The following is a 72,089-nucleotide window of genomic DNA, read 5'->3' as shown; positions in this document are numbered from 1 at the left end:
TAACAAGACCTAATCCAGACTTTTCTTGTATAGAGTCTCACCATCAAGCACATAATCTTATGCCATTTTTCTAATGGTTCTTTTATCATTCTCAGTGGCCTGTTATGGATAACTATGATATCTTATATATTGCAATATATCATAATACCAAGGGTTTCCATCTTCTTCCTCTTCAATATTAAAACAATGGGCTGGATACTCATAAGCCTTCATTTCAATGGGCATCATATTTGAATGCTCGTTCATCTTAAATGTTGCTGCCAGTGTGGCCAAGGTATCTTCCATTTGATTCTCTTCTCTGGGGAGGTAATTGAAAGTTACTTCTTCAAATTCTTCAACAAGTTCCATAACCAACTTACGGTATTCTACAAGCTTAGGATCTTTTGTCTCCCATTCTCCCCTAAGTTGGCAAATTACCAAAACTGAATCCCCATACACTTTGAGCATTTTTACTTTGCGTTCAACGGCAGCTCTAAGACCCAGAACACAAGCTTCATACTCGACCATATTGTTTGTACAATCAAAATTAAGCCGACTGGTGAAAGAATAATGTTCTCCCTCTGGTGAGACCAAAATTGCCCTGATTCCATATCCCATGGCATTTGAAGCACCATCGAAGTTCAACTTCCAATATTTACTAGTGGATGCCACTGTTTCTTCTACCAAAATAGACATTAAATCCCCATCTGGGAAATCAAAGCTCAACGGCTCATATTCTTCCGAAGCCCTACTTGCAATGAATTTCGCTATAGCACTTCCTTTAATTGCCGTATAGTTTACATACTGGATGTCAAATTCAGACAATAGGATCTGCCAACGAGCTAATCTTCCAGATAATGCAGGCACACCCATTAGATATTTCAAGGGATCAAGCTTGGATATAAGCCAAGTAGTATGATACAACATATATTGCCTAAGCCTTCGGGTAGCCCATACTAAAGCGCAACACAACTTTTCAATGGGTGAGTATCTAGTCTCACATTCAGTGAACTTCTTGCTGAGATAATAGATAGCTCTTTCTTTCTTCTCAGTTTGGTCACGTTTCCCCATCACACACCCCATTGAATTTTCATAAACCGATAAATACAAAATAAATGGTTTGCCTGAGATGGGTGGTGCCAAGATTGGAGTACTCGACAAATATCTTTTTACTGCTTCAAAAGCTCTTTGACAATCCTCACTCCATTCCCCTAAGTTATTCTTGCGAAGAAGGCGGAATATGGGATCACACTTTTCCGTCAGCTGTGAAATAAACTGAGCTATATAATTCAATCTCCCCAAAAATCCTCTGACTTCTTTCTGTGTTCGTGGGGTTGGCAAGTATTGAATAGCTTTTACTTTATCTGGGTCTATTTCAATTCCTTTTTGGCTTACTATGAATCCCAATAGCTTCCCAAATGTCACCCCAAAAGTACATTTATTTGGGTTGAGTTTTAGCTGGCATCTTCTTAGTCTTTTAAAGAGTTTTCTCAAATTACCAATATGTTCTTCCTCTGTCTTAGCTTTGACAATCATATCATCGACATGAACTTCTATTTCTTTATGCATCATGTCGTGAAATAACGTCACCATGGCCCTTTGATATGTTGCCCATGCGTTCTTCAATCCAAACGGCATTACTTTATAACAAAACGTTCCCCACATGGTAATGAACGTCGTTCTTTCCATATCTTCAGGGTTCATCTTAATTTGATTGTAGCCAGAGAAACCATCCATAAAAGAGAACAAAGAATTTCCAGCAGTATTATCCACTAAAGTGTCTATATGTGGCAAAGGAAAATTATCCTTTGGACTAGCTCGGTTGAGATCTCTATAGTCGATACACATTCGAACTTTCCCATCATTCTTCGGTAGTGGGATGATATTCACCACCCACTCAGGATATTTAGCCACTTTAAGAAACCCAGCATCAAATTGTTTCTTCACTTCATCTTTAATCTTGAGCAACATCTCAGGTCTCATTCTTCTCAGTTTTTGTTGTACCGATTTATATTCAGGCTTTATTGGTAGTTTATGGACAACCAACTATGTATATAAACCTGGCATATCTTCGTATGACCAAGCAAACACATCCTTGTATTCTCGAAGCAATTCTATCAAATCATGTCATCATCCAACTGACAGAGTGGTACCAATCTTTATTTCTCTCTTATTCTCATCTGTCCCCAAATTCAAAATCTCAGTAGACTCTTTATGAGGGAGAATCTGCTTATCTTCATTCTCCATCATTTTCAGTAATTCAGAAGGTAGTTCATATCCCTCATCATCATCACAATCCTCGATTTCCCCTTGACATATAGACTTCTCGAAATCAATATCCGGGTCAGAGTCATTAACATTCATATTATTGATATCTGAGTTCCTGAAAGAAAAACGAAAGAGAATATATATATACATATATACATATGGGAGGATCTTTTCCCATATAAATAAATAGAAATGAATAAATACATACATATATACAACAAAGAATGAATGAAAAAAATACATTGGGAGAATGTTTGCCATTTGGAACTAACAGAATGCATCTTTTATTGAAAGCGAGCAAAAACAAATAGCTTAACCCTTTACATAAAATCACCTATTTCCCCAGGGTATGAACAACAGGGAGAAAGTTCTAGTGCATTACTCTGTAACAGATTTGTAAACTACATGCAGTTCTTCCGCGGTCCAATTGTTCAACATGAAGTCAGGCAGTGCAGGATAATGCCCGTAGCTCTCATTTCCTCAAACTCATCATCAGTTATAACATTAATGCCTAAATCTCCTAAGGCATTCTCAACCATCACTTCATTACTCCTTGAATTCCCTTGAAACATATGCCCCCCAGATATGAAAATGTTACTCAACGGCGGGAAGGTCATGGGTTCCCAGCTAAGGTCTTCACCAGCCAATCTGGCCTTTCTTATTTCCTGACCCTTCTTAATTCCCCTTAGCTTATCCCTTGAAGTTGGCTGATACCCCGAACCAAATCGATCTCTTTTAGTAATAAGGCATATTGGATTCACCGGTCCTTGCAACTGTCGACCTAACCCATTTCTAACTTTCGCTCCTCTTTCAAGAGTCAATTTAAGCCCCATCTTGGTATAGTTTGACAATCGAGGCTTTGGTATCTTCCTACCTTCGGCCACAAACGTGGCATTGACAAACTCCAACGATCTGAAAGAACACTCGACTGCTTGCTCATAAACTTCAATATATAGAGCAGTAGTAGAAACATAAACAATAATGTCCTATTCAGCGTGAATACATACCAACCTTCCATCAATCACAAATTTTAGTCTCTGGTGCAATGTGGACGGAACTGCACCAGCCTGATGAATCCAAGGCCTTCCCAACAAACAATTATACGTAGGCATAATGTCCATTACGAGAAATTTCACTTCATAAGTTGTTGGACCAATAGTCAGAGGAACATCAATCTTTCCCAACACTTCTCTTTTAGTCCCATCGAAATCTCGAACCACACTTTGGCATGTTTTCATAGGTGTACTATCTAATGGAAGCTTCTTCAGAGTCACTAAGGGCATCACATTCAAAGCTGAGCCATTATCAACCAAAACCCGGGACAACACATGCTCTTTACACTTAACTGTGATATGTAAAGCCTTCTGACTACCAATCATCCCAGAAGGGATCTCATCCTCAGAAAAAGATAAAAAATTATCAGCTTGTATATTGGAAACTAACCGGTCCAACTTTTCAATAGGCAACTCTTTCGGAACAAAAGTCTGGTTCAAAACCTTTAACAGAGCATTTCTATGGGCCTCTGAACTCAAAAGTATTGATAAAACAAAAATACGAGCAGACAACTTATGTAACTGTTCCACAACACTGTACTCACTGTGCTTCAAAAACTTCAAAAATTTCATTGCTTCACTCTCAGTGACATTTTCGTTGATAACATGCTTATCTTCTTGTATCTGCACATCAACATTTTTCCCTTTATCAACCACAACCTTCTTCTCAGACTCTTTAGGTGGATTAAGAGAATAACACCTACCACTTCTGGTAAAGTATCCTACCTCATCTACTTCCTCATTCTCTTTTGTTACATTTCCCATATGGCAATCATATTTCCAAGGCACATGTTTATTATCCCGTTATGGGAATGGAGATGGTGGTGTAATAACCACTTTCGGAGCTATCTTTTTAGGTAATCGATTATTGGGAGTAATGATTAGGGGACAACTCGCATTGTATACCCCTTTAGACGATCCTTCTGAAGCACAAACTTTCGCTTCCTCTTATTCAGTAATCTCTTTAAAGAACTCAATTTCTTTATTATCCATCATGTCTTGTACCAAATATAGGAAGTCAGGACATTGCTGAATACTGTGTCATTCACTGTTATGATACTGGCATACCTCTCCACTGTTAAAAAGTTCACCCATCAAACTGGGCTTCAACAATCCTACCTTAACCATCTGACACCACACCCAACTCATGGGTGATACCACCTCACTGACCTTCCTTATAATTCTCTTTCTTTTTTCTTCAGTAATTGCGTTAACTCCTGCCCCTGCATGGCTTGGCAATGGATTCTAAGTTATATTCGGCTATTCACTATCTCCAAAGTTGATGACATTCCTCGTTCTCAAAGCTTGGATAACCTTCTTAAATGCAATACAATTCTCAATGGAATACCTGGGATTCTCCGTATGGTACTCACACTAAGCACTAGTATCATACCATTTGGGAAAAAGAGGTTGCATTGGTGTCACGTGATACGGTGAAACCACATGCTGATCATACAAAATCTGAAATAATTCCTTATAAGTCATCGGGATAGGGTCAAATTGAGGCCTCTCTCTTCTCTGGTCCCTTGCCACTTGTCTATTGTCATTTTGTGTTGATGACCCTACTCATTGAGGACGGGAAATAATAATGTTATTAGAATTGTAATACCTCACATTACTGACTTCGTTTTCCTTTTTTCTCGTTGGTAGCCTCTTACTAGACTCTCCTCCTTCGAGCTTTCTACTCTTAACCGCCATTTCAATCATTTCTCCCGCCGTAACTACATCAGTAAAACTTCGATAAGGATTACCGATAAGATGCGAGAAAAAAGGAGCCCTTAAGGTATTGACAAAAAGCATATTTGTTTCCTCCTCTTCCAATGGTGGATGGACTTGCACCGCTATATCTTTCCATCTTTGAGCATATTGTCTAAAACTCTCATTAGACTTCTTTTCCATTCCTTACAACATCATCCTATTGGGCCTAGCATCTTTTACATGTTTTTATTGCTCAAGAAATAACTTAGCCAAGTCTTTCCACGATTTAATATTAGCTATACTCAACTGGTTATACCACCGGATTGACGAACCAGTTAAGCTTTCCTGAAAGCAGTGTATCAACAATTGATCGTCCCCTATGTATCCGGTCATCTTCCTACAAAACATCGTGATATGCGCAGAGGGACACCTGATACCATCAAATTTCTCAAAGTCAGGAACCTTGAACTTTGGAGGCAAAACCAAATTAGGAACTAGACTTAATTCATTTTCGTCGAATCCATAGACACTGGTATCTTCCTTCATGGCTCTGACTTCTCTTTCTAGTTGTTTCCATTTCTCTTCCAGCAGATTGTTTTGGTCTTTCTTGGCTTCTTCATCAAGGTCCGAAACTTGATGATATTGATGTTCTTCCTGATACGAACTAGATCTAGGCTATACGTTAACAGAAGCACCGAATGGATTAATGTGTACTTTCCCAACATGAACAGGAGTCACTTGAACATTCTGAGATTGTTCTGGGGTGAACCCTGGAGGATAAAGTGGGTCCTCAGTTACAGCTCCTAGCACAGGGCTTTTCCCATGTTCTAGATTTCTTCCTTCCAACAGACTCGCAAACTTGGCAAACATCTCCTTCTGGGCATTCAACATATCTTCTTGCATTTTCTTCATATTCTCTTGTAACTCCAGTTGAGTTTTCTCAAGTTGAGCAATTTTATCATCCATGACCTTCTTCTGGGTATTATAGGGATGCTTGGAAGTTCCCAGTATTACTCTGTCACACAGTCATTTTATTAATGTTGATGTTTATTAATGAATTTGTAATATGTGATTATGAATGAATAAAATGCGATGCAAAAATTTAAATGCATTAAAAATGCATATGAAAAATGCAGGGTGTTGATCCTGGAATGACTCCTTAGAACAACTCTTTATATTAGAACGACGTTCAATTACAAAGTTGAAACATATCACAAATAAATCTGCACCATCTCTCCTATTTGTTATACATGTGCTAGCAGCTCCACAATCTTCTGGTTTTCTTCAGCCTCGGGATCCAGTTCTTCAGTCACATCAGCAGCTTCCTTAGATAGAATGACCAAATATTGAGCTATTCTCTGCGTGTGTCCTAGGTAACAAGCAATAAGGTCCTCTTTTTGCTTAACTCTCGCCTGAGCTCGCTCCCATCGAAAACGCCACTGTATATCCCCCTCATAAGGAACTATCGATAGCTCACATGCTTGCCTCCAAAAATCTTGAACTATGGCTTCAAGCTCACTCACTTATTTTTTCAAACTCTCAACTTCCCCATGGCTTGAACTATCTTCCCTGATTCGGTATTGTCGTAATGCAATCTCTAAACTTGAAATCTTCTCATTCAACTTCTCATTCTAGGCTTGACTCTCTTGTAATCGCTACTCTAAAGAATCATTTTCCTTCGATAAAATCTTAACTTGGTGTCTGCTTTGCTTGAGCTCTTCTTGACTCTCTCTGGCTACTCTTTTGAGGTTCGCCACTTCTTACCTCCATTCGACAGATGACTTACTCGAGCTAGAACCTGTCTGAGCTTTTACCATTCACTGATAAATTGACCGAAGATCGTCAAAGTCTAGCTGAAGTTGCTTCTCCTTTTTTTCAATTCGATCTGCTATACTCTTCTGAATGTCAATCTCCAATCCCTTTTGATACACTTCATCTTCTAGCTTCTGCAAAGTCATTCTCTATTGTCTCCATTCTGCTTCAAAATCTCGCTTAGCTAACTCTAATGGAGATAGCACCATTCTCAACTGTTCTTCCACAGGCTGAATGTCACCATCGGGATGTTATCATTTACTCGGCCGCTTCTCCACTGCTCATACTCTTGAGATAACTCGAGATCATAGGTGAACAGATTTACACGACGAGTTTGCTTCCAGGCCTCAGTAACCCCTTTAACTTTACCCTTATACTGATCTCCTTTGAATGCAAAATCTGACCCTACCAAGTCCCATGTGGCTGGAATGAAATGCCTTGACCCATACTGTCTGGAAACTAGTAGCGATGCATACCCAACAAAACCCCATATACCTGGCAAAAAAACCCAATCTCGCTCTCCACATCGGTAAAGTATATCCGAAGAGACATTCCACGAAGCTCACCACAAAATATCACCGTCCCTGATATCCTTGAAGATGACCATCCATTTTTCTTCGGTGAAGCCCTCAGGCCATTCTTTAGAAAGAAAATCCTTCAAAGGTGAAAACTCATCTAGAAACACTCGTCCTGGTGCCCCTTCAACATGTTTGAAATGACTTAAAATCCATACTAGTAACAAAGGCGCACACCCTATAAAGCGTCATTCTCCTTCGAGCCTACAAGAACTCAAAGACCGAAACGTCTCAGCTAAAATGGCTGGAACAGGATCCACATGCTTGTCTAATCTTTCAAACAAGTCAACGACTGATACGTCTACATATCCTAGCACCTTTGGAAAAATAATGAGCCCATAAATCCCTAAAGCAAACAAGTCAAGCTTCTTTCTCTTATCAGGGTGATGATCAATTACTTCTTTCAAAGCAGCCCAAGAGATGCACTCACTGTCTCCCTTCTTTTTAAGGTTTCTAACTACCCAATCTTCACTCATTTCGGTCATTAATAGTAATTTCTTCTTAAATGAATGAGTGATTGGCAGCTTGGTATATACTCTATCCATTTAGGACCTCGGACAACGGACCAAAGCTTGATACTCCTCTATTGTTCGCGTCAGATCCACCCTACCAAATGTGAAACAGCTATAAGCTGGATTCCAGAACTGCGCCAATGCTCTAAACAAATTTCGGTTAATAGGAACATCCAGAAGATAAGGAATATCATCGTACAACTGATAAAACATCTCCTTATCGGCTGCTTTCCATCTTCCCCATACTTCTCTTAGCTCACTCAGATCATTCTGACGTACATTGATGTGAGGGTAACCAAATAACTCCAACATGTATCTAGGCATCACATTGTCCCCGTTGGTCAGTTGGGACAGTTTCGACCACCTCAGAACATCTGCATTGTCCTCAGCCTCTTTCTGAACCATTCGTTCCATATTACTAGCCTTCTATATGGACATCGATCCCAAATCAACACCATGTAATGGATAGTGCAATGCAAAATAGAAAAGAAACAAGGCAAAGACAACAAAAGATCAGTTAGTAAACATAAAACAATTAAGTCGGGATAATAATTTGTTAAAGAATCCTACCCACATGCTGGCTGCCCAATCATGCTTTATCAGATCCTACCCAACATGATATCTACCCCCATGCTTTGTTATTCACAAAAAGAAATCCTAACCGCATGATATCTAATTCGCATGCTTATTCAAAAAATAAGTCTAACCGCATGATATCTAGTTCGCATGCATTTATTCGAAAAACGAAAAATAAATGACTCAAAAAACTTTTCCTTGTGTACCTTCCTCATGGGATTCTTAAGGTTCGGGGTTGGCTCAATCTAAGTTCAGGCTCTATGTTCACTATATGTTGGGTTCGGTTCTAAAGTAATAGGTTCTCGAATTGTCCTTATCGGTGCTCCTTAGGCTGTCGAACCCTCAATCCTGGCCCATCGCAGGCTTTAGGGTATCGAGTTCAATTTCGAGGGAACACACCTCCTTATGTCCATGCGGAGGTGATTATCATCAAGAGGACCATAAGGCGTGAGCTCCTGGAGCGATCCACTATCCCATGCGGAGGTGAAAACCACACGAGAGCATAGTATCTCACTCCTACTTAAATAGGACAGAGCGGGGTTTTATCTCATGTCATGAAAATGCAACTGTGCAGTGTGTGAGGAAAAGTGAAAAAAAAACACACAATAAAAACACTCAAAATTTCCTAAATTCACACAATTAATCTGAAACCATTAGCAAACAAATCACTACAACTATTTAATTGTTAATCGAATTAAATCAAAATACAAACAAAACTTATTAAAAACCAAACAAGGGATCAAAAATCAAATTAAAATGAATTTATAACTTTCAATTGCAAAGACAATTAATTAATTGACTATCGGCCTGACTCTCTAAAAAAAAGTTCCACAGTGGAGTCGCCAAACTGTCGAAACGATTTTTTTCTTAAAGGTGAAAAAGTGAGATTTTGAAAACCATATATTTTTAATTTCTTTCTTTCAATTGATTTTTAATTTAAAAAATAAATGCAATTTAAAAAACCTCTCGTTTCGAAAATTTTGGGATTCCGTTTACAATAGAAAAATATGGTTATAAGAGTCGCCACTAATCTTTGATTAGGGTGTGATTGGACACCCAAAAACAGTTTTGTTATTTAAAAAAATTAATTTTAACTCAAACAACAAGTTAAAGTCTGCGTTACCAAAATCGAGTTCGGGAGTCGATTACGAGTGAGGAAGGATAAACACCCCCACAACGCCCTAAATCGGTACCTAGTCGGTTAATTAACGTCTTTGCAATGAACTTTACAATTTCGAATTTAATTTGATTTATGATCCCGAGAAAAAAATGTGAATTTTACAATGAAATGTAGTAATATTAAATTATTTCATATCGAGAAGGAATAATTTATCAGTACTTGAGAAAATTAATTCCTACTCAGATAAAAATAATATAATATTAAAATTTCATTATAATATTCAAATGCACCCAAATAAATTAAATTATAATTACCAAGTCGTTTTAGAAAGATAAATAATGTTTGATTATTTACAAATATCGAGGCCAGATCTTAAAAGCTATAACAATTTTTTCTCGATAAATTTAAATAGTCGAACATTTCTTTTTCTTCCATTCCCAAATTTTAGGTGAAAATCGATTTTTTTTAGGTTTCACTTTCGGGATACACTTTTATTTTAAAATCATTAAAAGCGGACCTCAAATGCGTTATGACAACTCACTTAAAATAATTTTAAATTAAAAGTGTATTACCCTTAATTCAATTATATAATATGTCGAGTTATGCAAATGAGGTTACCATGCGAATCGTGCAAAAAAGGATGTCATGTCAAAATTAATTAAACAAAAACAAAATTAAAAAAAATAGCATACAACGTGACATACAAAAAATTTTAAATTAAAAGTGTATTACCCTTAATTCAATTATGTAATATGTCGAGTTATGCAAATGAGGTTACCATGCGAATCGTGCAAAAAAGGATGTCATGTCAAAATTAATTAAACAAAAACAAAATTTAAAAAAATAGCATACAACGTGACATACAAAAAAATTACATATATTTAAAATTAAAAACTATAACAATGCATATTAACCTATAACGTACAAATGTGAATCAAAATAAAAAATAAAAACATGATATGTTAAACTACAAAATTTAAAAAAGATATGTACATACATATAAAAAAACCCAATTTAAATGTACGTAAAATTAAGCATATAAAATTAGAAACAAACTAACGACTTAAACAAAAGTGCACATGAATCTAGAGGATCTTATATACAATTTATCCTATTTGGTTTAAATTAAGATAATATGCAAAATAACATAAATAGTACATGCACATTTGAAACGAAACAAGAAAATTAATATAAGAAAGGGGTTGCTTTGTAAAAGAGAGCATAAATTGTGAAGGCCTAAATTCTAATTTACCCGAAACTATTAATATATAACCTAAGTAAACTACTAAACTAGCCTAATCTTCAAGCAGAGCCGCTCAAGCTCTTCACTCATCTTCTCCTCTCTCATACCTCTCACGCATGACCCATGGCCAACGTTTGGCCACCATTCGGCCACTACACCTTGGTGGCCAACCTCCTTTCGACTGCAACCATACATCACCTCAACTGACCGACAACCCAACGGCGAAAGAAAGCGAAGAAAAAAAGGTAAGTTTCCTTCTCTTTTCCCCTGCACTTTGTCTTGTTTCAACTTATATTTACTAATCTGATTTCAACTCTCTCTTTTTTTGACATAGCTCGAACGTAGAACGAATGGAATCAACAAGACTCCATTTGAATTCGTATAACCCAAGTGGTTTAACCCCAAATTCTTTTTTTATTTAATTCAAAATAGTATTAGCACACTCACAAAAACGAAAGAAAACAAAAACAATTGAAGAAGAATTCCTCGGAAAAATACCTCTATTGCTTTCTTTGTTTCTGAATTGTAAGGTTACACTATTGTTTCTTGTCGTATCCTTTTACACCGCGAAATTGATGATAGCTACTAGCGTTTTCGGTATCTCGTCCTCTCGTGATGGTTAATATTTTTCTCCGATGACTCCTCGTTGATTTTTGTTTCCGTCCTCTAGTGGTCTCTTTCTCGGCTAATCTCCTTTTTTCCCTTGTCTGTGTAAAATTCTCTGTTCTGTGTCCGTCTTTTTTTTTTTTTAATTTTCTCTCCCCCTTTTTTTCCTTGTTATCTGATTCCCCATTTTCAGTGGTTAATTGTTTCCCAAAAATTGACTCTGTACCGTTTTTTTAATTACCCAAGTATCCTCCCACGATCAACAGTGCATTTCTCTCCCATAACCGCTTGCTACCCCATAATCGTTTTTGTTTTGCAGGACTTCATGTGGACTAGCAACTGGAATGATAATCCTGTTATTTTTGGACTGATTTGAGCTTCCAAATGATTTGGGTACGGGTTGCAAGCGATTTTTTATAAACTCGGTCAAAACGAGCATCTACAAATCATTACTCCCTATTAAAAATATTTCTCATCTAAACATGAGAATTTGAATCTAAAAAAAATATTCCAGCAGAAATCTTGAATTCCATAATCCAATCGCCCCTAAAAACATTTTTATCGTCGATCCTTTTTTCCCAGTTTCTTTTTCGTAATTTATCATCTGCGAAACAAATGTCTCACATTGGAAGATCAGGCCCTCCCGATATCTCCGACACCTACTCTCTTCTCGTCCTCAACATCACCTTCCGTAAGCTTCTCTTTCCATGGCTCCCTCGTTGATTTCTTCTTTGCTGAAAGTTTGATTATACTATCAGCTAAATATCTTTTGTTTGGTTTTGAATTTGTTCATTAACGACCGATGATGATTTGTTTCCGTTGTTCGACAAGTACGGGAAAGTTGTTGGCATCTTCATCCTCAAAGATCGAAGGTTATTGTTCTTCCTATCGATAAAACTTAATTCCTCTCTTGTTGTTGTTGGGAGTTTATAAGAGAATAGTTTTGATTATGATAGAACTGGCGATTCTCGAGGCTTTGCATTTGTTCGCTATCAGTATGCAGACGAGGCGCAGAAAGCTGTGGATAGGCTCGATGGTAGCCCATCTTCATCTCCTATCACTCGAGATTTTTTATTTTTTGCGAAAAGTTTCCTATTGATTGCGGTATTGCCATAATTTTGTAGATAACTGGTTACAGTATGTGAAATTTTCCCTCATCTTGCAGGGAGAGTCGTTGATGGTCGGGAGATAACAGTTCAATTTGCGAAATATGGGCCTAATGCAGAGAGGATGTAAGTTGTGTGCTGGCATTTGTTCAATTATTATTCAATTGCTTTTACACCTGAACAGATTGTGAGCTTTATGTAAAAATGATATATGCTGCGTGATCATTTATTTAGTGAAACTGTTGTGGTGCAATGCAAGCCATTTTTTTTCTTTTTAATTTTTTCTGAACTTTCTTATCAGTATATCTCCTTATCTCGCATGTTTTTAATATTTCTAGTAGTTTCAGTGTTAAGGTCTCTGCTGTACTATTTCTTTCAGTCATAAAGGAAGGGTTGTTGAACCAGTTTCAAGGTCAAGATACAGGTCGAGAAGTCGCAGCCCTCGCAGAAGGTTAAGTCATGTCATCCCCCCCCCCCTTTTTTTTTCCTGCTTACTGCTTCGACGACTTTTGATTTTTCATTTTCATTTTCATTTTTGAACAATAATTACATTTTCTATTTTATCTTGTCCCCACCTTTATGATAAATTATGGGTGATATTTATGAAAGAATAATGTTTTGCCTTTTCCTTAGGAACTGATGTAGTAGTCTTGATTATGTAGTATGAACATGATGGTGTTAGGTGTCGGTTGCTCTAAACAACTAAATTAAGTCAATATTTATCTGCTTGCTCCTGAATTGAATTTGACAAACTGGTTTTTGGGCAGTTTACATCTTGACATTTCTAAATTAACTTTTATCTGATTTGAGTTTAAAAGGGGAAGCCTGCTTGGTTTGTATATGTGATGCTTTTAAGCTTGTTTTGATAGCAAAAAAAATTAGGGATTAATTATGTTTATTTATGATCTTATCTATAATCATCTGATATGTATTGTATTCAATATCTTCAGGCACCGGGATGATTATTACAGAGATAGGGATTATAGGAAAAGAAGTCGTACTAGGAGTTATGACCGGTATGAACGTGATCGATATCGTGGGAAAGACAGAGACTCTCGACGTCGAAGCAGGAGCCGGAGTGCAAGTCCTGCCTATTCTAAAGGTCAAGGAAGAGGGCGCTATGATGATGATCGGCGGAGTGGCAGTCGATCAATGAGGTTTATATTTTTTACTTTGCTCTCACATCAGAGTGCCCATTTTCTTTTATTTTCCAATTCTTTTATGCTTCATCTTTGTGTTGAATCTGATGATACCCTTTTATTTCAGTGCTTCTCCTGCTCGCCGCAACCCTAGTCCTCGGAAGAGTCTTTCCCCACGCAAGGCATCTTCTCCCAGGGGTGAAAGTCCTGACAGACGCAGCCGTGACGGAGGATCTCCAAGTCCTCGAAGGGTTTCACCACTGGGCCGTCTTGCTGATTCTCGTAGCCCATCTCCTCGGAAATCTGATGTTGATGTTTGACTTTCTAATATATTCTTTTCCCCATCTCTTTATTTAATCTTTTCTAGTAAAATTATCTCTGAAAGCAGTTCTAAACTTATGTAGTTTCTAGCTTGGTGTTGCAGTACCGACCAAAGATTTTGTGAAGTAATCTTTTGTTATTTTTTCTTGTTACTTGTCTCCCTAACTAATCTCATGGATCCACTTTATCAAAGTTTTCCTTGTCTTTCTTTTCTAGTTATTGTGTTTTCCACATTCTATGAATGCTGATTCATCTCAAACCATCTGTTGGGTTTTATAGCGATGTTCGGGGAAAGAGTGACCTGAGAAAATGGGCATGATGTGGCTGTTGATGCTGTTTATGTCTGTAGATGAATGATCGTGATTGTGATGCTGGTGTATGCTGATTGCAGGGGACAGTCTGTTAAGTATTTTTTTTTTAACTGATATGATAATTGGTAAGATCTGTAGTCAAAAGTTTTGATTTTTGGAATGCCTCTGCATCATTCAGGTGTTTGATATTCCTTTTAATCTATCCCCTGGATTTACTGTTTTCAAAAGTCGGCACCGACATATAGTTGAATGCCATGCATGAGACCTGAACCTCATCGAACCATATAACCTTTTTCCCCCTCTGTAACTGTTTCATTCATATATTTCGGTATTCATGTTTAACCGCACCCTAATATTTTGAGATGTAGCGAAGTTGTCCATGTCTGTAGCTGCGAAGTGATGGTTGTGCCGGTCTGTTGTAAGAAACATATGGTTCGTGTTTAACCGTAGCCTACCAACAAATAACCTGTAGCAGGCTCTTGAGTAACGTTGATTATGGTCTTAGCGTTTGCATGGCTTTCCTGTTGTTCTGCTTGAAGCGGGCTGTCGCAGCGATTTCTTCGGAGTCATGTCAGTTTTACACTATATTATCAGTCGATTCTTTTTCTGTTCCAAAATTAAGATTCGTTTACGACTGTTATAATGATGACTGTGATCTAAAACAGATCACTGTTTGCTCATTTGTTCAGTGATAAAAAAGTGAATATTAGCTATTTTAGAGAGTTTAAATTTGAATAATTATATTTGCGGTGTGTATATTTTATTAATAGATTAAATTCTTCTAAAAGATATTATTTTATAAAGGTGTTTTTTCTGAAATATCACCTTTTACTATTAATTTTCTCTCTCAGGCACCCTTTAGATTATTTTTTTCGATTTAACATCCTTTGCAGTAGCGCGTCCCATGTAGCGCGCTTTACGTTGATCTGGCGTTACGTGGGGTAAGGTGCGCCCCTGTAGCACGCCTTATGCTGACATGGACACACGTGCCTAAAGCACGGCCCCTGGGGCGCGCCTTACGCCACGTAAGGCTATAGCGCGAGGTAAGGGCCGCGCCTTACCTTTGAAGCTGACACGTGTCTGAAAGGTACGCCCCCTACGACGCGCCTTAGGTTTAATTATCCACCTATCCCGACCATTCACACCCCCACCCCCTCCCTATAAATATCACATTCTCAATCACTTTCATCACATCAAATCATCTCAACTTCTTTCAAATACTCTTATATTCTCTTATAACTGTTTAAGGTATATTTTATTATATTTAATATTTTGTTTTTAATTTATTTAAGTATTTAAATTTTTTAATATTTAATTTATTTAATTTTTTTTTGCAGATATAAAATGGAAGGCGGTCTACTTCGCTTGGATGGAAATCATATATCGCGACATTTTGTTGATACGGTAACATTTTAACGTTTTAATTTAATTTAAATTATTAGTAATAATTTATTTATTTATTTAATGCATGATTATTAGTTTAAAAATTAATTTTTGTAATTATTTAATTGTAGGAGAGGGACCGTGTATTAGATCCTTTTATTAGGAACATTAAGTTAGTGATACCTAGCCATGTCTTGCTGTATTTAGTAGAAGCTGGATTCGGTCACATAGGTAGATATAAGAGTCACTGTAAGATAGAACCAGACCTTATTGCTGACTCACACATTCCATCTTCCGTGTGGAGAGTGCACGATTACACTTGAGGATGTTTCTATGCACCTGGGGTTTTCGGTGGATGAAGATGTGATATCGGGGATGGCGTACGGTTCATGGATTGCTTTGTGCCGGGAGTATCTAGGACGTGTCCCGGAAAGTTTTAACGGTGGTCGGATACCGTTAAATTGGTTAGATGTCAATTTTTGGGAGTTGAGCGAGGACGTATCTGATGATGAAGTTAAAATGTATGCACGGGCATACATAATGCAACTGATAGGAGGGTTGCTGATGCTGGACAAATCGCGTAACCAAGTTCACTATATGTGGTTGTGACATCTTGGCGACTTTCGTCTGGCCGGATCACTTAGTTGGGGCTCAACAGTTTTGGCTTTCCTTTACAGGGAGATGTGTCGAGCCACTGACTACAGGAAAAATGCTATCGACGGATGTCTCCTGCTGCTACAGTCTTGGGCATGGTATCGATTGCCCTTTTTATGTCCCGTTGTCAAGAACCCATTTGTATTTCCGCTACTATTGAGGTAATTATAAAACTGATTTCGTATATTAATAATTTTATACAATGTATAATAAATTTTATTTTCCTTGAATAGGTGGTCTACTGATAGGAAAAATCATCATGAGCTACCTGATGATTTAGAAAAAATTAGGGTGTTAATCGATCAGAAGGCTGACACACAGCTATGCATTTTTAATGTTTAAAAATCGATTTTAGATTATAGTTGTATAATTGGATTATTATTTTGATAAAAATTATATATATTTGTTTTAGTTTGAATTGATGTCATATTTTAATGATGATGTAAGGATGGTGATCACACCAGAGTTGAGGGGCCCATCAGATGTTTGGATAGCGGTGGTCCCTTTGATCTGTTATGCGATCGTCGAGTGACACTCCACTAATTGCGTGCTCCGGCAATTTGGTTGTTTTCAACCAATTCCGGAAGCACCTCGCAATATGGACGAGTTGCATAACACAGATAGACGCGGCAAGACCGACACAGATTGGCTGATGAGGCATAATGAGTGGGTCGTGTTGTGGGAGGATCGACATCGGTGTCTTTCCCGTAGAGAGCCAATTTTTGTTGACCACTTGACGTTTGTTGATGATTATTATGAGTGGTTCAATAGTAACGAGAAACCGTTTCTGCTTTCCGAGGATACACGAGGGTTGACCTTTCAGCAACGTCGATAGAGACGTTCACCGATACAGCGCCATCGTCCCCCGACTCGTTGACAGAGAGCATGTGCTTCCGGTTTATCCTCAGCTGCACCAGAAAGACCTTACCCGATGCCGCCGCCGCTACCGTCACCTGGTTTTATGACCTTGTCGCCGCTACCGTTATATAGTTATATGACCCCTTATGGAGGATATTATGGGTCTATATTTGCATATCCGACTTGGGATTCATATGCCCACATTTTGCGGGTTCAGCCTCATCACCCATGGCCGCAGCACACACCTCTTGTACAGTTTTCACACTCAGCGATGTCTGGGTTTTATGAGTTTTCCCAGTTTTCGCAAGTCGGTGGGATAGTCAGTCATACACCTCCAGGGTCCTTATTCTATGGAGGTGTTTCATCGTCATCACTTCCTCATCAACCTAATGTAGCTTCTCAAGACGACGACGACGACGATTATGGTGATGATGATGACAACGAGGAGTCACAACCAGTGATAAGGAGAAATCTTCATCGAGATCGACAGCCACCGCCCTGCGGAACACATTCGTGTCGCATACATCGATAGATTTTATTTTTTTATTATATTTGTATTTAGTTGTTTATTTGATTTTTTATTGTAATTTTTTATTATTTATCATTTAATACTTACTTTATTTCGTTAATTTGTTTGGATTTATTTTAATTTATTTTATTAAATTTGTTGGACATTTTGTTAATGTATTTTGGTTAATTTTGTTTTTTACCATTTAATATCAGTTATTGTAATTTGATTATCATTTAATACTTATTGTAAGTTTGTTGTATTTAAAATTATATTCAAATACCAAATTGTTATTAGTTTGATAAAATTTAATAATTGTGTTCGATAACTTTCTTCAGTTTATCACTTATTATCTCTTTTATTATAATCACGTATAACGCCAACGTCCAATCTCGTATTCTTGTATCATTTTTTTAATCTTCATCAGTGGTTATCGAATGACATTAACTTGAAGTAAATGCAAATTAAAGTACAATAATTATTATTTGATAAACAATTTCATCAGTTTCTCATCAATTGTTACTTGATGACAGTAGAAGTGGACATGTTTTTCTAGTGTGTCCTGGGTTTCTACAATGCCCACATCTTCTGTCTTGTCTAGATCTTTCTCGAATATCCATATCACAATGAATTCGATTGGATTTTGGGTGACCACACTCCTTCAATAAAGTCGAATTTGGTACAATCGGAAGCCAATCCTGAACCTCATCAGGGTCTATGTCATTACCTATGGGGGGAACTCAAATTCTTATACCTTAAAAACTTCAGATAGTATGTATAAGGGATCCACAAAATAATTATAGTCTTGACGTGTATGCGAGCCACAGTCGCACGTTTTGTTCCGTAGATTTACTCTTAACGACACAGCTTCAATCCCATGAAGAGGTCGCGGTAACTCTGTAACACGAAACATTTGATGCAACAATTTTTTTTTTGTAGATATACAACTAATCTTGGGTGATAGACATAACCGCCTTGCATCAAGGTTTGAGCTTGTCCCCCAAGCTTCGCAAAAAGCGCCCCAAACGAAAATATGTAGTTTTTACCAAAGCCTCTACAGGTAAGTGACGTGCACTCTTTAAGGTTGAATTGATTGTCTCAGCCAAGTTGGTCTTCATGTGTCCATATTGATATCTATCATCATATGCGTTCGTCCACATTTCTTTATCGATGAGGCTGGTGTAATCGTATCCTTCCTCGTTTTTTTCCCGTAAATCTTGAAGCATTGATTCAAACGTTTGAGGAAGTAGTTCGTAACCTGATCAAAAAATGTATAACTTACTAACTTGTTTTCTTTGCAAAATTTAAATGATCAAAAGAAAACAAACTACATCAGTTTCACTTATCCATGTGCACAATTAATTGACGCTCATCATTCTTCTTGTACATTCCATGGTAGTTCGCATCAATGTGTCGGAGACAATACCTATGTTGGACAAAGGGTGGTTGCCACATTGGACCCAAAGACTCCATTGTTGCTTTGATCCCAACTCCGCGATCTGAAATGACACATATTTTTTCCCTCGTGATAACATGTGCATGTAAGTTTCGGAGAAAAACAACCCAAGAATATGTATCTTCTCATTCAATAAGAGCAAAAGTAACTGAAAGAATGTTGCGATTGCCATCTTGGACAACTGTCAATAATAAAACTTGCTTGCATTTTCCATACAAGAAAGTCTCGTCGATCTGAACCACAGACTTGCAATATTTGACAGCATTAATACACTGTGGGTAAGTCCAAAAAACCCGGTAGAATTGACATCGATCGCGAATAACTCAATCATTATGGTATGCATAGGAGGTTTCGAAGTCCACAATTGTCCCAGGATTCAACCTCAAATCCAACCTAAACTAGCCTGGAAGTTCGTTGTAAGATGCATCCCATTCACCATGACGTTTGACAATGACATTTTGTTTTGCCAACCAAGCTTTTTTATATGAGACAGTGTACCTATACTGCGATTGTATAGCTGAAATCAACACATCAACAACTATATGAGAGCTTGCTTTTACCATGGGCATGATGGCTTGGCATATCACTTCAGAGTCCAAGTTGGGATGATCTTGGTTGACCCCTCTAGCACAACATGTGTGAGGACCGTTGTATACTGTTAGTTTCCATCTGTTGTTTTTACTCTTCCTCTTCGATACGCGAACCATCCAATTGCATCCGTTTTCGCGTCGGGCACTGTAGCATACATATTTTCTTGCCGAGGAGCGGTCGACTCTCGATTGAACAGAATTATAGATATTGCAATTTTTTATAACCATCATCGCTTCTTCTTTGCTTGAAAACTCCATGCCTAAAGATAACTCACCATTATTTATTGATGAGTAATATCCATAGTTACCGAGATGAGGCATATCCGTAAATTCTAGCCCGTACATTGCACCATAAGCAGCTTCATACATGTGTGTTGGGTCAGTTTGTGCCACATTTAATGGAACTTCATTTACATTATCATTATCATCGGAGTTGAATTGCGGTGATTCTGGGTGAATGAATAGTCCAGTCTCAGCACTATCCGCACCAGGCTCACGAAGCGGTTCTTCTGGTGGAGATGATGGTTCATCCATGCTCTCCACATTTAGGTCGAAGAACCTACTACATGCACGTCTTCCCCTTGAACTAGAAGACATATCGACATTGAGATCTAAAAAGCTCGCAGTTGAATGCCTCCCCCTGGAGCTTGAAACCATCGTGTCAAATGGAAACTGCACAGATTGTTGCGTCGATGGCATCTCCATATTAAGGTCAAAGAAATTTGCAGATGAATGGCTTCCCCTTAAACAGGACGCGATGTTGTCCTACGGATTATTCGTGGATCCACCTCGGTATATATCGGAAGGAGTTGCGAATGAATGTCTCACCATTGAAGTTGATGTGACGGCACCATAATGCATATTTCCCATTATGGCGTTAAAATCATTACACATTACTGTAGTCGGGCTGTCAACTTGATCAACTTCTTCAGCCAGCCCATAATGGGAGCTTAATGACTAACCCCGAACAACACACACTTGAACAAACTTTGTATACATCTCAATATCGCCGTTTGAATAATTACTTTGAGAATCAACCATCATTTCAACATCATCATTGTTCGATAGATCGAACGTTGTATAAGTTAATGACAACAATGATATTGGAAATCTGTACTGCAACGACGACATTCTTCTACTACTTCCAACATGAATCTTCCTCGAAATCTTCGTTATCAGCTCCTCAAGAGTTATGTTTCTCTTGAATGATATTTTAACACGCTCATTTGATACGAAAACAACGCCGGTTTCATCTTCTCGAATTTCTCCATCATAATAAACAATATCTGAAAGTCGCGCCATTCTTAGAGTTAAAAAGTGCGGTAATATTATATCTGCAAAAAAAAACTGAAACAAATCTGATTAAAAAAATAATATATGAACAAAAAATATAACACAATAAAATTTTTACACATAAACGTAAATAATTTAAATAATATAATTTTATATTATTGCCTACACTACAAAAATATTGCGATGTATGCTCCCGTTTTCTTCTTGAACTGGCACGGAAATTAATTGAAAACAATTACTATAATTTAATTTTCTTCAAATAATCATAATAAACAATAAGTATAATAAAAAAATATTATAACAAAATTACCTTATAACGAAAGATCGAACGAACTTCTGAATCAAATATAAGAGGATTGTCAGGTGTTATTTACTGGTTGAAAAGATTGTTGTATTAATTTCTCGGTTGAGAGGGAATTGTGAGAGAGTTTACGGGGAGAGGGCTATTTATAGCCGAGAGATGATGCTTTAAAGCCGAGAAGTCCGGGTAAATTATGCAAGGCGCAGTCCCTACACCGCACCTTGTATTATGCATGTATAATAATTGAGCATGTGATAATTGAAAAACGCGGTCCCTGCCCCGCGCTATAGCCCTACGTGGCATAAGGCGCGCCCTAGGGGCCGCGCTTTAGACACGTGTGTCCATGTCAGCATAAGGCGCGCTGTAGGGGCGCGTCTTACCCCACGTGGCGCCAGATCAGCGTAATGCGCGTTGCAGGGGGTGCGCCTTACCCCACGTGGCGCCAGATCAACGTAATGCGCGTTGCAGGGGCGCGCCTTACTGCAAAGGGTGTTAGATCGGGAAAAATATTCTGAAGGGTGTCTGACATAGAAAATTAATGGTAAAATGTGATATTTCGGGAAAAACGCCCTTTATAAACATCTCATATTATCTAAAAAGAAATTATATATATTCTTACTCCGAGAAACTTCTCTCCGGTTGAATACATGTGAAAATGTTCATCTCATCTGAGATAAAAATTCTTCGTCCGTTGTTTCTGTCCTTCTAAAACCTCGAACTTATAAAATATTGATTATCTTTATTGTGGTTGTATTTTCTTTTTGAATACGAGTAATTTTAAGATAATATTTGTTTAAAATAATTTTGATCGATTAATAATATATATATTTAATTATTAGGAGAATAATATTTTTTTATTACTGAAGTTATTTAATGAATTTTTGTAATGGTATTTTTGAGAAAATTGATTATAAGTTTTGAATAAAAACCATAAACTGAATATAAAAAATATTAAAATAATATTATGATTATTATTTTCGGTTTTCAATAGTTGTACCCTTTATTCATAGACCCAAATTCTATTACTAAATAGTATAGGATCTTTGGTAGGGAGAATTAATATGCTATTTAGGTCGTCTATGAAATGATTTTCATGTACCACTGTGCACAACAAAGACTGCCACAAACAACTGTAACTTAAATAAACAACCAATCTATTAATGAGTAACCAAATTAGGAGAATGCATAATAAAAGCATTTTATCAAAAAATTTAATTAAAATCCAACAAAATATGTGAGTATTTTATTATATTGATATAATACATTTTCAATTGGACTGATCTATTGTATCATGATTTCTTTAAGGGTCTAAAGGCAAAGTATAAAAGTCAATCTTTATGAAAAATAAAGGAAAGGAGTTCGGTTTAAATTTATTTTATCCCGTTAGATCAAATGATAAATAATTTTATATTTCTTCAGTAGTTTTTTTAATAATTTAGAATGATTACAAAATAAAGTTGTTCATAATTGTTTTTAATCATTGACACAACACACTTTACATGCATAATTGCTCGAATCTAATATCTTTAAAGAGAACAACATTATATAGGTCCAATTTGATAAATTCTCTTTAATAATGTTTTATGTTCGAGTTTTATCGATAAAAATAACACCGGAATAATTTTGTTTCCTCGTTGTATATGTCCAACTTAATCCGATTTCAAATATACTAAAAAAATCTATATAACTATCAAACAATAAAAGATTCTTAGAAAAATAATTAAAGGCTTGAAGAAATAGTAAGTGTATTTTGTTATTTCCCCCACCCCCAGTAATTAATGTTATTTTGAACGTAGCCAAAGGATAAAGATTATTATTATTCAAAAGACAGGCTTTGATTAATTATATATTAATTACAATTAATGAATCAAAATTACTCATTCATTAATTTCTTTTGGCAAACTTAGAAGAGAAGCATCACGAATCAACAATTTCCTCGAAAGGATAGAAGAGAAATAGACACGTAACGTGGATTATTAAATTTATTAATTTTTAATATTTATCATAACATTATAGTGATATTCTATAACTTTTATAAAATATAATAATCAAAAGTAATTATTTTAACATAATTTGATGAACTTTGAATATTAATTAAAAAAAACATTGAAAAGGGTGTTAATAATACAATATTAGTTCACACATGTAAATCTATAAAGTTCAATAATAAAGTAAAGAAATAGAAGATTTTTTCATATAAGAATGTTAAATATATTATCTAATCACTCGAAATTATTAAAAAGATGAGAAGTAATGTATTAATGGAATAATAGGGCACATGACAAAATGAGAAAAAAATTTAACTATAATACAAGGGTCAAAATACATATTAAACCTAAAATAGAAGGATGAAAAATTCAAAATCAGACCACCGTACCAGTTCGAGCAGAGAGTGTGATTCACACATATGAGTGAGAGCGTAGGATAAGTAATTTGTTGCCTATTTAAGTAGTATTGAAAAGGTAAAAAGAAAATGCTTAAGAAGAAGAAACTTTGAAAGAAAGAATCAGTCTTTCATTCTGCTTGTTCTGCTTTTGTTAAAAAATATATCATTTTTATAAATTTGTATTTATTTTTATTATATATTTGATATTATATTTATGAGAAAATAACCTCACCAAAAATGCCTTATAATATACGATTTTAACCAATTTTTTCTATATTTGCCAAAATGACCAACTAAATCGCAATGCGATCGATAATTCGCAATGCGATTTCCGGTATCGCAAATCAATTTCCAGATTCGCAACGCGAACTTCGACTATCGCAATGCGAACTTGGACTATCGCAATGCGAATATGTAAATCGCAATGCGATAATCGACTATCGCAATGCGAATATGTAAATCGCAATGCGATAGTCCAAGTTCGCATTGCGATTTATTCCAAATTCGTTGCGATAGTCCAAAATCGCAACGAATGGTGGTATTGCATTTGTTTCTTAAGAATTTTCTCTAAAAAGATAGTATTCGCGCGGACGTGTCGAATACACGTATTACCACGACCACAACCACGAGACGAGACGGACGGCGGCAGCGACAGCAGCGACGCGCGAGAGTCCCCTTGTTCTATATCACTCAACAAGAAAGTGAGAAAACCAAGCCTTAAATACCATTCCCAATAGTATTTCCAATACTATGTGGGATTGAGCATTACCAACACTTGTTCCTAATACTATGTGGGATTGAGCCTTAAATAGTGATATTATTTTTGAATGTTTTGCTTAAAATTGCAATAATCGCGATTGATTGTAGATTGACTTTTAATTATGACATATTTAATCGTATAATACTAATGCAATTGGTTACTGATTCAGTTGTTTTAAGGTGCATAATACATGTACTTCCCCTGTAAGCGGTTTGTCTTTACAGTCAGATGGTTCTTCCTCAAGCTTCTTTATAACAATGGATTACAAACCCCAAATTCCATTGGAAGACCTTAAACCACACTGTTCTAGTGGACTGTTCCTCGATCCATCTGTTAGGAGAAAAGCCAGTAGTAGTGACAGCTTGAATGGTTAAATGGGTGTTTTTAGGGACCTTAGTAAAATGTATATCAGTAATTATCAAGAGAATGTTGATTCTAGTTTTAGAGATTTCTCACTCACTCGAATGAGATTCGAGTGAGTGATTTTATCAACGGGGCTTGTGATAAACTGAGGAAGGGTTTTTCTGATGTTGTGGGAATTCAGTCCCCTGTTCCAATGAGTGTTCCATTAAGTTTCAATGGTGGGATGAATATGGCATTTTCTGGAGATGCTTTGATTTCTCAGCTGAGGATGAATTGTTGGAATGGTGCATCAATGAGAACTCCTTGGCAGAAGAGGGAACTGGGGTTTAGTTATCATCACAGAGGAGTTTCTGTATCGAATTTAAGCAGTTCTTTGAGTAAGCTTTCGGTGAATGATGCTTTAATCTACAGACGACAAACCGGTCCAAGTTGGAACGAAGTACGATGTGAGCTGAATTTCCATGGTTCTCAAAGGTTGATTCAAGCAAACCCTCAAAGTGTGTTGCCACTATCCAATGGGATGGCTATATCACATTTGAATGTTAAAATGCCACATGGATGTCATACTGTTGAGGATAGTTACATTATTCAAGGAGAGGGTTTGAATTATGTGAAAAACAAGGGGCCAGATTATGCAAGGGATCAAAACAAGGATTCTCTGCAGGAAATTGGCGTTAGTAAGCGTCTAGAAAAGGCTCAAATTGGAGCCGCTTGTGGAAATGCTAAGAATGCTAAGTTATACACTCCATTCTCTTTGCCACCTAAGTATAACTCTTTGGCTGAAGCTCGCGGATACATTTACTTAATAGCGAAAGATCAACATGGCTGCAGGTTCTTACAAAGGCTATTTGACGAGGGTACTCGACAGGATGTGCAAATGATATTTAAGGAGATCATTGATCATGTTGTTGAACTTATGATGAACCCTTTCGGGAATTACCTCATCCAGAAGTTATTGGAAGTGTGTAATGAAGAACAAAGAATGCAGATTCTGTTAATGGTTACCGAAGAACCGGGGAAGCTTGTTAAAATATCTCTAAACACTCATGGGTATATGTCAAACGCGTTGCATTGTATGCTTTCATATCCACTGGTTCTAACATTGTTCTCTTTTTCATCCTTTCAGCACTCGTGTAGTTCAAAAATTGATCGAAACTCTCAAAACCAGGCAACAAATTTCACTAGTTATATCGGCACTTGAGCCCGGATTTCTATCTCTCATCAAGAACCTGAATGGAAACCACGTTGTCCAATGTTGTTTGTAATGTCTTAGCAGCGAAGATAACAATGTAAGCTTTGTATTTTCGCTCTTGATTTCTCAATTTATATCTTTATATGATTCGTGAATGATGTTTATAAGTAAATGTGATACATTGTAGAATTCCACCAGATTGAGCTTCTTAATTGCAAGTTCCATGAGCTGTTCATGGTGGTGGACGTTTTAAAGTTCCCAAACCGAGAAGAACTACTTATGTTCTTTAGTCATATGCCTTGATGATCTCATATTCCATGAACATTTGTATGTTAACGATCTTGGTGTCTGAAGTTTGAACATGATGACTCTTTAATAATATCATAGCATGTAGCATGTTTTTATTTTTCCGGAAAAGGGTTAGAATTCTTAAGTTCAAGTGACTAGAAAAACTAATCGAGCTCTATAATGTAACCTGCATCTTTTGCGGTCTATATGTGATGCATTGTATGTTAGGTATTTCTTGCAGATGGTAGCAAACTGCTTGATTTATTAGGGCGACATATTGTTTGTCGTTTATTTAAAATCCAGTCAAGATATGATACTTGCATGCTTGTTAAATGTTGTTTATTCAGCTTTGTTCTGATGTTGTTGCTTTCCTCCATAGATATTTGACGGTTTTCTTTCTTTTTTTCTCAATCATTTTGTTAGTTTATTTTTGACGCCGCTGCAAGGTATTGTGTTGATATCGCTACTCATCAACACGGTTGCTGTGTTATACAATGATGCATTAACCATTCAACTGGGGAATATATAAAAAAGTTGGTGGAAGAAATATCCGCCAACGGGCTTCTACTTGCACAGGATGCATATGGGTAAGTATCGATACAATATTATTCTATAATTATTGCAGGTGCTTGTTCTTGTATATTAGTACATCATTCAAGCACAACTTAATTAGGTAACGATAGTACTCCTCAGCGACAATGTTTTTGGTGTAGATGCTCGTTAGTGATAGTATATGGAATTGTTGAAACGAGTGCCGGGTTCTTGCTTTTCACGGCTGATTTTTGTTGTAAAATTTGCAGAAATTATGTTGTTCAGTTCATCTTGGAGTTAAAAATCCCATCTGCCACTTCAACTTTGATTTCTCAGGTTGAAGGGAACTATGTGCATCTCTCATCACAGAAGCTCAGCAGCCATGTGGTTGAAAAATGTCTCGCAGTGTTAAATGATGACGGCTGGTCGAGAATCATTCGTGAATTGCTCTCTGCTACTCACTTCGAACAGTTGCTACAAGATCCGCATGCAAACTAAGTTGTGCAAACTGTTGTCCGCGTGTCTGAGGTTTGAGAATCAATTACCTTTTTCGATTACTTGTGAATCCTCCTCCAATCCCTCATTCAACACCCCACTTCGTCTATGCGGATCGAACGAGTTAATTTTTTTCCTAAACTATGCGTGTCAGGCACATATTAACATGGGAATGGGGTGTGAGCTTCCAAATGTATGGGAAAACATAGAAAAATTTGAGCATCTTCTTGTTGAACACATATCCGTATCCGAAATTCATCCCGATTCTTAGTAACATGGATTGTTACGAACTGCAAAATTAATGATCCCACTTTAGTATCAATCTTGTTTGCATATTTCGGTCGCTTCATTGATCTTCCTATTCTTCTTTACCCTGTCAGGGACCCCTGCACGATTCACTCATCGAAGCGATAGAGTCCCACAAAGCAATATCGCGCAACAGCCCATATTCCAAGAGGATTTTCTCACAGAAGCTTCTGAAAAAGTGAATGTACATTCTCCCCATCTCCTAAAGCACTGTTGTTTGATGTCTCTTAAGATTATTTATCCGTTATAAACTCTATTTCACCATAAAAAAGGCTCATGCCGATAAACCGAGGAAGAGTTTTATCGTCTCGAAGTGTGCCGAGTCCGAGGTGTGTAAGAGATTAAGTATTTTTGGTCTGAAACTGCTTAGATTTTTGGACATGTATCATTTTGTTGTCTTGTTGATCTATATGCATTGGATATATTATTGTCTTGTTTACTTTCACAGTTCTCACTGTATCAAAGTTGTACAGAAACAGTTGATCGCCGTTTTAATAAATTTGGTTTATTATGCAAATTTACATTGAACTTGACAAACTTTATCAAATTGGTCCATCAATTTGGAAAACAAAAATCCAAATTGGTAACTAGTTCTAATGTTGTAATTTAATAACAACAAATCAGATTATGACACCTTGCATTTAGTGACATACGTACTTTGGTTGGTCCATGTCTAGGCTTAAAATTTCATTCATTTTTTAATAAATTTAATCATTATTTTATAATTTTTGAATTTTAGTGATTAAAATTATCTTTTTAAATATAATTCAATGATCTATGATGTATTTTATCTAATTTTAAAAACAAAAAGAATGTTCTTATCGGCTAATGGCATATCTTAATAGGAATGAGGATTGGGATGGAGATGGGCATGGTTGTGTCAGATTTTCGCTCACCAGGATTCGATTAGAGTTTTACACTCTTTCATTTATCAATTGATTTGACTTAAATTAAAGAAAATTTTATCTGATCCAAACTTTTAAGATAAAAATTTGTGCCCGTACTTCATTTGATATAACATAAATTATATATATATATATATATTGTTATTTTTTTTTTGAAAGGGAATATAATATGACTGTATTAAGGTACTTCTTACACGATGCGAAATCGGTATAAAAAAGAACTCGTTAAAAAACTTCTTTAATCTTAGATTGAGGAAAAAGAGTACCCGAGTCGATACCAGCATAATCAACACTATTTGTGCGCAAAATAACATCAATACACTAACAGCTACCCATACATCAAAACTGACCAACAACCTACAATGGACTCAACAAGATCACTAACAATAAACACATATAGCAGCCATCAGCTTGGAATTTCATAAAACAATCTACTTTCCAAGCTCAACACATGTAACCAAACCCCATCAAATTGTAGTCACGAACCAATCAACTTTCCAAGTATAGCTTCCTTCCTACATAAATTAAGTTGTGCTTAAAGGATTTGAGCAAAGCGCGGTCGATTAGAACACCCAACAGCACTCTACTACTCTCCAAATGCTTTGAAAACGATCTACTACAATTTAATACTACACGAACAACTCCATCAACTTATAATCACATGAAACAATCCAGTGTCCATTATTAACTAACCTCCAACTTCCAAACTAGATCATGGCTTCTCCCTGTACCTTCTTTGGCCAGATCGTGGGCAACCTGGTTTCTTTCTCTGAACGAAAAAATAACCGACCAAGAGAAAGACTTACAGAAGTCGACACATTTTACGACAATGTCACCGTATGAAGAGGGTGAGAGCTTAGGATTTTTGATCCAGCAAACGGTCAAATTGTTGTCCGATTCGATCATCAGCTCTTCTTGACTACACCATCTCGATGAATGAAAAAGTTTGCAGGCTTCGAGAATTGCTGTTAGTTCTGCTCCCGTTGGATCGGACAATCCAATCGAGTTTGAGAAGCGAATCAGACACGATTCAGTGCAATCTCGAAGAACACCCCCTATCCCAGCGTCACCATAGCAACCTTTGACAGCGGCATCAACATTAAACTTGAGCTTCCCTTGCAGAGGAGCTATCCATGAACCAACTATGGGTCTTTGTTTTGGTACATGATGGAAAGATGTCGCAGCAAGACATCGAACAAAGTCGTTTATAGAAACAATGGAATTAGGCCATAAATAGCTGCCCCACGACCCAATCCTTCATAATGCTAGATCTAGGATACGCTCTGCATCGACTTGCTTATTGTTAAAAACCGCATCATTACGCACAGTCCGTATAGTCCACACAATACCTGCAAAATCTAATAACCACAGATTTTAGAGAGGTATTAATCGGCAGATGAACCCAATAGATCAGAAAAATTTTCAATGACTCTGCGACAACAGCTTGAATATTCCACAGACGACTCCAGCCCTGCCATACCGACCAGGCCACTTTGCAATGGCAAAGAAGATGGTCTGTTGTTTCCACGCTATTTCGGCACAAAGCACAACACACTGACTCCGCTGGGCACGCTCCTCGCTTTAATAATTCAGATTTTACAGGGAATCTGTTTTGCCCAGCCCTCCATAGGAATGACTCCACTTTTTGTGGTGCTAACCCTGCCCAAACTCATTTCCACACGATGTCAATACAGCTCCCTTCCGAAGAAATTACTTCACAACAAATCCTTGGAAGATAAATCCCATTCGATGTACCAGTCCACCTGATACAATCATTATCTACTGTATTTCTGGTCGCATTTAGGATGGAGTTCATCATCCCATTCCAACTATCTAATTCCCAATCAAACAACCTTCTTCTCAATTGGATATTCCATTCCCAAGTGCCATTTACAGTATTACCGAATTCTTTACATACAGAAACGTAAAATTTGTAATTTAAATAGTTAATAAAAATATGATATTCGTATAACACGTATTCTGAAAACGAAATATAAAAAAAAAATGAAAGGTTGGGCCAAACAAAAGTACATAAAAGCTAAAGCTTAAGAATTCTCAACGCCACGATTAAAAGAAACGCAGAATTTTCGAACCACCAAGTAACCACCAACCACGTGAACGCCACATTTGAAAATTCAACGACCGATGTGGTCCCGGGACACGTGTCGAATTTCCAAAAGCCATAACCCACGTGGACCAATCACATCAAAGAAACTGATCGGATCTCATCCCCACTCTCATCCACGAATTCTGATATCTACCAGTTTTACCACGGCCGTTGTCTTGATCTCCTCGCCACGTGTCGGCCTCAAAGTCTCCTTTCCTTTAATTTCCAAAAGCCATAACCCACGTGGACCAATCACATCAAAGAAACTGATCGGATCTCATCCCCACTCTCATCCACGAATTCTGATATCTACCAGTTTTACCACGGCCGTTGTCTTGATCTCCTCGCCACGTGTCGGCCTCAAAGTCTCCTTTCCTTTAACCCTTCGAAAAATATAAATAAATAATAAATATTGTTTAATCAAATCCCATTCAGAAAAAAAAAACGAGTGCTCTGGAACTTCCCAGGAATCTCATAAATTTAGGGTAAAAAATAGTCCGTACAATTAACCCAGTGAATAACTTTGTACTGTTGATTTTGAAGTCTTCGTTTCAGTGTGAAGCTTTGCCTTTAATTGGAAGGAAATCAGTCTTTCTTTCTTCTTTGAAGAGTGGAGTTTTTTTTCCCCGGTGAAAATTGTCAGTCTCAGGTTAGTTTTTTTTTTCGTTTCAAATTTTGCCGATACATATTCGTTCACTCAATTTCCTTGGTTTTGTCTCGATTGTTTTATATATTTTTGTTTGGTTGCTGAGAAACTGCAGGAAATGAAACGGAGTTTTAGATGTTTTTTCTTTAAAAAATTGAGATAAAAGAGAAGAAACAAATTACTAGAAGTCAATCTAATTCTGAAACAAATTCTCGCTTGCAATTTTTTTTTTGCTGTTATTTAAGATATTTCTGAATTTTCTGCCTTTGTTGACGAGAAAAATTGATTTACGCGAGAAAGTAATGAAATAAATATTAGATTACTGTGTATTTTCTGCTACGAAAGTTGTGGATGCAGTTCGGTGCTTTGATGCTGAAAAGTAATTAACTTTTTGTTTGTTGTGGATTGAAAACTTTTCGGTTTTAAACTTGATTAATTTCACAAATTCGTAAGTTAGCTTTTGATCAATTATTTTTCTGATCTGTTGTGATTAACGTGTTTTGTGTTTCAGAAAGATAAAGCAGACGTAAATCACCTTCCATAAAACATGTCATCGTGTCAAAATATTGGATTTGTGTTTACTGGTGGTTATAGATCCTGGAGGAATGTCTGACTTGTGCATGTATGAGGTAAGTTTCTTAATATACCTTTTAAGTTTATTCATTTTACTTTCATTTTCTAGTAGAAAAGTGCTTAAATTTCAATCAAGCTTGTTGATTCAGTTTGATATATGATTTTACTTTCAGCTGTTTGCTATTTTCAACATGCCAATAGAACTTATAAGTTGTATAGTGTGGTATACTGCCTCTATCGTTATGATGTAGTGGAGAGATTTATTGAAAATTAGAGGGTGCTATGGATTTGTTATGAAAAGAAGAATCTTAGGCACTTCAGTCTGAAGCTTTTTAGTTTCTTATTTTCAGGTTTGTTGTAGCCTGTTTGACTTTGTTGATAATTAGGTTTCTAGGGTTCAATTTGTTAATTGTCTTTTGGGTCTGGCAAGCTCGAAGTCGTGCTTTAATTGTTCCGGCTTTTTCTCTTCTCGTAAGAGATTTGACAGTCTGATTTGTGTCAAAAGGATTCAATCCCAAATTCATTTTTGTTCTTTTAGTTTAAATTGTTCATGCAGGTTTCAATCCAAGCTTTGTTAGCTGGAGACTAGTATCTTTTTTCAAAAAGTTATATATTTTTCAGGAGATTTATATCATTGCACAAAATAACTATTGCTTTGAGGTCTTCTTGGTGGGTGGTTCTAAATAAGATTTTATTCACTTTACGGAGTTGTTATGCTATCTTAATATTTTTCTTTTGATATTGCCAAGTTTTGGTGTTAGAATGCAATTACTAGTGCAATGGTAAAAATCTTGTAGTTGAAATGTGCAAGAGCATGGTATCATGCTCAAGATGACTGCTTATTGGAATTACTTAGGGTTTATGCTGATGCAATCATCATTGGATGGATTTTCTTTTGAAGTATTGCTCTTCAGATTTGCTTTGGACCTCTTTAGTTGCCTTAATGTTTTTGGTTGAGTTACTTTTTTAAGAATTGTTTTGTTCTAGCCAAGGAATGGAAAACCTTCATCCATCTCTAAATTATTTTGAACTTCCTTTTTTCAAGTACATCAGTTTGAAGCTTTTTAGTTCCTGTATTTTCGGGTTTGCTGTATTCTGTTTGGCTTTGTAGATAGTTAGTTTTCTGGGGATTAAATTTGTTAATTATCTTTTGGGTCTGGCAAGGTCTAAGTCAAACTTAATGGTTCCTGAATTTTGCTCTTCTCATCAGAGATTGGACACTCTGATCTGTGCCAAAGGATTTCACTCCCGAATTCATTTTTGTTCTTTTAGTTTAAATTTTTTATGAAGGCTTCAATCCAAGCTTCATTAGCCGGAGACTAGTATTTTTTTAAAATGTATACATTTTTCAGGAGACTAATATCATTGCACCAAATAACTATTCCTTTGAGGTCTTCTTCTTGGTGGGCTGTTCTAAATAAGATTTTTTTCACGTTAACGAGTTGTTATGCTAGCTTAATATTTTTCTTGATATTGCCAATTTTTGGTGCTAGAATGCGATTATCTAGTGTAATGGTATAATCTTGTAGTTGAAATGTGCAAGAGCATGGGCTCATGCACAAGATGACTGCTTATCAGGATTACTTAGGGTTTTCTTGGATGGCTTTTCTTTTGAAGTATTGCCCTTCAGATTTGCCTTGGACCTCCTTAGTTGCCTTAATGTTTTGGTTGGAATACTTTTTTAAGAATTGTGTTGTTCTAGCCAAGGGATGGAAAATCTATCATTGATCTAATTTATTTTGAACTTCTTTTGTTGAAGTATGATGTTTATTACTAAACTTGTATAATTGATGTTACAGCTTGAAGATAATGTCTGGGATGATTTTGGAGATACTGATGATCATATAGTGCCTCATACTGCTGATGAATACGGTGCTCAGTTGAAAGTTCAAGGTAATAGTAAAAAAAGACCACGACTTGAAGTGATTGGAGCTACTGGTGATACTGATAATACAAATAAATATGGTATTTTGGGGGAGAAGAAGAAAGGTGTAAATACTTTGATCAAGAACAAAATGTTAGAAAAGGAACCAAGGTCTCACAGTCCTGATAGAGTGTTTACCACTTCAGCTGGTAATGACTCGCACAAAGAAATAGCAACTATGGGTTCTGATGATCCCAGGATGTCCAGCCATGATCTTGAAACTGGAAAAATAGATTCAGTTGGATGTGACTTCTGTTCTGATGATTCTCTCTTAGTTGACAAGTGTGCTACAGAAGACTATAATGATTACTGTTTTCCACTAAATCACATTACTGCAGCTGATGATGATCTCAGATTTTTTAATAATAACCTCGAGGACAAAGAAAATGGTGATCTTTTATATTTTGGCTTGGGAGAAATGGGGAATTTTGAGGACGTTGACAGGATGTTCAGGTAGTTATTGAAATCCCACCATTCATTATTCATGCTATGCTTTACCATGTAAAATCTGACTAGTAGCTTCAGTAGGACCGCCCATTTTGAGTATAACTCGAGTATCTACCTTCATAAATCCAAAACTACCACATATATGTACATGCACCCCACATGGATGCATGAATGCGTGTAAGTTTACAAAGTAGTGCTACTTTGAGTAAACATTTGGGTTGTGATTCAATATATATGTACATGCAACCCACAAGAAAAAGCAAAACGTTGAGTAACTTGACCTTCCATGTGTTTTCTTGCAGAAGTTGTGATTCAACATTTGGGCTGGGGAGTTTTGGTAATGAAGATGATTTGTGCTGGTTTTCATCTTCCCAACTGGCTGAAGGATCTCAAGATGCATTGAAGGCTAATGCTAAACTGAATAGTATACAGGAGGAATGTTCAACTTCTGGGCCAGCAAGTGCAGGTCCGTCAACATTTGACTAAAAAAGAAAGCATATTTCTGATTGACAATTTAACTTCTGTTAATTTGATAGGTGATAATGCTGGTCTTGTGCACGCGTCTTCTTTACATATAGCCAATAAAGAATCTGAAAGTAAGGATGACTTGACATCCTGTGAGCAGGTTAGAAAATCTTGTTATTCTCTCTCTATTTCATTTTTTTATGAATATTTAGTTATTTGGTTTTCATCACCTAGAACTTATAGGCCTTTTTTCTTCACAATATGAATTTAATGCTACTATAAATTTAGTGCTCTTTCATAATTTGATTTGGATAACAGTCAATACGATCCACTCTTAAGCTGGTTCAGAATGAAAGATTCTTTGTTATAACCTTTCCTAATATATTGTTGCTGTGTGGAATTTTCATTATGTTGTTTCATTTCATTACCAAATTACAGATTAGTCCACAAGAAAAGCATTCAAAGCAGCATATGGCATCAGGAGGAAGAAAAGATCAATATCTGGAAAATGGTGGTTCGTTTACTCAATATGGTAGCATCAAGCAATTTGCAGATGTGAAGCACCCCATTACCAATTCATCTTGTCAACTCTTTTCCTCTTCAGATCTTCAGCGGAACAAACAAAAATTTGGACCTGATTCTGTGAATTACATAGAGACAGATATTCCTTATATGCTTCCCAGCTACATAAATTCTTCAGATCAAGTTTCAATCTGTCCAACTATCTCTAGTGTCAAATCTGAAAACCATGGCCATTCTTCTTCGAAAATCGAGTTATTTCACACATCAAACCAGGTACAGTGTATGGAGAGTTCTAATGGTCCTTCATTTGAGGCTCCTTCCATTATAACAAGTGAGAAGAGGGGAAAGCTATATTGCCAACAAGATACACAAATCCCACTTGATAGGAATGCCAAACATGCAAAAATGGGAAGTGAGTTAGCAATTTGTGATCCAATTAATATTCTAAACCAGGTACAACAGGATGAATGTCGTAGTGAAGTTGAAGGAGTTAGTGTAGTAAATCCAGCTGGATTGGATTCTTCAAATGCAAGGGAAAGCTCTTGTATAATTTCTCCTTTGGATGAAGTTTCACTAGAGGCTACTAGTTTTTGCCAGCTTCAACAAGTCATGGAAAAGGTATAGCATACGCAAGGGTTTTCTTATGTGCAAGTGCGTTTGTTCTCTTGGCTAATCCGTAAACATGGTATTGATATAGTCAAAATGTTTGAAATTTCAGTTGGATATCAGGACAAAGCTGTGCATACGGGATAGTCTGTATCGTTTGGCTAGGAGTGCCGAACAAAGACACAATTGCTCGAAACCAAAAGGCGGCATCAGGGATGATAAAGATGAAGATGCAAGTGGTTCATCAGTGGTCCACGAAACAAGCAAGTATGTACCGTTACTTGAATCATGGATTTCTTAGTACTTCTCAATATCACTGATACTGAAGCTATGGATAAGATAGTATTTGTCTCTTCAAAATTGAAATGAACCTAAGAAGTATTTATAAATAAAAAGGGGGTCAGAGTTTAATTTGGATAAGGCCTAGTTTGTCCAGTTTCAAAATTGTCTGGGACCTAAGAAGTATTTAAACCTAAAAATTTTGGGTCCAACCTTGATTTGTCTAGTTTCAAAACTATCAAGTCAATTTGCCTATTTTCAAAACTAGCAGGGACCTAAGAAGTAATTGAACCCAAAAACTACGGACTTGTAAACTCAAAATCCTATCCAATTTTCCGTATAATTCGTATTTCTAAATGTTTGTTTTATCCAGGTGCACTGGGTTTATAGATATGGAAACTGACACAAACCCTATAGATAGATCCATAGCACACTTACTATTTCACAGGCCTTCAGATCCTTCTCAAAGGCCAGTTATCGATGCTGCATCGTTGAAGTCTCGTGGCACGGTAAGCATTCCTTTATCGCCCTATCATTTTTTCTTTCCGTGAACTTGAAGAAAGCTCATGTTTCATAACGGATCGGAATGACAGACTCATGGCTCTATCACAAATCCACTTCCGATGTTATCTGAAAAGCAAGTTGGCAGCGATGAAACCGATGATGCCGGTTCAGATAAAAAGGTTCCGACGAACTGTGACTGCATGTAATCTTTGTAAAAATTAATCTATTTGTTCATGATCATGTACAATGGTGATCGATGTGAGTCCGGCCTCGACATAAGTTGCAGGTTCGTCCGCTGTTTTAGAATTTTTTTTCTTAGACACAACATGGTCTTTTGGTTGTATGTGTTATTAAATCCTTTGTAACAGTTTTTGATATCCTACTCCTTCGCTTATCTGTCATCACTACTTCAAAGTTATCTGTTTGCTCTTCACAAAAATATTCAGCCATGTTGCCATTAATTTCCTGGAGTTTCTGGCCTTTTTTTTAGGCTCAATACTTATTTTGACCTTGTAGTATAGAGTAACATTTACTTTAGTCCGCTTTGGTCTCTTTACTTCCATTCCTTCAATTAGTTTAGTCCTTCGTAGTAAAAAGTGTTGATATATATTTTTTAAATAATTTAAAAATCAAAGAATTGTAGAAAATACATAAAATTTTAAATAAGTTAAAAAAAGAATTTGAGATTTTTAAAATTGTGAAGAAAACACAAGGGCATTTGATTTAAGTTTTAATGATTTTTATGAAATTTAATTTAAGAAGTGAAGTTGGATATAGTTATAATCCTTTTAAAATATATATTTTCCGAACTTGAGTTATGAACCTTTTTATATATAAAAACTTTTAAGTTTTGGTATTATTTTAATTATCTATATTTCTACATAAGCGTCTTATTGGGTCACTGACTATTTTTGGAAGCAGATAGGACTAAATGCTACAACGATTAAGAGTTGCAAAAGGACATTAGTAAGATTTTCTAAAAAAACAAAAATTAGATATTAAATATTATTACTAAACGTTATAAAACTGTACCTACGAGTGATAATGTTATAAACACGTCGTATATGAAATCCCGAACATATAAAAATTGATTCGTGACGTCAATTAACAATGAATCAGGCAAATGACGAAAAATGTCTTATCCTTATTCCTCTTGCACCAAGTCCCTAAAATCACTCAACTGCAAAAAACAAGTAAAACACATTGCATACGTTAAACAGAAATAAGTCAGCAATGTTACATTACAATGCCGGACAAAGCTGAAAATACCTAGAACAACATGCTAACAACGGATATTGCATGGTCTATATTGGTTACACCATAACCCTGTTGATCCTAGACCACCAACATTTTCCGAGGTGCAAGGCCGGAATATCCGACTAGTCAAATTGCTGCCTGAGTTGCATCTCTGTCTCACTCTTCCAGGTTGCATGTGATGACTGGCCCTTCATTCTCTTACTTTTCTCTTTATCTTTGATAGTAGACACCTTCTTCTTGGAATCTTTGTCGGCATCTGCAAGAGGACGGTCACCACACACCGGACAGACCATTCCTCTAGCTCTTTATGATGGAAACAATTACGATGTACCTCAAGAGCTCTGCAGCATCTTGTGCATTTGGATTTGTTGCAGATGCAACTCGTTTTGCTCCATCTTGTTTGCTGCTTGGAACTGATGACGTCGGAGGCTTGCTACCCTCGATATCACTTCTCACTCGATCATGGATTCCAACAAGCTGAGGTTTTGTTTCTACCACAGCACCTTTAAACAACCAACAAAACCGAAACCCAATTATTCATACAAAGGAAATGACAATTAGGTTATAGGTTTGTAAACCCCTAATAGCAAATAACATACAGGCAACGGCAATGTAATCATAATGTAAGATCTGAAGAGAAATGACCAGCCAAGGGCAAAGTGCCTTTTAAGTCTGGAGATGCGAATGGTTTAAACTTCAAAATTCTTGAAGAAGCATCACTTAAAGTTACAAGAACTAAAAGTAGCATATACATTAGAAGCTATTAAACAGAATTGAGCATTTGGAAACCCGATATTTAAATTCATTGACATTGTTCTTTGCCGCAACTGCGAAAATATAGCATCAACTGTAATTCAAACAATTCAACTGAAGCATAATCCAAAAGCTTACCCCATGCACCAAAAGAAAAAGAACTAATACGAAACTTTGCTCTTTGACTCTAGATGTTCTACTTTCTTACTACAAGCAGCTTTTTCCACCATTTTTAATTCAAATATGCTACTGTAATCGATTTAAGAAATACAAAAAATTCTAACTTGACAAAATAAAAACAGTAAATGTAAACAATCTGAGCCCGTCTTGACTAAAGAATCTGTAAAATGAACTTTGAAAAGGGGAAAATTGGAAAAATACCAGAAGGCATATCCTTCTTATCTTTGAAATCCTTCCGCCCACCGCGCCTTCCTTGCTGTTGGGTAGAGTCACTTACTGAACCCGGTTCCTCAACTGCATGGTTTAGGAACTCCGGTGGCCCTGAAACCTCCAGAAACCAACAAGATAACAAATACCCTTACAAAATCCAAAAAACCCTAATTCCATCATCACCCCAAAAAACCCTAATTCTATCATCATCAAATTAAAGAGCTTTTTTCATCTACATTCAACCGTGAGTAAGAAATATCATTACTTAGAATATTTTAGTTTTATTTCACAAAAATCAGGAAATTAAATTTTTTTCATTCAAAGTTCACAAATTTCCTACACATTATTAGCTCAAGGGTTTTTTGCCAAGATATTTAGGGCGAAAGAAATAAAAATTATACCTGCGAAAAAGCGTCAAATGCGGAAGGTAGAGCGGATTTTCGGGAGGGATCGGGGAAATCGAAGACGGAGGAGTCGTACCGCTTGGGAGCAGCGGAATGAGTTTTACCACCGATGCCGTCGCCGTCTTCACCGTCGTCTTCTTCGGAAGAATCGCCGTAAATGAATACGGTCAAGCTCAGACGGTTCATCTTCCGCAGAAGAATGCCCTCTTTCTCGTACCTGGGCTTCGATGGTGTATCGTCCCCCGATCTAATATTTATACCTTTATATTTGGGTAAATATACTTTTTAGCACTCAAACTTGACTTTAATGTTCAATTTGGTGCATATTATTTTTGTCCAAATTGATACTTGTATTTTTCTAAAAGGTTCAAATAGTACAAATATTTTTTTGGCTTAGTAGTAAAATGACCCCTAAAATATTCTTCAATTTCCAAATTGACCCATGACATTTTCTCATGTTTTTACTATAGAATGAATTAATTAATATCTTTTATTTCTCTTTCTTCCTACGGTTATGGTTTTTTATGAATGCTCTGGTTGCTTATTCTGTTTTTTTAGACAATATCACATATTATTTGTGCACCAATAACCAGTCTGTCTAGTGGTATGAGGCATTAGGTCCCTTAAACAATGTCAGGGGTTTGAATCCTGACATTTGCAAATTGAGCAAACTTAGTTGAGAGGGTTGCCCTCATCTCTGCAGTACTCGATCTAGTATACTCAATCTCATTAACACATAGTTTTTTAAGCTTCCCATAATCGAAAATGTATTCACTGATCGTGATGATACCAATGAGACTTAATGGGTCGAAGAACTTGCCTATCGAGCAACCCTGTTGGCCAATGCATTGGCGAAGTTCTCGGTAATCTTCGATCACAGAGTCGCCTGTTTTAGGGATTGAGATTGTGGGTTGATGAAGTCTACCCATCGCTTGCTCTCGACCCAACCCCATTATGAGGAGATGGGTGTCGAGAAATGAGCCGAAAGAGAATCTGGCTACTGTATGGGTAGGCTCCGGCCTCGAACTATGGCATGCCACTCCAGGCTTGACCTAGGAAGATGCCCACGATGGCTATCGTGGCCCAACGCCCTTGGATTAGCTCAGCTTCCTTATACCATTCGAGGAAAGTTCAATCCTTGCCGAGACCTGGTGGATCAAATTCGTAATCTCCTTGATGCTTCCCACTCAAACATATGCACAGCTCAAATATAACATTAGACGAACTATTCGAATTTAACTTTTTGATTCAAATTTAAATTTATTAAATCGGAACAATTTAACCCATAAACTAACCTTTATTGGTTTCCCATCTATCATTTTGCTTGGCAAAACTGCCAGGTTAATGCAAATGGGAAACGTTAATTCCCAAAATAATGTTATCAGCCGATTATTTCTCTAAATGTGGTGTTTGCTACAGAAAAATGCAAAAGTTGGGATATCTCGGCGTCTTTAGTGTTGCATTCTGAACCTCTCAGCGTCTTCAACTATTGTTGGATATCTCGGCGTCTTTTGCATTTATTCGAGGATGTCTCGGCGTCTTCAACACAATTTCCATGTAAAATAGGATCTCTCGGCGTCTTTGCATGCAAATTGGGACAATTTTCATGCTCGTTGGATATCAAGGCGTCTTTCATGTGTTTTGAGTTTGCAGTAAAACCAATCAATAAAAGCAAATCAATAATGCCAAAGCAAAATTTATAAAAGCAATTGCAAAAGCATTGGGGCCGGGGACATCATTAAACAAAAGCATAAATTTTATTAAAGAAAGGTGATGTTAAAAGGAAATTTATAAAAGCATTCATTTGTAAAGCAATAATGGTGTTATTAATGAAATTATAATTTTGTAATTTTGTAGATTATATTTGATTCAATTACTCGAGTATATATACATATTTATTACTTAAGGGTTTAAAACGCCAATTTTAAATACTTACTGAAATGAAATAATAATTTAATAAAATTTAATAATAATGATTTAATCATTATTAAATTTTAACTACTAATGATTTAATAATAATAATGTAATTATCTAGTAGTAAAAAACTCAATTTAATAGCAATGATATTTGATTCAATTACTTCAATGAATTTACTATGGTTGTCCCTTGTTCCCATATGTAATGAGGTAAGGGGAGGTAAGATAGTAGGCTGCCCCCAACAATAAGTTGAGAGTAGCTTCCGTAGGAGACCTCTAAATTATGAAATACCCTCCATGGGACTCGATCCCACGACCTTAAGGTTAAGAACCTTGTGCTCTACCAACTGAGCTGGATGGTCATTTCAAATGAATTTACTAATAATACTCAATTTTAGTAATTACTAATAACACTCAATTTTAGTAATTACTAATAACGATTTACTAATTATGAATTTAATGATTTAACTACTAATGATTTAATAATAATAATGTAATGATTTGATATAAATGATTTACTAATTAAATTCATGATTACTAATAATGATTTACTAATTATAAATTTAATGATTTGATATTTAATGATTTAGTAATGATATGATTTAGTAATGATTAGTAATGATTAACTAATAATGATACTAATAATTTTTATTATTAATATTTAATGATTTGATACAAATGATTTAGTAATGATTTGAAATAATGAAATTGTAATAATTAATAATAATGATTTAATAATTATTACTAATAATTATTTAGTAGTAAAAACCCAATTTAATAGTAATGATATTCGATTCAATTACTTCAATTTGATACAAATAATTTGAATAATGATTACAACTCTTGACGGTGTCGGGGTGTTGTTGAGTAGTAATGTCGAGGCGCACGTCGGTTTCGTTGTGGTTGTTTCACTTGTTCAGGAGTTTGTTCATCATAACCAACATGCTCATTCATCGAGGGCATAGGTTCCGGTGTTGTAAATATTTGCCCACCACCACTATGCTCACCCATCCGAGGACAAATACTTGTACTTGTCATCATAGATATCATCTGATCAACATCATTCGTTGCCTCAAACATGGGAGAGAACATGAGTGATTGATGAGGAACATGTTGAGGAGTGTAGGGCGTAACACCAGAGTTTGAATTACCCTAAACCCTAAACCATTACTAGTAATAAATTCGCTTTACCGGTGAGGCATGCCAACCATATCAATCATTTGAACAACATGAGTTCATACTTGTCAACGCTCACTCCAATACAAGCGGATGAATTTGACTTCTAGAGCCCGGATTACCTTAAACCCTAAACCTAAACTCTAAACCCTAAATCATAAACCCTAAACCCGAGAAACCAAGAAGGAATGGGAGTGTGAGTGGGAGTGAGAGTTCTCACCATGGAGCAGAACAAGAGGCAATGTATAGTATCCCACCAGAATCTTTTGATCACACAAGATCATTTAGTCAAGTGGTTGGCGATTCTGGTGTTACGCCCTACACTCCTCAACATGTTCCTCATCAATCACTCATGTTCTCTCCCATGTTTGGGGCAACAAATGATTTTGATCAGATGACATCTATGATGACAAGTACGAGTATTTGTCCTCAGATGAGAGAGCATAGTGGTGGTGGGCAAATATTTACAACACCGGAACCTATGCCCTCGATGAATGAGCAGGTTGGTTATGATGAACAAACTCCTGAACAAGTGCAATGACCACAATGAAACCGACGTGTGCCTCGACATTATTACTCAACAACACCCTGACACCATCAAGAGTTGTAATCATTATTCGAATTATTTGTATCAAATTAAAGTAATTGAATCAAATATCATTGCTATTAAATTGAGTTTTTTACTACTAAATAATTACATTATTATTATTAAATCATTAGTAGTTAAAATTTAATAATGATTAAATCATTATTATTAAATTTTACTAAATTATTATTTCATTTCAGTAAGTATTTAAAATTGACGTTTTAAACCCTTAAGTAATAAATATGTATATATACTCGAGTAATTGAATCAAATATAATCTACAAAATTACAAAATTATAATTTCATTAATAACACCATTATTGCTTTACAAATGAATGCTTTTATAAATTTCCTTTTAACAACACCTTTCTTTAATAAAATTTATGCTTTTGTTTAATGATGTCCCCGACCCCAATGCTTTTGCAATTGCTTTTATAAATTTTGCTTTGGCATTATTGATTTGCTTTTATTGATTGGTTTTGCTGCAAACTCCAGATGAAAGACGCCTAGATATCCAACGAGCATGGAAATTGTCCCAATTTGCATGCAAAGACGTCGAGAGATCCTATTTTACATGGAAATTGTGTTGAAGAGGCCGAGACATCCTCAAACAAATACAAAAAGACGCCGAGATATCCAACAATAGTTGAAGACGTCGAGAGGTTCAGAATACAACACTAAAGACGTCGAGATATCCCAACTTTTACATTTTTCTGTAGCAAACACCCCATTTGGGGAAATAATCAGCTGATAACATTATTTTGGGAATTAACGTTTCCATTTGCATTAACCTGGCAGTTTTGCCCATTTTGCTTCATGGTATAGGAACTATTGATCTTTTTCTTCTCAAATATGAAACCTAAACACCCCCACCCCACCACCACCGCCACTCAAAGCCTAATTTGGTGGATTGAATGGTGGGCGGCCTACAAAATGATGTTTCTCGGCAAAATCATAGGCATGTTGGAAGAGAAATGGGTGGACAAATTGTCAAAATTTAAACCATCTTCAAGACAACCTCAATGATTTGTTTGACTAATGCCATAATATCCATCATTACATGAAATCAAATCTTGCTTGTTTAACGTTGTGTTATAACTTACAAAAGCTAGGGTTAAAAACTTGAGAAGATATAGTTCTTGAATGTTAATTTAATTTGTTGGCATAGTGTCTTAATTTGCATATATTTGAATATGTATTAATACGAACTTATTGAATGACACCAGCGATAAAAAAATATTTAAGTTCGAATAGTTATAGTTACGTCTGTAGGGTGTGTGTTGTCAATAGCTTAAGAAAAATCGTGAATATATACTAGTACTAACATTAAAAATATTGAATTCAGTAGATCATCATCATTATAATAGATCTCTATAACACTTGATTCAAACTAGTCCTCTAATAATTTAAATATCAATAAATTATAAAACAAAAAGCCTAAAACAAGTTCAATGTATGAACTAAATTATTAATAAATATAAAAAAGGGCAATGAAGTTTTACTACTTTGTAAAGTGGTCCCTCTAAAGGGAGCATCTGCAATGATAGTTTCCCGTTGGCATAAAAGAGAAAGCGTTGTTCCATCATATTCTTCCAACAAAAAGTCATAACCCTAACTATTATTATTTTATCTGTATAAACAAAACAGTTTTTTTTATTAACATGAGATGATCTCTGTTCGAAAGATTCACACATTTGATAATGAATACTTAAGTGTTGTGTTCGAATATAAGATCTCTAGAAATAGCAACTATCTTTTTAACCATTGAGATTGCTTGACTCGTACAACGTATTTAAATAATAAATGTAGATATTTGAAACTATAATAATCGAAACAAGAACAAGTTCGACTTATATATATAAAAAAGAAAAACTATATTTAAATACTTTTTGAAACTTTTATTTGTTAAAATTTTAAATTAATGAAAATGATCATGTATCTTAATTATTATATGATCACTTAGAAATTTTTTTATAACTATTAATATATTATCTACAACCTTGATTGAATATTGTGAAAGTTTATCACGAAAATGGTTTTTTTAACTCAGTTTATTTTATTTATAACCTCGTAATTTGAATGCTTAATTTTAGTTAAGTAATCTAATATTTTATGTAAAATAAGGAACAAGGCAAGTTACTGAAATCATGAAGCACGAGGCAAAGGCACAGCTCATTGCCCATTTAAAAACTAATTGAGCAAATCATTTTACTATTTTAATAATCAAAATGCTTTTATTTAAATTAAATTATAAAATAATAATGATATGGGCTTAACATTAATTCGAATCAAGTTTAAATTAACAAATTTTAAAGTGTATGTGTCAGCTTGAATCAATTCGTGAATATCTATAATCCTTTCCGCGGTCTTAATTGAGTCTATTAATCATATTATGAGGGTTTTTTTGAACGAGGTCTGATTGTTTTTTTAATATGTGAATATCTCTAATATATGCATATCAAAATATAAATTATTAATATATCAAAATTTATATAAAATATATAATATTTTAATATAATTACAATCCATCAAATATATTCGTATACAAATCGAATATACTGATATTTGAGTCTAATTTAAAGCTATAATTTCGGCATAAATTTGCACTTTTTGACTTTATAAGATCATTATAGTATAGGTGAATTTTTTATTATAATCTAACTAATAAATTATTATTTCACGAACCAAATAATCTCAGTAATTAAATAATTATTATTATTTTTTAAGGTTTTGAGATTTAATATCACATATAAATTATATATATAATCATTAAATTATAGATATTCTTACATTTTAATCATTAAATCAAAATTTTAATTAATTATATTATTTATAATTTAAATAATATTAATCAAGTTACTTACACTTAAATTTTAACTGATTATTCATATAATTTATAAAATTTTATAAAAAGACTTTTATTTAAAATAAAATTTAATAAAATACAAATAAAAGGGTAAACTAGACATTTAGTATCTCGACTATCACTTTTGTTCTGTTTTGGCCACCTAACTATTTTTAAAAAATTATATTTGACATTTAGTTTTGGTTTCATTTTGGTTACTCGTAGTTAAAAATTAACGGTGATGCTGACGTATCACAATAAGGTAATACCATATCACATTGGAAAAAATAAAAAAATCATGTCATCATTTCTGTTGATTTTTTAACGATGACTAAAATAAAACCAAAACGTAACGTTAAATGACCAAAACCGAACCACGTAAATAGTTGGATGACTAAATACATAATTTACACTATGATATATAAAAATAAATAATTTAAAATTTATTTATTAATTTAATTATACGTTCTCCCTCTCCTCACAATAAAGCCCCCTTCTTTGAATGAATTCCACCAAAAACCTCCCATTTGTCGTTCCATTTCCGAAACAAACCAAAGCTCCAAAACCCACTCTTTAGCTACAATGGAGGTCTCAGTATTCACATTTGCTTTGAGCCTCGCCATTCTCTCAACCTTGGCTGTCGATGCTTCCCACCACCATGCGACGGCGCCATCACCTTCCTCCTCGACCTCCACCGTGGACTGCTCTACTCTGATCCTCAACATGGCGGATTGCTTGTCATTCGTGTCGGCCGGAAGCGAGGTGTCGAAGCCGGAAGGAACTTGCTGTTCCGGGTTGAAAACCGTGTTGAAATCCGGCCCCGAGTGTTTATGCGAGGCTTTTAAGAGCAGCGCTTCCATGGGTGTTTCTCTGAATGTGACGAAAGCCTCCACTTTGCCCGCTGCGTGCAAAGTTTCTGCTCCTTCTTCCACTAAATGCGCCGGTGAGTGACTTTAGCTTAAAAAAAGGCTGCGTTTTGCTACTCTTTTATGGAACAAATCGTGGGATCTTCATCGATTTTGTTGTTTGATTAACATTATAAAAATTCCATGGGAAAAAATCGTACTTTTGGTTCAATCTGGAAAAAAAATGGAACATCACTCTCATGCATTTGAACAAGATGAAAAAAAAGAAATAGGGAAATGATGATTAATAAGTACTAATGATGTTCTTTGCATTTTTGCAGTGTCTGTCACTCCTGCTGGTGCACCAGGTATGTGTCCTCATAAATCTGATATGTATATGTATATCAGTATATGTATAATCTCAATTTTGTAATCTTAAATTTGTTCTGCATTAATAATCTCAACTTTGCAGATGGGCAACCATCAACAACAGCAGGTGGTGGTGCACCCACAACATCCTCGGAGAGCGCAAACGAAGTAGCACCGGCACCAGCCCCTGGCAGCTCAGGCTCTTCGGTGTTTTCGTTTTCGGCTGGATCTGTCATATTCGCCGGCATTATTAGTACATTAGTCTCTGGCTACGTATTATGTTAAAATCGTTACCGATAATTCGGATTGAGGGAGAGGGATGTAACAACATACGAGAGTGAGGCCATTTTGAGGATTATGTTTAGTTATTTGGGATCATCCTCTTGTGTTTAATTAGTTCCTTTTGTTAATTTTCTTTTATGTTTGTGGTTTACTTTGAAACCCTTTTGAACTTTGGACCATTTGTTTCCCATTTGCAACTCTAATTTTACCTGGAAACGGCATTTTCCCCAATGGGGTTTCTGTTATGTCACTTGGCCTATCTGAACATATATTGTTATGATGTGTAAGGATTGAATCTGGGACCCGATAATTCCTCCGGAGGGATGTGAGAAGCGGAGTCTGCGATGATCCGATCGACATTTGGGTGGTGGATAAGGTTAAACTCTTGCGGGGACATTTCCTCTTTCGGCCACTCTTCCCATCTTGCGTCTAACCCGTCAGTCGGTCACCCTCCAACATCCTGACCACTTCGGCCATCTTGGTCGTTCCATCGGGAGTTGAGAAAGATCGAAAGCCCTCTATCTTGTAGCGAGTTTGAGAAGCATGACACTAAAACCAAAATCATGTCTTTTCTTCTGTGAGTTTTCGATTAATAGATATTCAGAGAAATAAATGGACCTTAATAACTAAATTCAAAAATAGGAACAAAGGATATTCAAGTCAAGGCTCAACTTCACGACGAATGGGTCATCCACGATTTCAACTCCACGACAGAGGATATCGTACCCACGGATCCACGATTTCAACTCCACGACGGAGGATATTGTGCCCACTCAACCACGGTTTCAACTTCACGACGAAGGGAATCGTGTCCACCCATAACTTGGATTTCAACTTCACGACGAAGGATATTCAAGTTAAGGCTCAACTTCATGACGAAGGGGCCATCCACGATTTCAACTCCACGACGGAGGATATCGTAACCACGGATCCATGATTTCAACTCCACGACGGAGGATATCGTGTCCACACATCCACGGTTTCAACTTCACGACGAAGGGAATCGTACACACAAGCATCATCCATCTCTAGATTGGATTTCAACTTCACGATGAAGGATATCCAACTCAATGAATGAGTGTCTGTCAATAAACTTTCAGTATCAGAGTCAATTTTGACTTCACGACGAAGGGAATCGTGCCTACCAACAACATTGGATTTCAACTTCACGACGAAGGATATCTAATTCAAGGCTCAACTACACAACGATTGGGCCATCCACGGTTTCAACTTCATGACGAAGTGAATCGTGCTCACCAGCAACATTGGATTTCAACTTCACGACGAAGGACATCCAATTCAAGGCTCAACTTCACAACGAATAGGTCATCCACGATTTCAACTTCACAACGAAGGATATCGTGCCCACAAGTAACATCCATCTCTAGATTGGATTTCAACTTCACGATGAAGGATATCCAACTCAAAGAAGGAGTGTCTGTCAACAAACTCATTCAGAGTCAATTTCAACTTCACAGCGAAGGATATTGGACTCGAAACAATGCACAAGATTGGATCTCAACTTCACGACGAAGGATATCCAATTCAAAGCTCAAGACAAGAAGGGCTATTTGCCAAATACCTTCGAGTTCGATTACACTCAGCTCAAAGACACATCATTTGCAACATAGCTCAAGGCAAGAAGGGTTATTTGCTAACAAAAGACCTTCGAGTTCGATTACACTCGGCTCAAAAGCACATCATTTACAGTATAACTCAAGGCTAGAAGGGTTTTCTGCCAACAAAAAGACCTTCGAGTTCGATTACACTCAGCTCAAAGGCACATCATTTGAAGCATAACTCAAGGCGAGAAGGGTTATATGTCATCAAAGTCCTTCGAGTTCGATTACATTCAGCTCTCAGGCGTATCCAATTTACAACATAACTCAAGGCGAGAAGGGTTATCTATCAACAAATACCTTCAACTCAGAGGCAAATCAAATTTACAACATAGCTCAAGTCGAGGTTTTTAAGTCGAGAAGAAGACTTGTGTTAGCCGTGCATCAGTGACAAGAAACCGTTTTTCGACAGCACAACTTAAGTCGAGAAAAACTTTCTGTCAACGAAGATTTCTGAGTTCAATTCAGATCCAAGGTCTTTAAACCGAGAAGAAGACCAAAATTGACTACAATTTGGCAACGAGAAGTCGCATCCTAATTAAAATCCCGAACTACGGCTTCAATTCCATATCATTTCAAGATGGACTCGACTTCGCAACGTATGAGCCATCCTCAACTCAATTCGACAGGGAGTTATTGAAACATCATAGTCAATTTTTAACTCCACCGAACGAAAAGTGTGTCTTTTAATCTTTACCCTATCCCCGTTACATGACTAAGGGAAAAGAGGGGTAGCTGTAGTAGACACTACTTTTCGCCCAGTAACTTATCCCCGGAGATCACGACACCAACATCACCAAGTCAACAAAAAATAATCGGTGCCCACCATTACAAGCCTACCCACCGATTTCTCCACTATCACCGCTTCATTCACAAGCCACAAGTCAACAAAGGCACCCAACAATTTAAAACATGTTGGAAAAAAACTAGAAAAATGTATAATTCATGCTATATAAACCCGAACAAAAAATGTAAAGAGGGGGAGACTCTCATTTTTCAAATGGAAATAGCAATAAAATACAGAATTTTTCAGCAATCCTAAGGTATTTCAGTTTATATTTCAGTTTCTTTAATTTATTTGTTCAATTCGAATGCAACTAATAATAAAAAATTTAGTTTGTAATTTTGTTGGTAGTTAACGTAAATTCCATGAGTTCAAAAAAATAATTAAAATAGAAATAAGGAGTTAATTTCCCTTGTTGCGGTGTTCGTCGGAGTCGGAGTAGGGGTGTCACCGTCGTCGGATCTAGAGTCGAGTGGTCGGTGTGGCTCTCGAGTTCATTGGAGATTTGGTCGCCATGGCTGCTCTGTCGCGCTGGTGAAGGAAAAGAAAGCAGAAGGCAAGAAATGAATAAATTGGGATCTGATTCACGTGTAAAATGAACAGAGGAGATATTATGTCTCCTTGGAATTTTTGGGCTAATCACATACTAGGTCCCCAGATACTAGGTGCTTTATGTTTTGTTCACATACTTTAATGGTTAAATCATGCATAAGGTCCTCATTTTCAACGTATTTTATGCTTTGGTCCTATTATGGTAAAATCACCTTTAAGCTCCCTTATTTTCATGTTTTTTGAACTCTGGTTATATATTTTGTTATGTGTTTCGAATATGCATATTGATTTTAATAATTTTTTAATTTAGTCACTGTTTATTTTATTTAGTTACTGTCTTTTGCTTTATTGCATTTTAATCCATATAATTAGATTTTATTATAATTTAAGCCCATGTATTTATTTTAAATTGATTGTTTAGGATCTTATTTGTTCATATTTATTAGGTCCTTCTAGTTTTTATTAATACTATTTTAATCCTTTAATTTTCTATTTGTGCCATTTTAGTACTTTAATTTTTTTCTTTTGCTATTTAATCTCTTGTTTTGTTTTTCTCCTGCAACTCATTCCTATAATTAATTTGATCCAGAAATTTTAATCCTTTCCAATTTAATTTTTTTAATTCGAATTTTCTTTTATTTCTTTTATTTACTCCATTTTATTTCAATTTTAATATTAACTCTTTGTGTTTGTTTGTTTTATTTTTTTTACTTTATTTATGATCTTTTTTAGGATAATTTTAATTAATCAAAGGTAAGTAATTTGGATCGAATTTTTAAATTTTAATTTAAATTATAATTGTTGCAATTAAGACAACCGATAAATTAAATGATACCGAAAGGGCAGTTCAAAGGTGTTAATCCTTCCTTGACTGTAACCGACTCCCGAATACGATATATTTCTGTTAAACGCAGATCAGGTAAGATGGTATCCGATCAACCAAATTTTTTACGAAAAATAAATGATCGGTGGTGACTCCAATATTTTATTTCAAGTCGAAGCCAAATTACGGGCCCACCCGAAAGACGATTATGCCACATTTAATAAACGAATAAACACGAACAGAGGTGTGTTCGATTCGTTTATGTTCACGAACAAGCTTGTTTATCGACTCGTTCATTTATGTTCATGAACAAGCTCGTTTATCCTATTATCTTTTCCTTTTAATTTTTATTACATTTTAAATATTGGTGAAGGTAGAGACTAATTGAACACATGATAAAAGTTATAATTTAAAGAGAAAATAACCTCAGTGACCGAAAATGCCTTAAAATATACGATTTTAACCAACTTTTTTTGGATTTTCTAAAATGACCAACAAATTCGCAACACGAACTCCAATTTCGCAACCTAGTTTCCAATTTCGCAACGCGAATTTGTAAATCGCAACATAGAAGTCAAATTCGCAATGCGATAGTCAAATTCGTAACACATAAGTCAAATTTGCAACACGATAGTCAAATTCGCAACACAAAAGTCAAATTTGCAACGCGATAGTCAAATTCGCAATGCGCAAAACACAATATTAATTTCGCAACATAAATGTAAACAGTATTATCGCAAATCATAACCTAAATCACAACTCAGTCTCATCTCCATCTCTCACTCTCTACGACGACATCCGTCCCCATCTCCGACGAAATCCATTCCCATCTCCGGCGAAATTCATCTATCTCCATCTCTCAGAGCAACCCTCACAACCATTCATGGTCAGAAATGGAAAATCAACCACAGAGTGTTAGTTTTTTAATCTCTTATTTTTATTTTGAAATTTTTTATTATTATTAGATTTTTCTTATATTGGTGATAAATTTTCTTGTAATTTCAATATATATAAAGATTAACCATTTCACTGAGATTGCTTAGTAAATTTATTCAGTTGCTGCTAATACTGCTAAATTGTTTAGTCTTTAACCCTGTGAAGTTAGTATTTGTCTTTGTTTTGTCTTTTTGTTGAAGAAATTCAATTCATTCAAGTTTGAATTTGTAGAAGAATAGTTTTTAAACTTAAATTTGCAACACGAAAATGAAAATCGCAACGTGATTTTAGTTTCGTGTTACGATTTTCTCGTTGCGATTTTCATTTTCGCGTTGCGAATTTAAGTTTCAGAAACTACTCTTATTCTGCAAATTGAAACTTGAAAATTGCATTACTTCAACAAAAAGACAAAACAAAGACAAATACTAACTTCACAGTGTTGCTAATTTAAGTTTCAAGAATAAACTACTACTCTTTATGTTGTCCTTGAACCTGCACTAAACCTATATGTTGTCCTTTTAAATGTTTATATAAGTGCTTACTTCTTTAATTTCATTTGATGCATTTTGTGAACTATGATGAAATAATGACAGCATGTGAATATCGTGCTAGTTTGAAACATATTTGGCTTTGTTTTCACTGTTTAATAACTTGTCTGTTTATAGTGTATAATTTGTAGTTTTTGGTATATCTAACTTGGTATGTTTTTTGTTTTTGTAGAAATTTTTTTCTACTGCATTGTACTTAAGGAATAAATTAAGCATACCCTCTAAAATTACGTCGACGCTTACACATCTACAAAGAAAATTGTTTAAGGATACTTGCTTCGGGTCATGGCTGAAAGTACAACATACGGGTGGAGATGCTATGTTGACACATTTGTTTCTTCAGACCATGACTAACGATCTACCTGAGAGGATACAACGTGGTGATGAAGAGATATGGTTTCATTTTCCTCCGGCACCGGCGTATACTTGTTTTGGGAGGGAGGAGTTTTGCTTAATCACTGGTCTACGCTTCGGACACGATGAAGTAACCCGATACACTAGTCATATCTCTCGTCCAACATGGTTATCTCGGGTTTTTCCTGAGCTGGCAAAGTCGAAGCCGAGTTTACACGTCGACGACTTGAAGAGATTATTTGTTAAAGATGGTTTTACTCGGATGGATGACCTTGATGTTGTCCGAGTATGCCATTTATTACTTTTGCATGCCGGGTTTTTAGGCAAAGAGGGCAGACAACCTATCTCTGAGGACCTAATATTATTGGTAGAAGACCTAAATGCATGGAATCTGTTTCCGTGGGGTTCATATCTATGGAAAGCTACCTGGAAGAAGTTGTCGTCTGCCTTTGAGGACCGAAAAAGTTTACGGGGAGATGGTTCTAAATACACTTTGACAAGCTTTACTTGGGCCTTTAAGGTAAGAATTTCTAATAATGTTTCTAAAATTATAATTAATTATTTAACAATTACTAATGTTTGTGTATTATATTGTTTTGTAGATTTGGATATTTGAGGCTTTCTCCAGCATGCGGACATATGCGATAAAAAGATCAAATGATATTCCTAGGGCTATTACCTAGAAGAGGATCAGCATGTTAGATTGGGAAGAGTTACTCCCATATACGACGATGAATGATGTAAGTTAACACACAAATAATACCAAATATAAACAAGTTATTACTAGTACAAGTTTAACTTTGTTTGAGCTTTTATATTGTTAAGAGGCCAACTATCCATTACAGAGGCTGGCACCCACAGAGGCTGAGTTGCCACTGATTGGTGGCAAGTTAGTAAGCGATTTTTTGATGGGACGGATGATGAGCACCCCCCAATTCGAGAGCCATCACCTGATCAGGCCGATTCTACAGCTCGACACCCGAAGCCATCACCTGATCGAGCCTCTTCTCTACCTTCACCATCACCTATTCCATCACATCATCGAGCCTCTTCTCCACCATCACCTCATGATAGACGACCGACAAAGAGGCCACGACATTTATCTCCCTGTTCTCCACCTCCACGGGATGAGTTAGGGGAGTTACATGATGAGGTCGGTGCTTTGCGTCATGAGGTCGGTACTTTACGTGAAGATAATGGTGCATGGCGTGATGAGGTTCGATCTTTACGTGGTGAGGTGGATTTTTTACACGATGACAATGGTGCACTACGTGGTGAGGTATCTACTTTATGTGATGAGGTTACCGCTCTACGCGAGATTGTTTCATCATTGCAAAATGAGGTTAATACTCTACGCAATGAGGTAAATTTGTTTAATACTATAATAAAAATGCAAATAACCTTTTTTGGCATTATTTATTTATTTATTTACTGATTTATGTATTAATTTATTTTTAGCGGCCCGATAAGGTAGATGCTTTATGTCGGGTTTTTCTAGCACAATAGGGTTCACGCATCAGACGTCGTGCACGTGCCATTAAGTTTTCGTTCACCCCACTAGTGCCAAGACTCCATAAGAAGAAGCCCGATGCACCTATCATCATTCAAGAGGCGATTTCTATCGTTTAAGAGGTCCATCTCATCGTCGAAGAAGCCCCTCCCACCGTTCAAGAGGCCCCTGTCATCGTTCAAGAGATCCCGCCCGTCGTTCAAGAGCCCGATTCACATGGGGTCATATGTCGACATATTGATAAACCCCCTCCTGTGCCTGATATGATGGATGCGAGTTAGTTTTCGTATGTGTTACCGACTAGTACCATTCCTCAGCAGGAGAGGGAAACACTACCAGACACAATTACAGATAATACCCTTTGGGCTAAGACCGCAGTTGATTTTTATCTACATGAGCGAAGCAAGGGGTGTTATTCTGACCTATGCCAACTCGAAGATGTTATTCATTTGTTTCTTGATCGGTCTTGGTGGGGTATTTTATTAGGGGTTGAAGATAATGGCTATCTCAAAGGGGTGATAAGTCTTATATTCTTCTTATATTGCGTTTTGATTATTATTTTTAAATTATTAATAAATTCACTAATATATGTATTTTTTTATAAAACAGCATATTGATGCATGGGTGTCACGTCTTCTAATAATAAGAAACTTGAGGAAAATAAGAAATACTTGATGGACTATTATGCCGATGTCTTTTCACGTAGCTCACTTGAAGGATCTGAGAGATGCTTTATATACGTTAGGTAATGGAAAATCTAAACTTTATCCTGCGTGGTGGGAGGTTGATAAGGTTAGTATTTATTTTTTGAATATTTTAAAGGTTTTCATAAATTTTATTTGATGTGCGCAATTATTTATGATTGCAGGTGTTTATCCCTGTTTTGGAACGTCGTCATTGGTTTTTCGTCGAGCTTTAGCTCCCATCCCTGAAGACAATGGTATATGACAGCATGTTGAATTACATACCATTGTCTGATTTGAGAGATATTATTTGTAAGGGATGGAGCGCTCATTTGGCGAAATACTTAGACGCGATTGATTATTGGACTAATTCTGGAAACAAGAAGCCAAAAAAGTTCAAAGTTATAATGATCAGAGACGATACCGCGCCACAGCAAACGAAAGGAGCCAGAGGGGATTGTGGTCCTCTTGTATGCATGTGCTTGGAGCGTTTGACGACAGGAAGTAAACATCTTCTACCTCCCACAGATAGAGATAGAGGTGCAGTAGGCTTATGGTTTCAGCATTTTATGGCTCGAACGATATATGCGAGACGTTGCCTACCTGCGTGCTGAAAGTTTTCATAAATAATTGGTAAGTTTGAGCAAGTTTTGTTAACATATATACTCTTTGTTGGTTTGAAAATGTTTGGTGAAGTACCTAGAATTCAATAATTTGCTGTTTGTTGGTTTTAGATGTGTAGAAAGTGTTGTTTGAGCAAATGTTTGGTTTCTGCAGGTTATTCCTGTCGTGAGCTACATGAAATTGATGTATTTGTGCATAAACAACAGTATGGGGTACACTTTTTTTGCTTGTTTAATTGAATTTTACATTGAAAGTTGATTTGTTTAATTGATGAGGAAATAAGAATTATTTTTTGCTTGTTTAATTGATTTGTAAAAGTTATTTGTAAAAGTTTATTTGTTTAATTTGATGTATAAATAAGAATTATTTTTTGCTTGTTTAATTGATTTGTAAAAGTTGATTTGTTGTTTTAAATTCAATCTGCATTATGTTGAAGGCGAAAAAGACCTGTTGAAGGTAAATTCGCAACGCGAAATAAGCGTTGCGATAGTCAAATTCGTGTTGCGATTTTCGGTTTACAATTTCACGTTGCGAATTTGACTATCGCAATGCTTATTTCGCATTGCGAATTTGACTTTTGCGTTGATCGCAACATACAACATCAAGTTATATACAACATCAAACACATTCTAAGCTATAAATACAAGCTAAAAACACTTGAAGAAGCAAGAGAACAACTATCCAAGCAATCAAACATAAGAGAAAATCCCAACATGATAACAACTGAACAGATCATAGCAATGTTCAAACTCAAGTTATTAATGAATGTCTAACTTAGAGAAGAACATACCTTTATTAAGTTTATAGTTGATAATTTGGGAGAGAAATCATTGAAAAATTATATAGAAATAAAATTATGTAAATAAAAATGTCTTCCGAATATTATCCATTTTATCCAGCTCATGAAGATAGGATAACCGTTAACCGAAACAGCCTGAGAGAAACATAGCTGATGTAGAAGCAGCTGCATATTTAAAATCTCGAAGGTGATCTATTTGGTTCTCAAACATTTAAAGCATCGGAAGCATTTCGGACTTATGATTTGGGTGGTACTCCGAAGCATTTCGGACTTATTATTTTTTTTGTTATTATTACAAGTTGTAGCCCTCAATTATCGGGATTTTTAGTTGCCATTTGTTGCATTTCTCGTATACCACCAAGATCATATGCCTGAAACGTTTCTGACGCTTTAACTGTTTGAGAACCAAATGCATCACCATTGAGATTTTAAATCTGCAGCTGCTTCTACATCAAGTATGTTTAGCTAAGACAGTTTTGGTTTAGGGTTAAACTACCTCAGTGAGCTGACTGAAATGGATAATATTCGAAAGGCATTCTTCGGATATCCAATCTTCCTGCTTGTTAACCAAAAATTACGATGGTCGGGATTTCCCTCGCGTTTAAAGTTGAAAAAAAACAATGGAAATTAGGAATAATCAATGATAACATGCATATTGGCTAAGTTATTCCATTGAGTAAGTTGTTGTTTAGATGGAACAAAGGCTTGGGCTAATATTTATAGTGGAACCGAAATTTATATTGAAATTCAAACTCAAATTGAAATTTAAATTCAAACTCCAATTACATATGAAATGAATTTGAAATGCAGTGTTAAATTGAACATGGAAATTGCATAATTGATTCATACTGTTCAAGTAACATGCTTTATGAACCATCAAGCTAAAAGACAATATTGATTGAGTTCAAAGCTGAGTTGTGAGTTGATGGGGTTGTCACACTTGTCACATGGTTGGAATAAAGTACTCACATGGAAGAGATATATTATTTTGTTACACACAGCCCATCTCATCTGAATGAAAATATACATACAATATAATCAAACCAAAACATACATACACAACAAATTTATACATAACAATGTTCAAATAATGTACCCACAAAAACGAAATTAATCCGATGAAAAAGGGTTATTTCTAACGAAGTCCGGAACATTATTTTCCAAATAATGTACCTATAACAATGTTCAAATAATGTACACACAACAATGTTTAATTGATTTGTTGTTTAATTTTCAATCTGCATTATGTTGAAGGCAAAAAAGACCTGTTGAAGGTAAACTTTCACAACGCGAAAGTCAAATTCGAAACGCGAAAGGTAAATTTGCAACGCGAAATAAGCGTTGCGAATTTGACTTTCGCAGCGCTTATTTCGCGTTGTGAATTTTACTTTCACGTTGCGAATTTGACTTTCGCGTTGATTGCAACATACAACATCAAGTTATATACAACATCAAACACATTCCAAGCTGTAAATACAAGCTAAGGACACTTGAAGAAGCAAGAGAACAACTATCCAAGCAATCAAACACAATAGAAAATCCCAACATGATAATAACTAAACAGATCATAACAATGTTCAAACTCAAGTTACTAATGAATGTCTAACTGAAAATGTATGCATTCACACATAAAATACACATAATACAACGATTGTGATTGGGATTTTGATTTTGATGAGGATCCTTTTTTTGGTAGAGGAAAAGATGATTGTGATGGCACTGGTGATCCACAAGTCAACCTTGTATGACCACTTTCCTTGCACCGACTACATGTTGATATCCTCTTCTCTTCACCCTTAGACGGTATACGATCATGATTTTTTGGTCAGCCAGGTAGCCTGCTATCCATGACTGGTGGCAAAACTGTTTATAAGTCATCTGGTATGTCCTACTCAGAAGGATGTGGACATAGGTAGACAATCTCGGCATAAGTCTGTCGATATACTTCTGTAGTGTAGCAATCCATTGCGTATGCGCTTGAATCATCTTGGTTTAGATGAAGAGCAACTTTTATAATATGGCCACACGGATAACCAGATGTTTGCCATTTCTTACAACTACATGTCTTTGTATTTAGATCAACAAGCCCATTTAAGTTATTATCTAATACTTCAAACAAAGTGTTTGAACATGGTTTAACTCTCCATGATGTTGACTTCACAACTCTCGTTTTGTTATCTTTTTTTCAGTCCATGGTGTAACATGATGTTCCAATGTTCCTGTAAATTTAAATAAATAATCATTAGTATATTTATATGATAAGTTACGAATTTAAAGAAATAATACCTGCATGGTTTCTTTTCTTGTTGTACCACTGTTGAATAGAGGCTTGAAAAAACTCTATTAACATAGTAATAGGTAATTTCTGGGAATGACGACTTAGAGCGTTGATTGATTCTACACTATTAGACGTCATGAAACCATATCTTGCTCCATGTTGATATACTCTTGACCATCTTTCAAACCCGACATCTTCTAGTGTTTGAGCACATTGAGGCAAAACACGTCTTAAACAATTTATATGCTTATTAAAATCCACTTCCCGATAAGCTTTTACAGCCTTCCAGTATGTCCATTTGTGATTTTTTATACTAGCAGACCTTGATTTTAGATTTCTGTACAAATGAACACCACAAAGTCCATGAAAAGCATATGAGAAACACCTTCTAACAGCATTGTCAATTGAGTTTGCTCTATCGGATATGATTTTCAGATTACTAATATGACATATGCAATCCCTAAGATGCCCCATAAACCATGTCCATGAATCAGAGGTTTCAGATTTTCCAACCCCGTAAGCTATTGGTAGTATCCCATTGTTAGCATCCATGGCTACTGCTAATAAGTTTACTCCAAGGTATCGACCTTTCAAATGTGCTCCGTCAACTATAATAATTAGGCGCATGCAAGTAATAAACGAACAAATCTACAAAATCATATACACAAGAAATATAATCATGTAAATGTGAAATGCATGCAACTAACAAAAATGAGTCAACAAAATTATAATTATTTACTTACCGCATCATCAATGGCGATAAATAGCAACTCAAAGCGTCCATCTCTATCTGTTTTGATATGAGTTACCGACCCAGGATTTTTCAGCATTAAATTGTTATAATAAGCCAGCAGTTGGGCAAATGATGCTTTTGGCGACCCCCTCAACAATTCCAAGGCATAACATTTGGCTCTTCAAGCTTGAGAATATGAGATACTAATCTTGAACCGAGCATTCATGTCAGTCATAATTTCATGTCCCCGATATACCCTTCCATTCAAAAACATTAACTCAATCAGAAAACCACCCAACACCTTTTTGTTTGCCTGTCTATGGTGAGGAAAAACTTGGGTTCTTGAACATGTATGTTTATCAATAAAAGTCCTAACTTGAAATATTTCGCAATCTTTTATCCTCTTTGCAATCATACGACACGTACAGTTTTTGTCAATCATACACCTTGTTTCGAAACAATCTTTGCTTGATTTGTTAACTTTTAGTTGATAGCCATCTTCCACACATTTCGTATACAAAGCTATCTTCAAGTCTTCCTTTGTATCAAAACAATCATCTTTCTTGATACGAATAACTTTTGTGTAACAATCAACTGCTATCTTTACCAACTCTTCTTCCGGTATCTGAAGTAATTCTGGCATATTCCAGTTATACTCCCGTGGCATTTTCTTTTTTTTCTTTTCTTCGGGGACTTCTTCTTCTTTTTCTTCTTTAGGGTTATATGAATTACAGAATGGATGTTTAACATGTTCATTCACAGTCATAACTTCCTCCTCATTATCATCAACAACATCTTCCTCGGCAGCGGCTGTTTCATCATCAAAATTCAGGTATTGACCAATATCAAAATCATTACATGCACGGTCTGTTTCTTCTTCCATCACATCATCAAAATCCGAGTATTGACCAAGATCAAAGTCTGGGTATTGACCAAGATCAAAGTTTGAATACTGACTAGTACTCACAATTTTTTCTGTTGGCTCATAATCGTCTAACTGGTCAATACGAAAACCAGAATTTGGTGCTGAAAGTTGATTGGGATTTGGATTAGGAAAAGGTTGTGGGTTTTGAGATTGTGTTTGGTATTGGAAATGTGGTGAAACAAAATTTTCTTGGTGATGAAATTGTGGTGGAAACATTAAATTTTGAGGTTGATAACAACGTTATACATTGTGAGCACCATAAACTGGGGTTGAAGAACTTAGTTGATTACTACCCGCTACTGACCCAACTTCACTACTTCTAGGTTTAACAACATACAATGTAACATCATCTTCTTACGAAACACTAATGTAAGCAATGAATCGTTCAACATCTTCATTGTAAATTAACAAATAAACTTTACATTTTCTCTGATAAGATAGCCTAAATCCACTTAGAGGCTCTAAATTCAATTTCTTTGCAACACGTAACATTAGAATTTCATAAGTTAACTTTTTTAATGACAGTTTTAGTTGAAGATTCATGGGTAAAGGCACATATTGTAAAACACCATGAACATTCTCCCATGACCCTCCAAAACACAAATCTATCCAAACATGATCAACATTAGATGATTTCATTCTATAAATTATAAATTAATTTACTAAACAAACGAGCTATAAACTAGATATCATCACTAACTTAGAGAAAAACATACCTTTATTAAGTTGATAGTTGATAATTTGGGAGAGAAATCATTGAAAAATTATATAGAAATAAAATTATGTAAAAAAAATTAGAGATGGGGAAGGATGTCATTGGATATAGGAACGGATGTCGCCGGAGAGAGTGATAGATGGAGATGGAATGAGTTGCGATTTAGGGATTTAGGTTATGAGTTATTGCTGCTGCGTTGTTATATACCCAAAACATTTGTGTTGCGAAACTAAAACCTGTTACGAAATTAAATTCGTGTTGTGAATTTGAAATTCAATTGCGAATTTGAAATTTAGTTGTGAATTTGACTTTTGTGTTGCGAATTTGACTTCTGTGTTGCGAATTTGATTATCGCGTTGCGAATTTGACTTCTGTGTTGCGATTTACATATTCGCGTTACGAAACTGGAAACTGGGTTGCAAAATTTGAGTTTGCGTTGCAAATTTGTTGGTCATTTTGGCAAATCCAAAAAAAGTTGATTAAAATCGTATATTATAAGGCATTTTCGGTCACTGAGGTTATTTTCTCAAATTTAAATTGTGGATTTTAACTAGTTTAAGCACTAGTAGTGTAATTTTATCATTTTTTCTTTAGCTTGCAAATAAAATGATAAAAATAAAAATTGAATATATATAAACAAACAATAAACGAACATGCTCTAAACTCTAAATGAACATGTTCGTGAACATATAAACAAACATGTTTGCGAAAAATAAATAAACAAACACAAACACATCCAAAAGTAAAGAAACACAAACAAAATATTAAAAATTTAAACGAATATGAATCGAACATGAATACCTTAAAAAGTAAACAAACGAGTACAAACATAACATTGTTTGTTAAATCACAGTTCATTTACACCCTTCAATAGAACGGTTCAAAGCAAAAAACTACATATGTGGCATTAATTTAAAATATAAAATGATATCATACCCCAATCGTGTGTTAAATATTGTATTAACATGATCTGATTTCATACCCCAATCGCGTGTTAAATACAATCATTTAGATTATACTACAAGATCTCAAATGAATATATACTATATTAATACATGGGTAAACTAAACGTTTCATATTTAAATTATCAGTTTTGTTTCATTTTTTGTACCTAAACTTTCATTTGTTTCAAAATCATATCTAACGTTTATTTTTTGTTTCATTTTAGTATCTCGGCATTAAAAACTTAGCGGAACTGTTACAACATTATATTTTTTATTGGTAAATTACATTATTCATGTAACACCCCAACCCGTATCCGACCCGGATTGGAGTTCGAGGTGTCACATTGACTTTTCAAAGCATTTTCCTTTACAAACTGATTAAAATTTTAAATTCATATTTCCAGAAAATGAATATTTTACATCAATCAAATCAATTGGTTTACAAAAAATATCAGAGCATATTCGATTCAATTAATTAGTACATGCCAACTATATTCAAAATAACCAAATACAACTAAATCATCTCTTTGATTTTCTGATCTGAACTTTGTTAGGGAGATGCTAACCTGTCTTGCTCCTCTTAGCTTTTCTTTTCTCTTTCCATAACCTACATGTGAAACACTCACACACTAAGTCGATGACTTAGTGAGGCATAAATAAAATTATGAAATAACTGTAACTTCTACAATGCATGAACATTTAATACTACAATATCATACAAAAGCATATATTCTTCCCTGTAACATATACACACATGCACATGTCATGTAACATAACATCATACGCATATACATACTTAATCTCATAATTAACATACTTATCATTACTTATTTTATCATCACTAATTTCCTTCTATACCATATCAGCATATAATGTAAACTCTAAATCACACCAATGCATGAACCATTACCAATCTCATATAACAAATACACCTATATAATTATATTATTATCTTCATGTTTATTATCCTATGATCCTGAACTTGTCATTTATGCACGTCATATAGCACATATACCATTTCACAAAGGAACACACATAATATCATATCAAGTTCTTTATTATCTTTAAAGCTCATGTATAATGTTGAGAACTGAAGCTATCTGAGTACACAGAGGTCGTACACTATGCTGTCACCACAGCTCGTATAAGATCCACTGAGTGGCATGTGAAATTTGTGTCCCGAATGACCTATGTATAAGTTCCGAAGGACCTCTGTATATGTCCCAAAGGACCACTATCCATATGTTCCAAAAAACATAGGTAAATGCCCATATGTTCCGAAGGACATAGGTAAACTGTCCATATATCCCGAATGACATAGGTAACCCTCGACTCTTGGCATGCCAACTATACCTATAGCTCTCATAACTCATATCATAGGCATTAATTTTTATCTTATTACATATTCACACATTCATATCCTATAGTTCTTTCGCATAACTCTTCATCACATGTTCATATGATCACATAGTTCACTTCCATATAATTCATATATATATTTTCTCATGTAATCACTTATACGGTATCACATATCTTACATTTGGTTATTTTATGTTCACACATCTCATATAATTTCTTTAAATCATAGCTTAAATCACATGTTCATATCACTCCTTATGACCCTATCATATAACCTATTTCATATTCTCATTTAATCATATAGATCATTCATATTAGTTCACGTGACTTATCACATTACATGTATTCACACAAATCATTTAACACATATAATAGTATATATATCACATATACTCAGATCAAACACATGTATATAATCATGAATTCATGCATTCTAATATAGGAAATAAACTTATCGCAAGTCTTATTTCCATTAAACATCATAAACTAACTTGTTTGCACTCACATTAGCCTCACTAAGTTCCAAATCCACCTTTATAATTTTTTTTCTTTCGATCGAATCTTAACTTGATGATTGCTCCAAAGCTTGCTTGAGCTCGATATCTACATAATCATACATGGATCCATATCAGTATTCTAATTGATATCTTCTAATCTTTCACTTCTTAGACTAAAAGAAAGGCTACTTTCATCTCTTATTCAAGGTAGGTAACGGTACACTCAAGAGTGTATTGATACATTCCTTAACGGGTGTATTGATACACTACCTATGTGTCGGTACACAAATTACATTTGATGTTTTCATTTTTAAGGGGGTATTGATACACTCCTGAAGGTATCGGTACCATTTGAATATTTTTCTGCATTTCTCTTCTGATGTATCGGTACCTGTTGAATGGGTATCGATACACCCTAGCCCAGAATCATGTTTTAAGCCCGAAAATTCACTTAATTCCTCACAAACACTTCATTTTTCATCCCTTAACATATTCATAACTCATCTACACATGTTTAAACCCATTTCTACTCATTTACTACCTTTTAAACCTCAAAATCCTATCATCCATATGAAATTCAAGAATTAAACTCAATTTTCAACATGTTCCAAATTCAATTCTATAACTTCATATCTCTTAATTAGGTTGATGACAAGTAAATTCCAACTTCTAAATCCATTTATATATCCTTATTCAAAATTTCACTTATCCACTTCTTAACTTAAATACCTTCTACTCTTTTCATCTTATGGATTTGAAACAATTTAAGCTTTCCTTAAGCTTAATTATCATCTCAAGAATTAAACCCAACTTCAAATTGCAAGGAAAAAATCACTTGAGATAATTTTACCTTATCAATGGAGCCAAGGGAAGGAAGGAAGAAGAAAGCCATGCATTTCCAGAGTTTTCTTATTTTTTTTATTTACTGAACAATCCTAAAAAAATATTTCCAATTAAATCCTTGAACTTTTCAATCTTTCGAAATCATACTTCAATTTTTCAAAACTTCTATTTTAGTCACTTGCTCTAGTTTTGGGATGTTATAATTCATCATTCATCACTCAACTATATTCTTACTCCTATTTTTGTCACTGAAGTTTATTTTTTTAATTTAATTATTTAACTTTCAAATTACTTCTAATTTAATCACTCTAACTTTCATATTTATTTTTTGTTTTAATTATATATTAATAAAATAAAAATTTCATGTCGAAAATTATTAATAAAATAAATTAGAGTGGTTAAAAATTAGCAATTTGGAATTTGAGTAGTTAAATTAAAAAAATTAAACTTTAGTGATCAAAATATGAGTGAGAAGATAATTAAGTGATAAATCATGTAATTCTCATAAAAAATGCCACATGCAGCAGTTCCATTAATTTTTTAAAGGTGAGATATTAAAATAAAATAAAAAGTAAACGTTACGTATGATTTTGAAACAAATAAAAATTTAGGTACTAAAACAAAATAAAACTTGATAGTTTAGGTACTAAACTTGAAATTTACCCTTAATACATCAAAAAAATAATTATATTACATTTTAAAGTAATATCACACCTTTTCTGTCTTATAAGTTTAATATTTTAGAACGGTTTTAAAGTAACCATTTTATTTCTGTTCTAATATAGAACGTTTATACTCGTTTTAAATGAACTAAAATACACTTAGTGCTATAGGACAGGGACCTCTATTGTAATTTTACCTCAAACATTTGGCTGAGGAGCTAAAGAACAGAACGAAGCCGATTTATCTTCCCATAATCCCTCAGGTGAGTTACAGAATTGACAGAAAAACAGGCCCGAAATCTCGATGTACGATTATCATATTAAAGCTACATTATTTTTCCTTACTTTTTTCTACTCATTCGAACTTAAAATTCTTCCGTCAAATATTTACGAATTTGAATATAAATTTTAATTTTAAAAGTATAACTAACTCTAAAATACATTCTTGGATTTGCCAAATAAAACATTGATGCATCTTATCCTATGTTTCCATCACGTTTTAGCAGGTCAAATATGATCGCCAAGGTGATTTTTATCATCAGTTTCTTCATTCCTTTGCATTGTTTTTCGTCGATTCCGGTTTGGGTTTCGGCTCAACCCGTCTTCGCTTGCGACGCCACGAAAGATCCCAAGGTTGTGCATTATGGGCTATGGCTTTTGTAATGTGTCGTCGGGGTGGGATAAGAGGGTGGCCAACTTGCTAAGCAGGCTTACGTTGGAGGAGAAAATCTTGTTTATGGTTAGTAGTGCAGGGAACGTTAGTCGGCTCGTGATACCCCGGTATGAGTGGTGGTCTGAGGCTCTTCACGGGGTCTCATACATCGGTCCGGGAACCAGGTTTAGCAACCTGGTTCCGAGAGCGACGAGCTTTCCTCATGTCATCTTGACGGCGACTTCATTCAACGTTTCCCTCTTTGAAGCCATCGGCAAGGTAGTAAAAGTTGCATTCAGTTTTGTCACTTTCTTCATTTTGGCGTCGTTTACAATGACCTCTCTAAATGGAATATATAATGTAGCCGATTATATATATATATATATATAGTGATGGGCAGAAACAACTTAGGTCTCGTATAATTTAAATATTTTCTTTTTATTATATATATATTTAACTCATTTTTATACCCATTTGTAGGTGGTCTCCACGGAAGGTCGTGCAATGTACAACGTTGGATTGGCAGGGCTAACATTTTGGTCACCCAACGTCAATATATTCCGAGACCCACGGTGGGGAAGGGGACAAGAGACACCGAGAGAGGACCCTTTGCTGAGCAGCAAATACGGGTCGGGTTACGTCCAAGGTTTACAACGGGCCGACAGTCATGTCGACCCTTCTCGACTCAAGGTCGCCGCATGCTGCAAGCACTACACTGCCTATGATTTGGATAATTGGAAAGGGATTGATCGCTACCATTTCAATGATGTGGTACTACTATCTAAAGTTCGAAGTTTTCATTTAGTTGTTCGAGGGTCGGATTATCTGTTTGATATCATAGATAGGATTAATATGAACTCGATCCGGTCTGACCTATGTACATCTCTATGGTTAGGTAACGCAACAAGATATGGACGATACGTTTCAACCGCCACTGAAGAGCTGTGTCGTTGATGGGAATGTGGCGAGTGTTATGTGTTCTTACAATCAGGTTAACGGTAAGCCAACTTGTGCTGACCCCGATTTTCTGGCTGGGGTTATTCGTGTTCAATGGAAGTTAAATGGGTACATAATTTCTGATTGTGATTCGGTCGAGATGTTCTTCAAGGACCAGCACTATACCAAGACAGCTGAAGCAGCCGCTGCCGAAGCGATCTCGGCAGGTCAGTGTGCTTGCTTAAAAAAAACTCGAAATCGATCATTAATTGATAAAATGTTTTGATGTTTTGTAGGGTTGGATCTCAACTGCGGATCATTCCTCGGCCACCACACCATGGCCGCAGTGAAAGCAGGGCTTTTGAAAGAATCGTCCATCAATAAAGCCGTCTAAAACAATTTCAATACTTTGATGAGACTTGGCTTCTTCGATGGCGATCCTCCGAAGCAACCTTACGGAAAGCTCGGACTGAAAGACGTGTGTACTTCGAAGCATCAAGAGCTAGCTCGTGAAGTTGCGAGACAAGGGATTGTGTTGCTCAAGAACAGATCTGGATCGTTGCCTCTGTCTCCCACTGCAATCAATACATTGGCAGTAATTGGACCCAATGCCAATGTGACAAAAACCATGATAGGAAACTACGAAGGTAATCCGACATAGTATTCGAGATTTATGTTATCCGAACTCTTCATTTTCTTTAAAGTTTCTCTGTCCAATATCCGGATTCGACGCATATCATCACGGTAAAACCTTGCAGGCGTTCCATGAAAATACACAACACCATTGCAGGGCCTAACAGCTTCAGTGGCAACAAAATACCTGTCGAGCTGCTCCAATGTGGTTTGTGCCACTGCCCAAGTAAACGCAGCGAAGAAAATAGCATCCTCGGTCGATGCCACGGTGCTTGTGATGGGCATCGACCAATCTCTTGAAAGAGAAGGGCTCGACCGAGTCGACCTCCTTTTGCCCGGACAGCAACCACTTCTTATAACTGAAGTTGCAAAGGTTGCCAGGGGACCTGTGATTCTTGTAATAATGTCTGGTGGAGGCCTTGATGTTTCGTTTGCTAAAAACAACAAGAAGATTTCAAGCATCCTTTGGGTTGGTTATCCCGGTGAAGCTGGTGGAGCTGCCATTGCTGATGTGATTTTTGGGTATTATAATCCAAGTAAGCTTTTCTCCATTTGCAGTTTTCCGATTACCTTGAGAGATAAGAACATACACATGATTTTATGTCAGAATTTTTATTCAATATTCAAACCCGAGTCCGAGTAACATACTATTTCCTTGAGCATTATTATTAGGTGGAAGGCTGCCAATGAAATGGTATCCACAATCATATCTTCAAAACGTCCCAATGACAAACATGAACATGAGACCAGACCCTTCCAAAGGGTACCCCGGAAGAACTTACAGATTCTACACTGGAAAAACAGTTTACACATTTGGAGATGGGTTAAGCTACTCCAAATTCAGCCACAAACTAGTTAAAGCACCTCAAGTACTATTGTTCCCCTTGGACGAAGACGACATCTGTCTCCACTCATCGGACTGTAATTCCGTCAAGACCGTCGAACGACATTGTAAAAACTCGACGTTCGATTTACATATGAGGGTTCGAAACATGGGGAGACAGGATGGGAGCCACACGGTCTTGTTGTTCGCCACTCCTCCGTCGGTGCACAACTCACCCCGGAAACATCTGGTGGGATTCGAGAAAGTTTCGTTGAGAGGGAGATCGGAAACGTCGGTGAGGTTCGAAGTGGATGTTTGCAAAGATTTGAACGTGGTTGATGAGCTTGGGAGAAGAAAGGTTGTATTGGGACAGTATGTGTTGCATGTGGGGAACTTGAAGCACGCATTAAGTTTGAGGATTTGAAAACCCCTCCATTTTAAATTTCTCTTCTTTTATTCCCCTAAAATAAGTTGAGAGAGTAATAGCATTTTCCTCAGGTTTGTAGTTTATTTTTTTTAATTTTCTTTTCAATTAGACAATTGTTGAAAATTTGAAATCCAAAATTGATGAAAAAAATGTTCATTCTCAATGTTACAAAAATATGCATGTATTGACGTGGCTAAAACGACGACGTTTCAGTGTGGATGTATTAATGCTCAAAATCTTTGGATTTGTGTATCAACTTTTTTAACTAAACTTTAAAACGATTCAATTAGAGGCATTGAATTTTTCGATCTCTGTTGGGTGTTAATCGTTGCCTATCATCAATAGTCATTCGCTACAATATCAATATCAAAACATTCGTATTTCACTCATATTTCTTATCCTCATATTGACTTTCCACGAAACTCATTCAAAGTCAACGGAAATCTATCTAAAGATTAACGTGCTAATACTTCTATCTCTTCCGATGGTCGTCTGATGAGACTAGTTTTGATATTAACTTTATAAATTAATTTTATAATTATATTGGGAGGTGTACATACTTACACCGGTGTAAGTATGTGTTAAGTGCTGCACTTTTTTTGTTGTACGAATTATGAATCTTTAAAACGTTAATGTTGTCTTATTTTTAAAAAATAAATAGGTTAACCTGTAACCGAACAATTAATAACGATTAACCGTTAGCGGTTAACCATTTCTTAACAATTAGATTACAGTTAGAAAATCCAGTAACCTTTATAATGGTTAACCGACCGTTTAGACTAAACAATACGATTAACTAGGCTTGTAAACGAACCGTACGCACACGAACGGAGGTATGTTCATGTTCGTTCATTTAATAAATAAACGAACATAAACGAACACGAACATAAACAAACAAACAAAAATTTGTTCATGTTCGTTTATTAAGGAATATAACTTGTTCATGTTTGTTCATTTAATAAATAAACGAACATAAACGAACACGAACATAAACGTTGGAGACCCTACCTTCCATTGTTCTTTCATGAAAAATAGTCGACAATGCAAATCAACCAAATCTACAATGATAAATAGTGTAAGAGCTTATTAGCAGTGATGAAATGTTTGAAGATATCAAATATTTCGATCGATCTTTTAAAGATATTAAATGATTCATACGACTTTAATTTAACGATATAACATTTATCTTAGTGGTCCATGATTACATATGAACAATCATTTTCTACTACGTTATTCTAATAAATTCGTCGACTAAAAGTTTTGTGAGATCAATGTCAGACTTTAGTGAGATTTGTTTATAATGGTCCTTTTTGTTGGCAGAGTAAAAAATTTAACAGCATGAAGATTTCGAACGGTACAAATTGGACTACAAGGCAATAACATAGATCTGAAATTCCTTCGATGCTACATATCATAACTAATATTATTGCTAAACCACCATTCAAAATTTTAACGTACCTAAAGTCTACTCCACAACTAAAGGTCACACAAGAACTATGAAAACAAAAGTTCATTGTCAAAATATATTTTCTACTTATTAATGGGTTTTTCCTGGAAAACCCATTACTTCCACTATTACACTCTTTTTCAGAAATTGCATAGAAACCTTTGTTTTGTTTTATGGCAAATTCTATATATTTTTCTTTTTACTGATGTTCATATACTTCCGATTGTTACCTTTATCTTCCCATCTATTTATAGAAAGAAGTATAATGTTTTATTGAGTTTTAGATGTGAAGATACCCTCAATAACTTTACATATCAACTATTAAGCCAAATAAAACAAAGAAAGAGTTGAAAATAGACCTGTAAAAATTCAGATTGCACTATAATATAACTTGTTTTTGAAGCTTTCAGCGATCGTCTCCACTCTCCAGTGAACACTAGGGTTTGGGGAAAAAAAGGGAAAATGAATATAGGTGCGAGGTGCCTCACGGGTTAACATATTGGATTTAATCTCCAAAAAAATTGGGTTAATTATGGAGTTGGTCATCAGAATATCAGATTAATTAATATTTTTAAGATACTTACAAATTGGTCACCAAAATTGATTTAAGAAGATTGGGTTAAACATAAATGAATGAACATAAGCAAACATAAACGAACATAACCGAACAAACATAAACGAACATAACCGAATGTTTACGAACGTAAATGAACGAACGAGATCTATGTTCATGTTCGTTCATTTAATTAAACGAACACAAAATCTTGTTTATTCTCCATTTAGAAAATCTATTTTATAGAACCTTTCCACCACATCATCAATAATCTAAACAATTTTAAAAAAATTACATTAATCTTTTTTTTATGTCATTTATGCGCATATTTTATTTTTCAAACCAGTCCCTTCATTAATTAGTGTTAAAATTATACTTAAATTTAGAAATTATTTTTAAAATCTTTTTAAATTTTCTTCTTCTTCCTATAATACATTTCAAAACTTTCAAAATTCTCACCCATTCTTATTGTCTGTAACTCAATGAAAGAAAACCATCGAAAAAAACAAAGTTATCATTATTTTGTGTTGCATAGGGAAGAAAATTTAGAATTTTAAAATTAGATGAGATAATTAAAAATGAAGATTAAAGTAAAAAAAAAATCATTTACGGAGGATTCAAGCAAGAGTAGTTGTATGTGGTCCATGGCTAATATGTAAATAAAAACAATACCATCCTTTTCTCAATACCAGAAAAACCCTAACTGATTATCCACTCACGCATGATATAACTTGAGAATTTCAAAAGATCTTCCAAATAAAATAAAATTTTCAGATGCTTTTGTTTCGGAAAACTTAAAGAATTTAAGGGTAAAAAGGAAAAAAAAAACAAAAAAACTTGGATGAACAAAGATAATTTTTTATATGCATTAATAAAGATCCTAAGGATAGTTCCTGAATTTAAATTTAATTTGCACGAACTAATAGATTTCGATGGTAAAAGAATCG

The 72,089-nt window shown here is 35.5% G+C and overlaps 3 protein-coding genes and 5 pseudogenes across 3 annotated transcripts in view; 5 read left to right on the top strand and 3 right to left on the bottom strand.

Annotated features, from left to right (window-relative positions):
- Positions 1 to 1,288, bottom strand: part of LOC120188354 (probable protein phosphatase 2C 10) — a 14,551-nt gene extending 13,263 nt beyond the window's left edge. Inside the window, exon 1 of the mRNA XM_039191810.1 lies at positions 1,261 to 1,288. The gene's annotated coding sequence lies outside the window, so the exon portion shown is untranslated. The remainder of the gene's footprint in view (positions 1 to 1,260) is intronic.
- Positions 1,289 to 12,041: 10,753 nt separating this feature from the next.
- Positions 12,042 to 14,915, top strand: LOC120188332 (serine/arginine-rich splicing factor SC35-like). Its single transcript, XM_039191783.1, has 7 exons — positions 12,042 to 12,133; positions 12,236 to 12,313; positions 12,398 to 12,477; positions 12,607 to 12,673; positions 12,927 to 12,998; positions 13,498 to 13,704; positions 13,814 to 14,915. The coding sequence occupies exons 1-7, from the start codon at positions 12,057 to 12,059 to the stop codon at positions 14,004 to 14,006; spliced, it is 774 nt and encodes a 257-aa protein (XP_039047714.1). The 5' UTR covers positions 12,042 to 12,056; the 3' UTR covers positions 14,007 to 14,915.
- Positions 14,916 to 24,764: 9,849 nt separating this feature from the next.
- LOC120188467 lies at positions 24,765 to 27,995 on the top strand (annotated as a pseudogene).
- Positions 27,996 to 31,223: 3,228 nt separating this feature from the next.
- LOC120188477 lies at positions 31,224 to 37,061 on the top strand (annotated as a pseudogene).
- Positions 37,062 to 37,784: 723 nt separating this feature from the next.
- LOC120188361 lies at positions 37,785 to 39,677 on the bottom strand (annotated as a pseudogene).
- A 410-nt stretch (positions 39,678 to 40,087) lies between these two features.
- LOC120188466 lies at positions 40,088 to 42,472 on the bottom strand (annotated as a pseudogene).
- A 4,024-nt stretch (positions 42,473 to 46,496) lies between these two features.
- Positions 46,497 to 47,665, top strand: LOC120188326 (non-specific lipid transfer protein GPI-anchored 31-like). Its single transcript, XM_039191779.1, has 3 exons — positions 46,497 to 46,930; positions 47,174 to 47,200; positions 47,305 to 47,665. Exons 1-3 carry the CDS (start codon positions 46,570 to 46,572, stop codon positions 47,484 to 47,486), a joined length of 570 nt encoding a protein of 189 aa, XP_039047710.1. The 5' UTR covers positions 46,497 to 46,569; the 3' UTR covers positions 47,487 to 47,665.
- An 18,668-nt stretch (positions 47,666 to 66,333) lies between these two features.
- Positions 66,334 to 69,283, top strand: LOC120188401 (annotated as a pseudogene).
- The last annotated feature ends 2,806 nt before the right edge of the window (positions 69,284 to 72,089 follow it).

Source organism: Hibiscus syriacus, unplaced genomic scaffold (assembly GCF_006381635.1).
Source record: "Hibiscus syriacus cultivar Baekdansim isolate YM2019G1 unplaced genomic scaffold, ASM638163v2 tig00116944_pilon, whole genome shotgun sequence".
Classification (NCBI taxonomy): Eukaryota; Viridiplantae; Streptophyta; class Magnoliopsida; order Malvales; family Malvaceae; genus Hibiscus; species Hibiscus syriacus.
Note: the sequence above shows the minus strand (reverse complement) of the source record. Positions and strands in the feature narration are given on the sequence as shown.

What these genes read in the sequence shown, in the direction of transcription:
- LOC120188332 (XM_039191783.1), top strand. Translation starts at nt 12,057, where the DNA reads ATGTCTCACATTGGAAGATCAGGCCCTCCCGATATCTCCGACACCTAC. An exon ending in AGTCGCAGCCCTCGCAGAAG is followed by an intron (nt 12,999 to 13,497) that starts GTTAAGTCATGT and finishes CAATATCTTCAG; the next exon opens with GCACCGGGATGATTATTACA. An exon ending in AGTGGCAGTCGATCAATGAG is followed by an intron (nt 13,705 to 13,813) that starts GTTTATATTTTT and finishes CTTTTATTTCAG; the next exon opens with TGCTTCTCCTGCTCGCCGCA.
- LOC120188326 (XM_039191779.1), top strand. Translation starts at nt 46,570, where the DNA reads ATGGAGGTCTCAGTATTCACATTTGCTTTGAGCCTCGCCATTCTCTCA. An exon ending in TTCTTCCACTAAATGCGCCG is followed by an intron (nt 46,931 to 47,173) that starts GTGAGTGACTTT and finishes GCATTTTTGCAG; the next exon opens with TGTCTGTCACTCCTGCTGGT. An exon ending in CACTCCTGCTGGTGCACCAG is followed by an intron (nt 47,201 to 47,304) that starts GTATGTGTCCTC and finishes TCAACTTTGCAG; the next exon opens with ATGGGCAACCATCAACAACA.